This window comes from Ornithorhynchus anatinus, chromosome 11, assembly GCF_004115215.2.
Source record: "Ornithorhynchus anatinus isolate Pmale09 chromosome 11, mOrnAna1.pri.v4, whole genome shotgun sequence".
NCBI classification, from domain to species: Eukaryota; Metazoa; Chordata; class Mammalia; order Monotremata; family Ornithorhynchidae; genus Ornithorhynchus; species Ornithorhynchus anatinus.
In genome coordinates, this window is record NC_041738.1 from 51,459,740 (window position 1) to 51,522,822 (window position 63,083).

General features: G+C 47.1%; 2 protein-coding genes across 3 annotated transcripts; one reads left to right on the top strand and one right to left on the bottom strand.

Annotated features, from left to right (window-relative positions):
• Positions 1-27,214: 27,214 nt before the first annotated feature.
• Positions 27,215-37,718, bottom strand: LOC114815019 (tryptase beta-2-like). Its single transcript, XM_029074787.1, has 5 exons — positions 37,437-37,718; positions 37,056-37,218; positions 35,505-35,773; positions 34,642-34,796; positions 27,215-27,797 (listed from the first exon to the last, which is right to left on the bottom strand). The coding sequence occupies exons 1-5, from the start codon at positions 37,498-37,500 to the stop codon at positions 27,636-27,638; spliced, it is 813 nt and encodes a 270-aa protein (XP_028930620.1). The 5' UTR covers positions 37,501-37,718; the 3' UTR covers positions 27,215-27,635.
• Positions 37,719-52,021: 14,303 nt separating this feature from the next.
• On the top strand, positions 52,022-55,905 carry LOC100087741 (tryptase-like). 2 transcript variants are annotated; one of them, XR_005660576.1, is made up of 4 exons: positions 52,022-52,032; positions 52,652-52,725; positions 54,396-54,547; positions 55,613-55,905. XR_005660576.1 is itself a non-coding variant. In XM_029076048.2 (3 exons), exons 1-3 carry the CDS (start codon positions 53,043-53,045, stop codon positions 55,766-55,768), a joined length of 567 nt encoding a protein of 188 aa, XP_028931881.2. In that variant the 5' UTR covers positions 53,036-53,042; the 3' UTR covers positions 55,769-55,905. The 2 variants fall into 2 exon arrangements, 1 of the variants encoding a protein (XP_028931881.2); XM_029076048.2 differs by lacking the exons at positions 52,022-52,032; positions 52,652-52,725 and adding an exon at positions 53,036-53,301.
• The last annotated feature ends 7,178 nt before the right edge of the window (positions 55,906-63,083 follow it).

A 63,083-nucleotide genomic window follows, 5' to 3' on the forward strand; every position in this document is an offset into this window, starting at 1 on the left:
TCTGAGAGAAGCAGATGTTAATTGTTAAACCAAAATTAAGGATCCTTCCTTCCAGCCCTGAACTGATCTCCATGTCATTGGCATTTCTCTCCCTGGGCTGACTGGGTTGGCATCTCTGTTGAAAGAGGGAGGAATTCTTTCATGGTGACACATACAGACAAGGACCAAGGATGACAATTGTCACCCCTAACAGCCAAGTGTGAACATCAGAAATGTGAGTGTCACTACCTCGCCTCAGAGAGCTACTTGTTTAAATACAAGGAGAAAATGAACTAGGGAGATGAGGCCAGGTGCATCAGAAAAAGCGAAATGGAGAGGGGCAGCTGAAGGGATGAGGGCCAGATCAGGGAAGCAAAGGGGATTTGGGGGAGAAGGAAGGGTGTAAAGTTAAAGGGTAAGTGAGATTGAAGCAGTGGAAGTTCAGGAGAAGGAGATGGGTTGGGTACAAGGGTCCTCATGAGATACAGGGGCAGCAGCAGAGTAGTGGGATTATATGGGCAAGGAGCTAGGAAGATGGACTCTCCTTGTGTGGCATGATGTATTTTTCAATCCATTGTGTATAGAAGGAGACTTTAGCATAAACTCCTGGGAAGTTAGGAAGTGCACAGCCGTGACCCCAGCTCACCACCCCGATCAAAGTCCAGGCGTTGTTTATTTTACAGGCCAGGGGTCCCCCGGAGTCACCCTGTGGATAAAGAGAGAGGAACATTAGGAGGATGATGGGACTCCAGGAAGTTGCAGAGATTTGAGTCACTCGAAACCTCTTGCCTCAAGGTTTGGCAGGATGCCCTTATAACCCAGAATAAAAACAAACAGAGTAAGGGACTGACAAGTGGACTGAGGGTTGAGGAGGCAAGCTTGCTCATGCTTAGTTGTTCAGGGAAGATGAATGAGTTGTTTGCTCTTCTGTGTCTTTCACTGAGAGAGAGAGAGATGAGAGACCAGATAAGAGTTTACGTCTATGTTCCAGCCAGGTTTTCTGTATGTGCTTACAGAATCTTAGGAGTCAACTCTATCTGGTGTTTAAGGTTCTATATTGGGGCTTCAATAGTCTAATTCTCTTAAGAAACATAAATAGAGCCTTTCAAACTTCCAGAAAAACTGCCGACCTTCAGTCTTTTTTTGTGATATTTAAGTGCTTACTACATGTCAAGCACTCTCCTAAACACTGGAATAACTACAAGTTAATCAGATTGAACTCAGTCCCTGCCCCACGCGGGGCACACAGCCTAAGTAAGAGGGAGGACAGGAAATAAATCCTCATTTTACAGTTGAGGAAACTGAGGCAGCGAGAAGTGAGTTGCCCAAGGTCACAAGGCAGATATGTGTCAGAACTGGGATTAGAACCCAGGTCCTCTGACTCCCAGGCCTGTGTTCTTTCCCCAAGCCACACAACTTACTAGCCTGGCAGTCCCCTCTGCTACCTAGGTCCCTTCGCTCCCCCAAATGCAGAATTAAAGTAGCTCTTCTAGACATTCTGTTGTTCTGTTTTGTTTTTATGGTATTTAAGCACTTACTATATAATAATGTTGGTATTTGTTAAGCGCTTATTATGTGCCGAGCACTGTTCTAAGCGCTGGGGTAGATACAAGGTAATCGGGTTGTCCCATGTGAGGCTCACAGTCTACCATATGCCAGACACTGTTCTAAGCACTAGGAAAGATACAAGCTAATCAGGTCCCACATGGAGCTCACAGTCTTAATGCTCATTTTACAGATGAGGGAACTGAGGCCCAGAGAAATGAACTGACTTGCCCAAGGTCACTCAGCAGACAAGTGGCAGAGCTGGGATTAAAACCCATGTCCTGATTCCCAGGCCTGTGCTCTAGCCACTAGGCAACGTTGCTTCTTTGAATGCAGTAGCCATGAGAGGTCCTGCACAGACCTTTCATTCATGCATTCATTCAATAGTATTTATTGAGCGCTTACTATGTGCAGAGCACTGTATTAAGCGCTTGGAACGAACAAGTCGGCAACAGATAGAGACAGTCCCTGCCGTTTGACGGGCTTACAGTCTAATCGGGGGAGACAGACAGACAAGAACAATGGCAATAAATAGAGTCAAGGGGAAGAGCATCTTGTAAAAACAATGGCAACTAAATAGAATCAAGGCAATGTACATTTCATTAACAAAATAAATAGGGTAATGATTAGAGTCCCACAGAGTATACGGTGATCCCTTTCTAAGATATCTTTCTCTTTGCCTCCCTCTCTCTGAAAACACCTCAGGCTAGGACAATTACAGAGCTTAGCCTCTTGCTTCCAGCAATTACTATGTCCTGCACCTAGCAGTTTCCACCACAGGTCTGGTCACACCAGGTAGGAAATGAACAAATGACTGGAGGAAATTCTAATCTGGCCCCAGTCGAGACCCGTGAGAGCAGCAGATTGGAACAGACCAAGGTCTACGTTCAGATCAGGAGTAACTCACCTGACAGGAATCCTTCCTTCCCACACTGTATCCAGCACAGAGCATGTCATCCTGGATCAATTTTTTTACTCTGCGGTAATTATGTTTGCAGATTTCATTGTTAAATATGGGCACTTCCAACTCCTGCAGGACACGAGGAGGTTGCAGTTCTTCTGTGGGAGAAGGGAGAATGGAAAAACTTGTAGTTGGCTTTGCAGTGTAAAGGTAGGGAGAGCAGATTGTCCCTGACGAGAGAAAGGGGTATGGAAAAGAATTGCAACTGACTTTGGAGGTGAACTTCGGTCCCAATATGGGGGAGCAATTGAGATGCAGAGAAAGAGTCAGAGACACTCATGTTCAGACTGACCAGGGGGTTACAATACATAAGTCTAACCATAAAATATAGCTGGTTCTAAGGAAACTAGCTGGCCCAACCCACTTTCTCCTCACCACCCAGCTCTCTAGAGGGCTTTTTCATGAGCAAGGACTGGCACATGGAGTTGAAAGGTAGAGGCTGAGGTGCCAAGAACCAGGAGAGAGGAGAGGAGAGAGAAGCTTCTTGTTGAGAAGTATTAGCTTAGGAGAGAGGGCATGCAATTTACCCTTTCCCTGGCTGGATAGAGACATTTATGATGGGCCTCTTGGGGTTAATCTGGACCTTGTCAATGGAGCAAAAATCCATAACTGTGGAATTTGTTAAGAGCTTACTATGTGCCGGGCACTGTTCTAGCACTGGGGTAGATACAAGGTAATTGGGTTGGACACAGTCTCCCTGTCCCCCTGTCCCCTCTGTGGCTCCCAGTCTTTATCTACATTTTACAGATGAGGTAACTGAGGAACAGAGAAGTTAAGTGACTTGTTTAAAGTCACACAACAGACAAGAGGTGGAGCCAGGATTAGAAACCAGGTCCTTCTGACTCCCAGGCCTGTGCTCTATCCCCTGGGCCGCTCAGCTTCCCTTATCTATATTACACATAGCCAGATCTCACCGTTCTCTTTAATATTTCCCCAGCCTGTCACCCAGCACTTGGTCTTCTCCTGGATCTGCATTCCTTGTTTCGGAAGCTTGATGGTCTTGATCCGGTCAGAGATACGCACTGGGTAGGCCAGTTTCAGCAGGGCAATGTCCCCTCCCAAGAAGTCATTTAAATGATAGTAGGGATGTATGATAATTTGTTTCACAGGAATTTTACCAGGCAAATCTGGATTAAGCTTCAGCTTCCCTGCCTGAATCTTGTATTTTGAAGGGTTTAAGTCACTGCATGAAGAGAAAAGAAGAAATTGTGCATTATATAGCAGTGCAGATTTTGTTAAGGAGCTTCCCACCTGAGTGTGACAGTCCCACCTGATGACCAATCCCTCCTTTCCTCCTGGTTGTTCTCCCATTCATGCCCCTTCCTCTTCTGCCCACTTAGCTCAAGTTAGGGAACTCACCAACCAACGCAGTGGGCAGCAGTCAGCACCCAGCGCTCATCAATGAGGGAACCACCACAGATGGGAATCCCATCAAGATTCAGGCTCACCTGCCAGGGCCATTTACCCTCTGTGGCATTGTGACCACCCACAATGTCCACCAAATCCTCGATTGGGCTGCTTCCTGGGGAAAGATAACCAATTAGAGGACTCATGAGTCTCCAACCCAGAATTCTGGCTTTCCAGCTCCTGGTTCTCCCAACTGTGTCCACTACCCTTCCATTGTTCCCTCTCCCTGGCCTATTGACTTCAGTCAATCAATCAATCAACCACTGGCTTTTACTGAGTCCTTCTAGACTGCCAGCTGTTTGAAGCAGGGATCATGCCTACCAACTCTACTGCATTTACTCTCCCAAGCAGTCAGTACAATGGTCTGCGTACAATAAGCTCCCAATAAAGAACTTGATTGCAAAACACTGTGCTAATGTGTTGGGGAGTACAATAGAAGGAAAAGACAGGGTCACAGCCTACTAAGTGGAGACAGGCAGATATATATCATTTACAAACAGTGTGAAAAGGAGGAAGAACAAGGTAGTAACAAGAGAATGGAAGAATGAAATAAATAAGGGACTATATGCATACATAAATGGTGAAAGAAGAGTGCAGTTCAAAAGCTCTAAAGGTGGCTTTGGTTTGATGCAAATAGACAAGTTGACTCAAGAACCTGGAGCTGCAAGATTTGCACTCTCCTCCTCATCCAAACTGCTATTGTGCTGATTCAGGCACTTACCCTATCCCGTCTTGACCACCGCATCAGCCTCCTCTCTGACCTCCCTGTTTCTTGTGTCTCCCAACTCCCATCCTTATTGCACGCTGCTGCTCGGATTATTCTTTTTAAAAAAATTGTCTATGTTGTTTACTCCAGCGGTTGTCCGTCTATTTCTGCATCAAATAGAAACTCCTTACCTTAAGACACTCAATCTATTTGTCTCCTCCTATTTTACTTCCCTGATTTACTACTACAACCCAGTGCCTATACTTTGCTCCTCTAACACCAACCTACTCACTCTACCTCGATTTCATCTTTCTCACCACTGACCACTTGCCTACATCCTGCCTCTGGCCTGGAATGTCTTCCCTCTTCGTAAATGACAGATCGCCACTCTCCCTACTTTCAAAGACTTAGTAAAATCACATGTTCTCCAAGAGATCTTCCCCAATTAAATCCTTTTTTCCCCTACTCCCTCCCCCTTCTTTGCCATCTATGCACTTGGATCTGTACCCCTTATACACTTAATAATCACCTCACCCTCAGGCACATAGCCCTTAGGTATGTATTCATCATCATTTATTTATTTATGTATTTATTTATGTATTTATGTATGTATTTATGTATGTATTTATGTATGTATTTATGTATTTATGTATTTATGTATTTATGTATTTATGTATTTATTTATTTATTTATTTATTTATTTATTTATTTATTTATTTATTTTAGTGTCTGTCTCCCCCTCTAGATTGTAAGCTCCTTGTGAGCAGGGAACACGTCTGCTAACTCTGTTGTACTCCCCCAAGTGTTTTGCCCATAATAAGCCCTCGGTAAATACCATTGATTGATAGGAGGTGGAATTTTAGAAGGATTTGAATTTAGGGGGAGTTAGGATCTGGTGCAATTTAAGAGGGAAGGAGTTCTCAGGCAAGGATGGAGCCAGGAGAGTGGAGAGTGAGCTACAGTTAGAAGGTGAACCTGAGACAAGAATGCAAACTGGGGAATAGCAGGAGGAGAAAACTGATGGAGAGCCTCGAAGTCAATAGTAAGACACTTCTTTTTGAGGCAGAAGGAAAAGGTAAACATTAAAGCTTTTTGATGAGGGAAGAGATGTATGTTGAATGACTTTTTTAGGAAGGTGATCTGGGCAGCAGCTTATAGTATAGCCTGCAGAAGGGAGAAGCTAGAGCTTGGGACACCAGTGAATGGGCTTTTACCTTAGTTTAATCATAAGGTTGCTGTTTGGGGGAAGAGGAAGGAGTGGATCCAGTAAATACTGTGGAGAGAGAACTGGCAGATTTAATGACTGACTGAATTTGAGAGCTAGCAAGATTGTTAGCAAATAGTTGGGGATGATACTGAGGTTGTGGACTTCTGGGACAGAGAGAGTGGTGGTGGTATTGTCAACAGCACTGGGAAAGTTAGGAGAAGGAGTAGGCTTAAACAAGAAGATGAAAAATTCAGTTTTAGACATGTTGAGTTTGAGGTGCTAGCAGCACATCCAAGTGGAGATATCTTGGAGGCAAGAAAAATGTAATGATATCTAGCAGGAGATGAGCTTCCTCAGAGAGTGAATGTAGAATGAGAAGGTTAAGGGAAAGTGTCATGCAGGGCACTCACAGAAGCGAGAGAAATGTAAAAGAGCCAGTGAATAAAACTGAGGAGAGGTCGGAAAGAGCATGGGCCTGGGAGTCAGAGGACGTGGGTTCTTATCCCTGCTCTGCCACTTGTCTGCTATGACCTTGGGCACATCATTTAACTTCTCTGTGCCTCAGTTATCTCAAGTGTAAAATGGGGAGCCTCATGTGGGACCTGAACTGTGACCAACCTGATCATCTTGTATCTACCTCAGTACTTAGTACAGTGCCTGGCATAGAGTAAGCATTTAAATGCCATGGAAAAAGTTGGAGGGCAGAGAGGACAGAGGAGAATAGAGTTCATTCATTCATTCATTCATTCATTCATTCACATACTTGCATTTGTTGAGCACTTACTTTGTGAAAACCACTGTACTAAGCACTTGGGAGAGTACAATATAATAGGTAGAGTCAGCAAAACCTGAGTCAGATAGTATTTCCTGGAGGAGGGGATTGTTAGTTAAACTGGACAGTCCTCAGCTCATCCTCAGCTCATCTCACACTATCCCTTCCCAAGGAGTGAAATCAAACCCCAGGGTTTAAGAGGGAGGAGACAGGCACTGGAAGTGCAGATTATGGATGATGTCAACTTACCAGTAACGAAGCTACTCTGGAGGACATGTGACAGGAGGAGCAGAAACAGCATCATCTGGGATGGGATCCAACAGGACAAGAAGCAACTGATGGAAAGAGAAAAGGGGCTGGGAGGCAGGATGTTTGAATTCTGGTAAGGTTAGGTCTGGCTGGAGGTGGGGACAGTCGCTGATGGGCTGGTTCTAGGAATCAGGCCCGGAGGCAGGTCTGTAGGACACCTGGTTGGAGGAGCAGAGTGGAGACTCGGGGGTGGGGAACAGGAGAGCCATTCTGGAACAGGAGCAGCGTTGGGGAGGAGAGAGCTGGGATGGGGTTAGGTGGCCTAGGTTCTGGAGTAAAGGAGGAAGAACTGGAGTGGGACCTAGGTTGAGGAGGGGAGCCAAGTTCTTACCTTGATCTAGTCTCTGGTGGTCTGAATCGCCTGCCATGGTTCTGCTCTCCATTTATTGCTACAGGTTAGGACATCATATGAGTAACCACACAGGATATGATATGTGGTTTAACACTTCAGTGCTCGGCACATAGTAAGCGCTTAACAAATACCAACTTCTGGCCCCTGATAGAGAATCATGAGGTCAAACAGAAGTAGATGAACTCAATCAATCAGTGGTATTAATTGAGCACTTAATGTGTGCCAAGCACTTGGGAGTGTACAGTATAGTTGAGAAGCAACATGGCTTAGTGGACAGAGAACAGGCCTGGGAGTCAGAAGGTCATGAGTTCTAATCCCTGCTCTGCCACTTGTCTGCCATGTCACTTTAGGCCAGTCACTTCACTTTGTGCCTCAGTTCCCTCATCTGTAAAATGGGGATTGAAACTGTGAGCCCCATGTGGGATAGGGACTTTGCCCTACCTGATTTCCTTGTATCCACCCCAGTGCTTAGTACAGTGGCTGGCACAGAGTAAGCGCTTAACAAATATCATCATTACTATTATTATTATTATAGTTGATCGGCACAATCCCTGCCTTGGAGGAGTTTACAGTTTAGTGGGGGAGACAGACACTAAAATAATTTAGTGTCTAAATAATAATTTAGACACTAAATAATAATTTAGATGCAGTAGAGTATAAGGATAAATAAGCAGATGAGCTCCCTGAGAGAGTGAATTTAGTGAGAAGATTAAGGGAAAGTGCCATGCAGGGCACTCACGGGATGAGGGGGTGAGAAATAATAATAATAATAATGATGGTATTTGTTAAGCATTTACTATGTGCGAAGCACTGTTCTAGGTGCTGGGGAGGATACAAGGTGATCGGGTTGTCCCAGATGGGGCTCAAGTCTTAATTGCCATTTTACAGATGAGGTAACTGAGGCCCAGAGAAGTTAAAAAGTGATTTGCCCAAAGTCACACAGCTGACAAGTGGCGGAGCCAGGATTAGAACCCATGACCTCGGACTCCCAAGCCCATGCTCTTTCCACTGAGACACGCTGCTTCACTGTAGAGAAATATATATATATATATATATTTATATATATAATATTCAGAGAAATGTAAATATAATGTAAATGTATAATGTAACATATAATGTAATACAGAGAAATGTAAAAGAGTCAGTGACTAAAAGCCAGTGAAAAGGAGAGGTCAGAAAGACCATGGGCCCAGGAGTCAGAGGACCTGGGTTCTCTGAATGAATGAATGAATACCCATAATTTATTTATTCATTCAATAGTATTTACTGAGCGCTTACTATGTGCAGAGCACTGTACTAAGCGCTTGGTATTAGTGTCTGTGTCCCCCTCTAGACTGTAAAACTCCTTGCGAGCAAGACCAGTGTCTGCTAACTCTGTTGTACTGTACTTTCCCAAGTGCTTGAGGGAAGGTAATGTGATTACCAACTCTCATATTTTGATCTCCCAAGTGCTTAGTAAACTACTCTGCACACAGTAAGTGCTCAATAAATACCACTGATTCATTGATAGGTACATGGCTCAGTGGAAAGAGTGTGGGCTTGGGAGTCAGAGATCACGGGTACTAATCCCAGCTCCGCCGCTAGTCAGCTGTGTGACCTTGGGCAAGTCACTTCACTTCTCTGTGCCTCCGTTACCTCATCTGTCAAATGGGGATTAAAACTGTGAGCCCCACGTGGGACAAACTCATCACCTTGTATCCCCCAGCACTTAGAACAGTGCTTTGCACATAGTAAGCGCTTAACAAATACTACAATTTATTTATTTATAAATTCTGTGGAAGGGAGGGTGAAGTGAGTAACAAAGGGATACAGAGCCAAGTGAATAGGTGATGCAGAAAATGGGGCAAATAGGTTGGAGAGATGAGAAATTAGTCTGGGAAGGCTTCTTGCAGGCTCCAGGGAGTCTAAGCAAGATCCTGGTACTTTGAGAAGAGAATGGGAACGATGAAGTTGAGGAGCTGATAGCTTCACTGCCCTGCTAGAGTAACTCAGTTACTCTCTTCTTCCCTTGACGGATCCTGGTGCCCCCTGGCCAGACAGAATGACCGTGTCATTGGCATTGGTAATCGACCCCAGAGCCCCAGAATGAAGATGCATTCGCACCTGCATCAGAGTGGCCATCCTCCAGCCAGCCATTCCTCACACCATTTCTCCACAGCAGTGGTATAGAAGAATGCGGCGAGTTTCCATCCCTGTCCTGGGGTGATGCTGGACCCCTATGGAGCTCTTGTCCCATCAGGAAAGCAAGAATTTCAGGTTCTGCCCAATGTTCTGTCCCCATTGCTACAGTGCCATTATCTGAACCAATTTGCAACCAGCCCAGCCTGACAGCCGTTTCATAACTCAGAGCCTTCTTTGATCATATCCCACCAGTTAAAAACCTTGCTTCCTGGGATGTTTTACAGATCGTTTCCTCTGGTTCCTCCAGACAGGATCCGATTAAATTGGGGGAAGTTGTGGCTGGGGGTGCCACCAGCATTTTAGAGATAGGATCAGTCCCCGTCTCCTTCCCTGTCTCCATCTCCCTGCCACATTCATCTCCCACTAGTTGACTCTGTGCTTCATACTCCCTCCTGGCTGGGTAAAGAGAGCAGATCTGGGGCTGGGGTTGGTATGGCGGCTGGTCCCGAGGATCATCTCCAGCTCCTGACCCCTTGGGATGGGGTGGAAGCGGGGAGCTTGGTACAACTTGCTCTTTCTCCCCAAAATTATGCTGGGCATACTGGGAGCTTTGCAGTCCATCTGGCTCTGGGTGGGGAAATGTGGGGAGGCAAGAGAAGCACTGTGGTTTAGTGGAATGAGCATGGGCCTGGCAGTCAGAAGGACCTGGGTTTTAATCCCAGTTCCACTATTTGTTTGCTGTGGGACTTTGGGCAAGTTGTTTAACTTCTCTGTGCCTCAGTTACCTCATCTGTAAAATGGGGTTTCATAATAATAATGATAACAATCATGGCATTTGTTAGGCGCTTACTATGTGCCAGGCACTGTACTAAGCACTCGGGTGGAGCCAAGCAAAATCAGATTGGACACAGTCCCTTTCCCACGTGGAGCTCACATTCTCAATCCCCATTTTATAGATGAGGGAACTGAGGCATAGAGAAGTGAAGTGATTTGCCCAAGGTAACACGGCAGACAAATGGCAGAGGTGGGATTAAAACTCATGACTTTCTGACTCCCAGGTCTGTGCTCTATCCTCCATGCCATTCTGCTTCTGCCCATGTTGATTAAGACTGTGAGTCCCAAGTGGGACAGGGACTGTGGGTTTTGGATTAACTTTTAATAGATAAAGAAGAAAGACTGAAATTATAAAACAGCAAAGCAACAGAGAAGTAAGAACAATGAAAATCAGAACTAGTTAGATGATGCAGCACTTTTTATTGGTCCTTTCTGGGTGGTCTTGAGAAGAAAAGAAGATCAGGAAGCTTGGAACATAGAGGTTTCAGAAAGTAGCCACACAGAAAGTGCTGCTGAGGTGCTCACCCCTCCATGAACTCTACTTTCTTTCCCTTCCCCTCAGCGTCCCCCACCAAACACTTGTCTGTACTATCTAGATTGTCTAATCCAGTGGGAAGACCACGGGGTAGTGGGTCAGAAGAGTAGAATTGTCTCAGTTGTCTCTGTTTGTCCTTGGACAAGTTCCCTTAGCCCTTCAGAACCTCAAATTCTCCAACTGCAAAATGAGAAGAAACCCTTCTTGCCCAGCTCCACAGGGCTGGTTGAGGATCCAGCTGCTATAGGATTTGACAGCACTTCAGGAATAACATCTCTAGATTAAGACCTAGTGTCATCATTTGTTTATTCCCAGTCTCCCATTCCCACTTTTCTGCCATAGTCCTGCATATAACTGCATTGCTCCTACATCTCTATTTCCCACTAACATCTAGTGGGAGCTAGTGACTGTATGTACGGCATCTCCACCCAGCTATCATTCTGCCTCCCACCCTGAATCAGGAGGAGAGTCAGACCCAGCTTTTGGATCCGAGCCCTTTAGTATCCGTACCTTGATCTGGCCCCAAGTCCACAGTGCCTTCTCTCTCCCAAAACAGTAGAAGGGAAAAACCTTGAAGATTTGAATACAACCTCCATACCCTCCTGCCCTATAGTGACCCCAGACCTAGGAGGCGGTGGTGGGTCACATGGGAGGCAGTGTGCCCTAATGGATAAAGTACGGGCCTGGAAGTCAGTAGGACCTGAGTTCTAATCCTGCTCTGCCTCATGTCTATGTGACCTTGAGCAAGTCATTTCACTTCTCTGTGCCTCAGTTATCTGTAAAATGGGGATTAAGATTGTGAGCCCATGTGGGACAGGGACTGTGTCCAACCTGAGAATCTTGTATCTTTCCCAGTGTTTAAATCAGTGCTTGGCACATAGTAAGCATCATCATCATCATCATGAGTTATATTTATTGAGCCCTTCTTGGGTGCGGAACACTCTGCTAAGCATTTGGAAGAGTACAATACAACAGAGTTGGCAGACACGTTCCCTGCCCATCAGTGAGCTTACCGTCTGGAGGGGAAAACAGACATTAATATAAATAAATAATTTATAACATATAATTTATAGATATGTACATAAGTGCTGTGGGGTATTCAGAAATGAGGCACAAATCAGAAGGTACAGAAAGGAAAAAGGGTAAGTTTAAGCCAAATTCAAATTACAGCTACAGTCCAAAACATGCACAGTTATGTAATTACTAAACAGTTTCTTGAATAGTCAAAGTTTTTTAAATGGACAAATAACATCCTAAATTGATATATTCACAAGCAGCCCAAGTCTACAATTCCACAGGAGGCAAGCGGAGAATGAATCCAGAAGCTAAGGGGAGAGCCAGCCAGAGGTAGAGGGGCTTCAGAATTACCCATCTGGTGGAATGGCTCCTGGAGATTTTCCTACTTCCTTTTCCTACTTCCCTGTGGCATTTAACAAGTGCCATGATTCATTTTATAATAATAATGTCGGTATTTGTTAAGCGCTTACTATGTGCAGAGCACTGTTCTAAGCTCTGGGGTAGATACAGGGTAATCAGGTCGTCCCACGTGAGGCTCACAGTTAATCCCCATTTTACAGATGGGGTAACTGAGGCACAGAGAAGTTAAGTGACTTGCCCACAGTCACACAGCTGACAAGTGGCAGAGCCGGGAGTCGAACCCATGACCTCTGACTCCGAAGCCCAGGCTCTTTCCACTTAGCCACGCTTCTTCCCTAATAGCTATTTGTAATAGCTATTTGTAATAGTTATTTGTAATAGCTATTTGTCACATCAAGTGAGTTTAAGATGAAGGAATTGTGCTATGTGGAGGAAGGTGATTCCAAGGTTCTCATGCAGTTGCTTTTCATATCATAGAGATAAAATAATCTAGGTTAAATTAGGGTACTCACAGAATGTTTCACACTTTCAGTGAGATACTATCTGTGGTATGTTTTTACGTGAGATTGAAAAAAACCTATATGTGAAAGATAGTCTAATCTGTACTGAGTACGTGCAAGGACTGTTATTTGACCTGCTAATTTGTTTGTCACATTATTTGACCTGCTAATATGTCAGTCTCTCACTCCTTAAATGGAGGGGTTGTTCCTCAAGTCTTTGTTCTGGGACTACTTCTCTTCTTACTTTACATTCATTCCTTTGGGAAGTTCACCCAGTCTTATTGTGTCAGAGATCATTTCTATGTGGATGACTTCAAAATGTATCTCAATGCAGTCTTGTATTTCCTCCCCCCTCCAGGACATCTCCACAGAATGTCCTCTTGGCACTTTGAGCTCATTAACACAACTCTTTTATACCCTTCCCAATCCACTTTTCCACCTCAAGTTTCAATCGATATCCTCCAAGTCTCTGAAACTTGTAACCTTGGTAACCATAAATGTTCACCCATTCCTCTTCTCATCAAGCAGAAACTCCCAGCCAATGGCTTTAAGACATTCCATCAACTCCCTCTTATCTATCCAATCTCTTCTCGCACTACATCCCAACTTTCACTCTTCATTTCTCCCAAACTCCCCTCCTCCTTGGGCCTAATTCTTTAATTCCAACCTCTGATTCATTCACTACTCGTTCCCTTCCTCTCTGCCTCTAGTCTGGCACTCCACTTCCTTGGGAGAAGCAGCATGGCCTAATGGTTAGAGATGGGCCTGGGAGTCAGAAGGACCTGGGCTCTAATCCTAGCTCTCCAACTTGACTGCTGTGTAACCTTGGGTAAGTGACTTAGATTCCCTGTGCTTCAGTTACCTCATCTGTAAAATGGGGATTACTACTGTGAGTCACACGTGGGACATGGACAGTGTACAAACTGATTAGCTTGTGTATATCTCAGCACTTAGTACAGTGCCTGGCACACAGTAAGCACTTAAATGCCATGAGAAACTATTACAGATCACAGTGTTCCCAGTCTCCAAAACACTTCTGAAATTCCTCCCCTTCCAGGAGATTTTCCAAGATTAATTTTTCTTCTCTCCAGGTTATACCTTCCCAATTTTCAACCCAGAACTTTTGTTCTACCTCAGCAAAATGCCCTCTCAGCTACCCATAGTATTCCAGTATACATCAATTTACATATTCTACAATTTACACATTCATACACATTCATTTGTCCATTCTCTTCTTCTTGTCATCCCCATTATATTGTCAGCAACTTGAAGGGAGAGATCATGTTTTCTAACCCTATGGTAGTTCTACTACTACTACTACTAATTGTGACATTTGTTAAGCGCTTACTATGTGCCAGGCACTGTGCTAAGCACTGGAATGGATACAAGCAAATCAGGTTGGACACAGTCCCTTTTCCATATGAGGCTCCCAGTCTCAATCCCTGCTTTACTGATGAGGTAACTGAGGCACAGAGAAGTGAAGTTATTTGCCCAAGGTCCCACAACAGACAAGTGGCAGAGCTGGGATTAGAAACCACATGGAAGACCGTCAATAAATGCCATTGATAGATTGATTGCTGTCCACAGGCTGGTCTCTCTGAAGCTATTGTCTCTCAACAGTCTGCTTCTGTACCACATCCTCTGCATCAAACAGAAACTCTTCACCATTGGTTTTAATGCACTCAATCACCTTGCCCCCACCTACCTCACCTTGCTACTTTCCTTTTACAACCGGGCCCGCTCGCTTTGCTTCTCTAATGCTAACCTCCGCACTGTACCTCTATCTCCTCTATCTCACCACTGACCTCTCACCCACATCCTGCCTCTGGCCTGGAATACCCTCTGTGCTCATATCAGACAGAATTACTCCCCCCACTTTCAAAGCCATATTGAAGGTGCATCTGCTCCAAGAGGCCTTCCCTATCTAAGCCCTCCTTTCCTCTTCTTCCACTCCCTCCTGCATCTTCCTGACTTGCTCCCTTTATTTATCACCGCTCCCAATCCAACGGCACTTATGTATTTATCTGTCATTTATTTAGTTATATTAACGTCTGTGTCCCCCCTGACTGTAAGCTGTGTCTGTTTACTGTTGCTTTTGTACTCTCCAAACTGCTTAATAGAATTCTCTGCAGGCAGTAAGCTTTCAATAAATATGAATGAATGAATGAGTGCATAATTGAATACCAAACCAACTATTTTCTGGGTTTTGGTGCGTGGTGGTCACTTCAGTCTTAAATCCAAGCACTTATCCTAATCCACCTCGATTACTGATTCTCTTTATTCATTCCCTCCTCCGCAGGCCCCCAGCACTAATGTGCATATCTGTAATTCATTTATTTATATTATTGTCTGTCTACCCCTCTAGACTGTAAGCTCACTGTGGGCAGCGACCATATCTATTGCATGCTTAGTACAGTGCTCTGCACACAGTAAGTGCTCAATAAATATGATTAACTGATTTAAATGGGTCTTGCACTTCAAAACCTTTGTGTACATTTTGCAGTGTGCTGCACTCCTACCTGCTAATTCATTTGTTGAATTTTAGGCCTCAGCAGGGACCAGCCTGGCAGGGACAAAATACTTTGATAGGCACTGGGAAAGCCCCTAGCACTATAATCTGTTCCTTCAAGCAAGTACTTGGTCCAGAAGGCTCAGGGCTGAGGCTCATTCAGAGTTCTTTATGAGCCTGAATCATCATCATCAGTGCTTATTTTGTGCAGAGAACTGTACTAAGCACTTGGGAGAGTACGATACATCAGAGTTGGAAGACACATTCCCTGCCCACAAGGAGCTTACAGTCTGAAGGGGGGAAACAGACACTGATATAAATAAATAACATGTAATATACAATTTATAGCTATGTCCATCAGTGCTGTGGGGCTGAGGCTGGGGAAATATCAAATGCCCAATGGTCACGGATCATTACAGTCAAGGAAGGTGATCCTGCAGGGTTAGCAGCATGTGTTTGCTCCATAAGGGCCTGCCATTCTTGTCATGCCACCCCTGAGGACCCCAATGTTCCCCAAGCCTCTCCTCAAGAAGAGCAACCCCGGCCCTGCCAGCTGCCTGTGTTCTATCCACTACACCATGCTGCTTCTACAGCACAGTACTTAGTGCAGTGCTCTGCACACAACTGAGAAGCAGCGGGGCTTAGTGGAAAGAGCACGGGCTTGGGAGTCAGAGGTCATGGGTTCTAATCCCGGCTCCACCACATCAGCTGTGTGACTTGGGGCAAGTCAGTTACCTTCTCTGTGCCTCAGTGACCTCATATGTAAAATGGGGATTAAGATTGTAAACCCCACGTGGGACAACCTGATTACCTTGTATCAATCCCAGTGCTTAGAACAGTGTTTTGCACATAGTAAGCATTTAACAAATACCGTAATAAAAATAATAATATTAATAATTGCCAGTGAATGAATAAGTGGTTGGGGAAATCCCCCAGATGGACAAATTAGCTCTGTGTCTGCTGTCCGTGCAGGAAAACACAGTGAGGACAGTCATTTTTGTCCCTGTAGTGACCTTCCCTGTACCTGCCAACGTCTCAGCGGGGTGTCAAGGAGGAGGAAGGGGGTGGATTTAGCTGGGTCTCCCAGAGCAGACTAAACATACTGTGACATTTGGTCTGCCTAAGCCTGAGAGTCTGGATCTCTCTGTCTCAGGCCCAGAGACAGAAGAAAATCCGAATCCCGGACCTGCTTCTTTGTTCTCTGACTCGATTCCATCCCTCCTTGGGTCCCAGCTTCCCCCTCCCTCATCAAACCAGTCTCCTATTTACCTCAGCAGGAAGATTGCTTCTTTGGGACAAGATAACTGGTTTCCGGAGAGTCCATATATTTTCTCTTTTCCTCTAGCTTACTGCCGCACAGCCTGTTGGTTATTTTTCCATTCCCATTTCTCTCCACAGAGCCACTGCATCCTCCCTATGCACCTCAGGAGCTGAAGAGTCCCATATTTAACACTCAGCTCTGCAAAAATAACTACGGCAGTTTCCTAAACTCCTCTTGGATACTCATCTTCATTCAGTCCTTTCTGTCTGTTCCTCCTGATTCCTCTTTAAGAAACAGTATAGCTTAATGGAAACAGCGAGGGCCTGGGTGTCAGAACACCTGAGTTGTAATTCCCACTCCACCGTTTGCCTGCATGTGACCAAGGACAAGTCACTTGATTTCTTTGTGCTTTAATTTCTTCATCTGTAAAATGGGGACTAAATAGCTGTTCTCCCTTCCTCTTCGTTTGTGAGTCCCTTGAGGGAGAGGGATTGTTTTTAACCTGCTTATATTGTATATTTCCCAGTGCTAAGTACAGTGCTTGGCACATAGTAAACATGAAACAAATACCACCAGTATTATTATCATAATTATTATTCTGAAAACTGTTCTGGGAATTTCCTGAGGGTAATGGTTCTCTCCAACTGGCTTCCCTCTCTTGGCAAATCATCCCCTTTTGTGGGCATCTGGGAATGTCCATCAACTTTGTTATATTGTACTCTACCAAGCACTTAGTACAGTGCTCTGCACAAAGTAAGTGCTCAATAAATATAATCAATTAATATATAAGGTTGTCCTCAGCCTCTCAGCAGCTGAAACTGATCAACCACTTCAGCTATGGACTTCTCCAGGGTCAAAAAACCCAGACCCAGGATCTGAAAGGCTTGAGAGTTGTTGACCCTGTTACTTGCTATTGTGCCTAATTCACTGCTATTGTTCTTTTTGTCAGTCTAACCCCCAATTAGATTGTGAGTCCCCTGTTCATTAGGGAAACTGCCTGATCCCTGAGCCCAGTGTTCACTAGGGAGGCTGTCTGATCTGGTTATCTTGCATTTACTCCGGTGCTTAACACCGAGTAAGAACTTAATGATTACACCAAGAATAGCTAAATAAATAACTTACTAATTAAAACTTTAGCCCAAGTGTTTGTTGAAAACAGGGTCTTGGAGGTAAAGTGTGCAAGAAGAAAGTCTGAGGAGGAAGCCCAAGAAAGAAGTTCAGGAAAGAAGTGGAGTCAAGAAGGAGTGAAGCAAACCATGTGGAGAGTCGGAAGAAAACTCCTGGCATACAGGAGACTCTGAAAGTCAGTCTGGGTGCCTGGCTGAACTGATGCAACCTTGTTATCTACTTGTACTTTGCTAAATAGAGAAGGAGTTTGGCCTAAGAGATGGAGCATGGGCCTGGGAGTCAGCAAGACCTGGGTTCTAAACCTGACTCTGCCACTTGTTTGCTCTGTTACCTTGGGCAAGTCACTTCAACTTCTCTATACCTCAGTAACCTCATCTGTCAAATGGGGATTAAGACTTTGAGCCCAATTGGTACGGGAACTGTTTCCAATCTGATTAGCTTGTATCTGTGCCTGGCATACAGTAAGTGCTTAACAAATACCAATTTAAAAATTGCTCTTTAAGATTTTTTTCCTTCATACTGGAACTACCTTTTTTGACTTTAATAATTTACCCTCTTCCCTTTAGTAATATGAAAGGGAAAAGTGGGTGTCTTGAATGCAGGGATCCTACTTCCACATCAGAGTCACACTCCATCAAGAAAGAAATATCCTTCTAAGCATAGCTATGAACCCTAGGAATGAGCAGGACCAGAGAGTGGAACCCTGCCCGACTCTCAAGGTGCTTTGGGGGGCTGCAAATTAAAGTCATGGGATGGGAGCAGTGATTGTCCTCAGTCATCTCTGGGTGCTCCAGTAGGGAAGCATTCCTGCAGGGGGGTGGAAGCCAGATGATTCCACTTTGACCCCTGTCAAAACCTTAAGGACTTCAGACACCAGTCTTTCACACCCCAGAGCTCCTCTCCTGGAGTCAGTCCAGGAGATCGCCTTTCATTCATTCATTCAATAGTATTTATTGAGCACTTACTATGTGCAGAGCACTGTACTAAGCACTTGGAATGTATAAATCGGCAACAGATAGAGACAGTCCCTGCCCTTTGATGGGCTTACAGTCTAATCGGGGGAGACAGGCAGACAAGAACAATGGCAATAAATAGAGTCAAGGGGAAGAACATCTCATAAAAACAATGGCAAATAAATAGAATCAGGGGGATGTACAACTCATTAAACAAAATAAATAGGGTGATGAAGATATATACAGATGAGCGGACGAGTACACTGTTGAGGGGGTGGGACGGGAGAGGGGGAGGAGGAGAGGGAAAGGGGGGAGAAGAGGGTTTAGCTGCGGAGAGGTGAAGGGGGGAGGTAGAGGGAGCAGAGGGAAAAAGGGGGAGCTCAGTCTGGGAAGGCCTCTTGGAGGAGGTGAGCTTTAAGTAGGGATTTGAAGAGGGGAAGAGAATTAGATTGTCGGTGGTGAGGAGGGAGGGCATTCCAGGACCGCGGGATGAAGTGGCCCAGGGATCGACGGCGGGATAGGCGAGACCGAGGGACGGTGAGGAGGTGGGCGGCAGAGGAGCGGAGCGTGCGGGCTGGCCGGTAGAAAGAGAGAAGGGAGGAGAGGTAGGAAGGGGCGAGGTGATGGAGAGCCTTGAAGCCTAGAGCGAGAGCTTCATGGGGAGGAGCTGTATGCCCCAGAGCAGAGATGATGGAACCATCACCTCCCTGATGATCTTAGGTCTCAGCCCTCCCCGCTGTCAGAACTGGCCTGTGGGAGTTTCCCTGAATATTAATGGATTTTTTTCTGGGTGTTTGTGATAGTTTGTGGGGGTCTTCACAGGGCCAACACAGTCCACCTTCTCCTCTTCTTGTGTAACCATGAGTAGTCCACATCGACACAGCTACTCACACACTAAAGAGAGAGTCTATAGAGAGGCAGGTCTGGCTTCATGGATCCAGGCCCTTGCATATATATCCATGTCATTGGCCTTGGCCCCAACCCTGGGTGCCCTTCTCCTAGCAACACTCAGAGAAGAGGAATCTCCTTTGTCCACTATGTCCAAGGTGGCTCAGGATGGATCACAGCCCCTAAAAACACCGTTAAAAGCACAGATCCTAAAACCATTCCTGACCATTATCTTTTCTGGCCTGTTCCTAAGTCACCATGGTTTCCAGGGCAAGACCCTTCCTGGGTAGAACCTCCTCTTGGCTTGGCCCCCAGCCCCTCCCTGTCATTTCCTGCCAGCCCCCAAATGGGCCCACCCCATACTTGAGTGGTGAAAGATGCTCTCTACTTTTTATTTCTATAAAAAGAAGATGCTCAGCAAGTTTCCCCAATCACTTATTTTTCAATGCTGTGGTCCAAGTACTGGTTTCAAGTTATGCATCATATGCCTGCATAAATGACCACTATCTTAAGTCTATTTAGTTCAACTGACCCCTAACCCACTCAGAGAAGCCTCAGAACCATTTCTTACTTGTATCTTGGGCGAAGATACTAGAAAAGTTCTCCCAGGCAAGTTGCCTTCATAGCAACCATGCGAGAGGAACAAACCAAATTGTGGTAAACCCAGGAGGTTTTAGACTTCTTATGATATATTAGGTGTGTATTTCTGTAACTGTTGGTGAGCTTGTATCTGTCCTTGCGGGTGTGGCTTAAAAACCTTTCGTGAGAAGGGCAGTCTAAAACCTCGAGTGCATGTAAGAATGGTCCTACTGTGGGCTACTGTGTTTGCTCCATTCAGGGCCTGCCATTGTTGTCATAGTGCCTATGAGGACCCCAACCTTCCCCAATCATTCCCTCAAGAAAAGCAAATCCAGTCCTGCCTGCTGCCCTCCAGGCTGCAGGAGTCACCTAACAAATTTGTATCTCAACCCTTTGTTCTGCCTTCCTGGGAGGGTATGTTCCCTTTCAGGTCCCCACACTGCAAATGCTTGCTTATAGTTATCTATTCAGCTCCGTACTTGAGTTCTAATCCTGACTCTGTCATGTACCTGCTGTGTGACCTTAGGCAATTTACCTAATTTCTCGATGCCTCAGCTATCTTATCAGCAAAATGGGGATTGAGACTGTGAGCCCAAAGAGGGACAAAGATTGTGTCCAACTAGATTATCATGTATCTAGCCCAGCACTTAGTACAGAGCCTGGAACATAGTAAGTGCTTAACAAATACCAAAAAACAAATGTATCCCAGTGTGCTGAAGACAGGTGGCCTCGCTGTCAGTGAGCTGGCAGCTGGTGGGACCTCAGTATTGGTGAACCATTCCGGGCCATCTCGTGTTGAATGGGGCTCCCAGATAATGCTACGAAGTGCTTTGGAAGAGTACAATGTAACAGAGTTGGTAGATGTGTTCCCTGCCCACAGTGAGCTCACAATCAAAATGGAGGGACAGATATTAATGTAACTAAATGTAAATTTCAGCTATGTACCTAAATGCTGTGGGGGAGGTGACAAATTAAAGTTGCAAAGCCATCCAAGCTGATTGGTCCAGCGTCCTTCAGGAGTCTGAAGGGGATGGAACTGGGTTCCTTGTGTGGATCAGGGGAAAGCTCTGGTGCTCTCCAGGGGTGGAGGAGCCGGGAGTGGTGGGGACTGGGAAGGGGATAGGGGCTGTGGGCTGGGTGGATGCTGTTGCATTTCATTAAAGACCCTGCAAGCAGAGCCCAGAGGATAGTGCTGTGTCTTCTTGGTCTGGGAGGTGGGGCTGGTCAGGCAGAATTCATGAGCTATTAGGGATTTTAGGCATGGAAGGGGCTGTTTATTAATCAGTCAATCATAATATTAGCTGAGTGCTTTTCAATACTTCACTGTACTAAGTGCTTGGGAGAGTGCAGTAGGGTTAATAGACATGATCCCTGGTCTCAAGGAGCTTCCAGTCTAATGGGAGAGAGAGTGGTGGTCTGTTGGCTGTGAAGGGGGAGCTCTTGGCAGGATGGTAGGTGTGAGCCAAGGCTCGATGGCAGGAGAAATGAGATCCAGGTATCATGAGGAGGTTGGTGTTAGAGAAGCAAGGATAGGTAAGACGGAGAGAGCAGATTGGGTGCCATCCAGGTAATAAGCTAGGGGTGAGGAGTTTCCGTTTGAAACGGAGATGGACGGGAAACCACTGCAGGTTTATGAAGAGTGTGGAAATGTGCACAGAATGATTTTTTAGAAAAATGATCTAGGCAGCAGAGTGAAATATGCCCTGGAGAGGAGAGATGCTGGATGTAGGGATATCAATGAGGAGGCTGATGTAGAACCACTGGACCTCCAGTGGTTGCCCATCCACCTTCACTTCGAACAGAAAGTGCTTACCATCAACTTCAAAGCACTCAATCAGCTTGTTCCCTCCTATCTTACCTCGCTGATTTCCTACTATAACCCAGCATGCTTACTTCGTTCCTCAAACACCAACCTACTCACTGTACCTCGATCTCATCTTTCTCACTGCCAACTCCTTGCCCATGTTCTTCCTCTGACCTGGAAATCCCTCTTCCTTCATATCTAACCTTCAAAGCTTTATTAAAATCACACTGCCTCCAAGAGGCCTTCCTCGACTAAGCTCTCATTTCCCCTACTCCTTCTCCCTTCTGCATCGCTCTTGCATTTGGATTTGTACCCTTTAGTACAATATTAATAACAGTACTGATTAAGTGATTACTGTGTGCAGAGCACTGTACTAAGGTCTGGGAGAAAACATGCAGGTTGGAATTAAACATGGTCCCTGTCCTTAGAAGGGCTAACAGTCTAAAAAAAATAATTTAAGCACTTGATATTTACCCTACTCTCAGCCCCACAGCACTTACACATATCTGTATGTAGGCTACGGTCTCACGCAAGAACACTGTACTCGAGGAGGAAAATCTAGGGTAAACCAGAGGAATGTGGGGTGTTGTGTCTGAGTGCTGACCACATATCCTAGACAGGGCCCAACACAGTTTCCATAACACTTTGATTTATGGACTTACACTAAAGCACTTATCAATCCTGCAGACAGTCACTGACCCAGGGCAAGAAGAGACATTTATCATTTGACAAGCCTGACTGCTGTGTGACCTTGGACGAGTCACTTCACTTGGCTGTGCCTCAGTTAATCCCACCTGTAAAATGGGGATCGGGACTGTGAGCCCCAGGTGGGACAGGGACTATGTCCAACACAGTTTGTTTGTATCCAACCCAGCGCTTAGTACCGTGCCTGGCGCATAGTAAGCACTTTACAAATACTATAATTATTATTATAATTATTATTATAAAATGGTATATAAACCCGTGGAAAGATCTAGGAAATTTAGCCCTCAGCCTTGGGTTTACAAATGCCGCTGCTGATGACAGGCAACCCGAAACAGTGTGAGAAAAGAAGATCTGCTTGAGGACCTGGGGCTTCCTCAAGCCAGAAGGATGCTGCTATGGTATTATTCCTCCTTTATACCTATCTTTTTATGACTTATTCTCTGAACTATGTGTATACAGATTGACTGCAGTTATTCTAAAGAATCCCTCTTGCATCCCTGTAGAACTAGTATTATAAAGTCAAAGACTTGCTTAACTGCATTGTGTGTATGATGATTTTTGCATCTCCAGCTCATACATACAGTATTTAGAATCCAAGTTACCCAGCGTCTTACAACTTCTATTTCAAAACAATATCTGTAATTTATTTTAATGTCAGTCTTTCCCTCTCCATTGCAAGCTCCTTGTGGGCAGGGAACCATGCCTAACAATTCTGTTATATTGTGCTCTCCCAAGTGCTAATTACAGTGCTTAGCATACAGTGAGCAAATAATAAATATGATTGATAAAGAAGTTGAGACAGAATATAACAATAATAATAATAATGGTATTTGTTAAGCACTTACTAAGTGTCAAGCATTGTACTAAGATCTCTGGAAGATAAAGGCTAATCACGTTGGACACAGTCCCTGTCCCACGTCAGGCTCAAAATCTTAATCCCCACTTTACAGATGACAGAACTGAGGCACAGAGAAGTCAAGTGACTTGCCCAAGGTCACAGAGCAGATGAGTGGCAGATCCGGAATCAGAACCCAGGTCCTTCTGATTTCCAAGTCCGTGCTCTATCCACTAGGCCAAGCTGCTTCTGCTTGGACCAGCATGGTACTAGTTTGAATGGAGAGGAAGGAGCAGATTCTAGAGCTGTTGTGCAGATAAAACTGACAAGATTGGGTAGCTGACTGAATATATAGATTTAAGGAGAGAGACGAGTCAAAGATAATGCCAAGGGAGCAGGCTTGTGAGAAAAGGAGGAGGGTGATGTTATCAACAGTGACGGGAAAATTTAGGGGAGGAGAGCGTTCGGGTGGGAAGATGAAGAGTTCTGTTTTGGATGTGTAAAATTTGAAGTGTTGGCAGGACATCCAAATGGAGATGTCCCGAAGATAGGAGGAAATGTGAGACTGAAAGAAGGAGAGAGGTCAGGGCTGAAGAGTTATATTTGAGAATCATCTGCATATAGATGGTAGCCATAGGAGTGATTGATTTCTCCAAGGGAATGGGTGAAGCTAGAAAATGAAGAGGGACCCAGAACTGACCCTTAAAGGGACTCTCATAGTTGGAGGGTGGGAGTGAGAGGAAGAGCCAGTGGAAAACACTGAGAAGGAGTGGCCAGAAAGATAGGAGGAGAACCAGGAGAGAACAGTGTCAGTGAAGTCGAGGTTAGATAGCGAGTAGGAGTAGGGTCTACAGTGTCAAAGGCATCTAAGAGGTAAAAGAGGATTAGAATCAAGTATAATCTGTAGGATTTGGCAAGGAGGGGGACATTGGTGGGCAGGGATTCTGTCTCCCAACTCTATTGCATTGCACTCTCCCGAGTACTTAATATGCTGCTCCGCACACAGGAAGCGCTCAAAGAATATGACTGATCAATTGGGAAAATAGACATCTGGGAGATAAAGGTCTGATTTCCCTCCTGATTGGGTCTGCAGAAAGGACATCAGTGAATGGGGCGACTGCAAACGTGGAACTCGTACCAGCAGCAATGGTTTCAAAGGCTCTGGCGGTGTCTCTTGCCCGCTGTGTGACCTGAGACAAGCCATTTAAATTCTCCATACCTCACTTATCTCATCTGTAAAATGGGGATTAAGACTGTGAGCCCCATGTGAGAAATGGACTGTGTCTGTCTACCCCAGCGCTTAGTAGTATGCATGGCATATAGTAAGCTTTTAACAAATACCGTATAAAGGGAGCTGAAACCCAACAAAGCCAGGATGAAACTTCTGAAAAAACAGAGTATAGGGAGCCAGGGAAAAAAGTGCCTTTGCTGTCTCCCTCTAGACAGATGGAGAGTTACCCAACCTCACCAGGGCCCTTAGCCTGGAAAGCCCTTAGACTAGAATTAAACTCTGCCCTGCTGCTGTGGAATCATTCTAGGGGAGCAGATGATCCTGATGATCCTGGGTTAAGAGGATTTGAGGACTCCATAAGGATAGGGGAGAGGAAAGAGGAGAGGATCTGACAGTTGAGACTTGTGAATAATCCCAGAGGAGTTGATGCGGAAGAGAGAGGGGCTGGTGAGGCTGGGGACACCCTGCAGTGTTGACAGTCCAGGGTGGCAGTGTAGAATGGGCTGGAAGGTTGTCCTGGGGAGAAAGCGAAGCCATCGCCCACAGGGAGGTTGGATCCAAGTCCAAGGGAGGAGGCCGTGCTGATGGCAGAGAACTGCCTAAAGATGGTAACCATAGGAGCAAATGAGTTCTCCAAGGGAGTGGGTGAAGCTAGAGAATAGAGAGGGACCCAGAACTGAGCCTTAAGGGACTCCCACAGCAGGAGGGTGGGAGTCAGAGGAGGAGCCAGTGGAAACCACTGAGAAGGAGTGGCCAGAAAGATAGGAGGAGAACCAGAAGAGAACAGTCTGGCAGACTGGAAATATGATTGGTGTACCTGCAGTGATGGGATTGGGGGGCACCCAGACCAGAGCTGGGGTTAGGGTTCAGTTTAGGGTTAGCGTATTGGGAAGGAGAAGTCAGGTTGGGTGCTCCAGGAGTTAGAGGGAAGGGAGATATGAGAAGCATCATGGCCTAGTGGAGAGAGCACGGGCCTGGGAATCAGAAGGACCTGGGTTCTAATCCTGGCTCTGCCATGCACTTTGTGACTTTGAGCAAATTACTTCACTTCTCTGTGCCTTAGTTCCCTCATCTGTAAAATGGGGATTGAGATTTATGTGGGATAAGGATTGGGTCCAACCCGATTATCTTGCCTCTACCCCATCGCTTAGTACCGTACCTGGCGCATAGTAAGTGCTTAAAAATACCTATATTATTATTATTATAAGGCCTGAGAAACAGTTTCCCAGGATTAGGGTCCCTTTATTGGACACTTTGGGCAGAATCCTGAACCCTGAAATTGGAACTTCACTACAAGAGGACCTTCAGGGCTAAATGTTAACACTTTGTAACAGCCCCCATCCCTCTGCTAGTCAGCCCTAGTTCCAGGCCCAGGAACACCTAGCACCATGCTCCTGTCTCTGTTTGCAGAGGGTTTAATAAATTGTCAACAGCACAGGCTGTGCAGAGCCAAGCATACAGGTGATGCAGAAGGAAGGGCAAATAGAGTGGGGAGTTGGCGGGTTCATCAGGAAAGCCTTCTTGGAGTAGGCTTGCACCCATCCTCTAGACTGTAAACTCACTGTGGGCAGGAAACGTGTTTACAAACTCTGCTCTGCACCTTCCAGCCCCACCAGCCCCTTCCTCTTTCCCAGACCCCCAATTTTCCCCACTCCTCCACCTCCAGAAATCTCAGAGCTTTCCTCTCACCCCTTCAAGAAAACTGCAAATCCCTTGCAAGCTTCTGCCTCCTCTGGGGACACAGGTGTCCTGGCAAAAGTAGCTGTTAATCAAACCGGGGCTGCTTCTTCCCATCCCTGCCATTTGACCCCCACACTGCTACCTTTAAGATTGGCCTTTCTCTCCCCGGGTTGGCTGGGGTTGGGTCCCATGGAAACCACTCAGGTTGGTTCTTCCTAGAGATGAGGCAGAAGAGCAACCCAGAGAGGTTGAGCGCTCTGCCGGAGGTCACGCATATGACCCATTCGGAACCAATATCGGACCCCAGGTCTCTTGATCCCCGTGGCTCCTGGCTGCTTCCCTCCTTCCCTAACCAGGGAGCAGAGATGCCAAAGTCCCAACTTCCTGTGTTCTGCACCTGAGACCTGCTGCTTGTTTAGCTCAGGAAGAATTCACATTCATCAGTTCAAACCAGCTAGGGAAATGTTCACAAGAGAAGAGATGGAGGGGGGCTGAGCTACTCAGGGAAGGAGAGGGGGTGATTGGAGTGAGATAGAAGAGACTGAGGCAGAGAGAGATGGTCAGCCAGAAGCAGAGGGAATTTGGTAGCTGAAGAGGAAGGGACAAGCCAGGTGCCCCTGGGGATTAAGACTCAGAGTCCCACGTGGGACAAGGACTGTGTCCAACCTGATTAGTCCGTATCCCAGCACTTAATAATAATAATAATAATAATAATAATGATTGTATTTGTTAAATGCTTACTATATGTTAGGAACGGTACTAAGCGCTGGGGTGGATGCAAGATACTTAGAAGAGTGCCTAGCATAAGGTTCTGGACCAGTCCTCGGTGATGTCAGCTTCAGCCTATCAGGTCGAGGTGAACCAGTACCTTTCCTTCACAGACACCCAGAGGGGTCACATGACAGATCCCACAACAGAGCATGCATCTGTTCTCTAGTTTCCTGGCACCTGTGACCTCCGACTGCTTCCCTCCTCTCACAGCCGGCCTCAGACACAAACCCAAAATCAACAGCGGCAACCACCTTCACTCACCATCTTCATCGTCATCATCAACAGCATTTATTGAGCACCTACTATGTGCAGAGCACTGCACTAAGCAGTGAGTATACAACATGGTTAGAAGAAAAGATCCGTGCCCTCCAGGAGCTTACACTGGCTCTGGCGGCCTAGGAGATATGCCTGTGTAACTCCAGAAGAGGCTGCCCTGAGGAGGCTTCGTGGGAGGGAGAGGAGGGCTCAGAGAAGAGGAATTGTAAAGGAGGCACTGGGAGGAAAGGAAAGGCCCAGGTCTGGGCAGCATAAGGAGCTGAGGTTAGAGGAGGAAGGGTTTGGAGGCTGGAGGAAGGTCACACAGGAGCAGGAGGAGGGGTCAGGTTGGGTCTTGCAGTCCTCAGGAAACAATGAAGCAGCAGAGCAGTGAGGATGTGCTGGTACCGAGCCAGAGGGAGGAAACCTCTTCAGCGTCCCCAGATGTTCTGCTTTATCCATTCTTGGTAATAGGATACGTTAGTATAAATTCCTGGGAAATCGGGCACACCACAAATCATTCCCCAGCTCACCACCCCAATCTGAATCCAGTTTTTGCCCATTTTGCAGACTAGGGGGCCTCCGGAGTCACCCTGTGGAGAGAGAGAAGCATGAGAGAGGAGACAGGTCAGAGTTTGCCTCAACGTTCTGGACAGGATCCTTTTTGGGTGAGAACTGACCCATCCCTCCATCAGATGAGGTCTGTTCTATATGATGTCACCCACCTCCAGGCAAGCAGTCAGACAACTAGATCTTCATGTTGACTCTTAATATCCTAATTCCTCTGTGGAATGGAAATAAACCAGCCCAGCAAAGTTTCAGAAAAAATACCGGAAATGTTTACTAGCCTGAACGACCCTTTGGATAACTAGGCTTCACCACCTCACTAACAAGTCCAACTGCCTTGTTTTCTAAACGTCTCATTACCGACCAAGGGCCCTGGACTGTGGGATTATGAGGATGGAAAATAGAGTCCTGCTAGGAACTGAATTAAAGCAACCCTTTAAAGCAACTGCTTGAAGTAGAATGGCCTAGTGGAAAGATCACGGGTCTAGGAGTCAGAGGATCTGGGTTCTAATCCTAGCTCTACCAATTGTTTATTGTGTGATCTTTGGCAACTCACTTAACTGTAAAATGGGGACTAAATACCTGCTCTCCCTCCTCTGTAGGCTGTGGGCCTCATGCGGGACAGGGACGGTGTCCAAACTAATTAACTTGCAACTATCCCAGTTCCTAGAGCTATGTTTGACACATAGTAAGTGCTTAACAAAACATTAAAAAAAAAAACAAACCAAAAAACTCTGCTGGTAAGGGAAGCCCCACAGCACTCCCTATACTCAAATTCCAGGGGTGAAGATCTCAAAAATTTCTGTGAGTTTTTTGTAGAAGCAGTAACAGTAGTTTTTGTAGGAGTAAGAGGAGCAGTTTTTGTTTAGCAGCAGTAGAAATGGATTCTGTAGTAGAAATAATAATAATAGTGGTGGTTTACCCACTCCCTTGGGGAACTCACTTGTTCACATAGCTTCAACTATCATCTCTATGCAGATGACACCCAATTCTTCTTTTCTAGCCCCCATCTCTCTTCCTCTCTGCAGTCTCGCAAATGCTTCGGCCTTCAAGAAATCTCTACATGGATGTCCTCCAGTCACCTCAAAGGTAACCTGTCTAAAACAGAACTCCTTATCTTCCCACCCCAACCCTGTCCTCCCCCTGGCTTTCCCATCACCGTAGATGGCACTACATTCCTTTCCGCCTCATAAGCCTGTCACCGAGGCGTTATCCTTGACTCCTCTCCCTCATTCAACCCACATATTCAATCGATCACTAAATCTTGTTGGTCAGACCTTCACAACAACACTAAAATCCACCCTTTCCTTTCCACCCAAACTGCAACCCCCTTAATACTTATCCTGTGGCTCCTTGATTACCCTATCAGCCCCTTTGTTGATCTCCCAGCCTCCTGTCTCTCCCCACTCTAGGCCATATTTTACTCTGCTGCTTGGATCATTTTTCTACAAAAACATTCAGGCCACATTTCCCGGTCGTTGCCCATCCACCTCTGCATCAAACAGAAACTCCTCACCACTGGCTTTAAAGTAATCAATCACCTTGCCCCCTCCTTCCTCCCTTTGCTATTTTCCTACCAGTACCCAGCCAGTACACTTCGCTCCTCTAATGCCAACCTTCTCACTATACCTTGATCTCATTCATCTCTCCAATCACTCACTCACATCCTGTCTCTGGCCTGGAATTCTCTCTTCCTCATATCTGACAGACAGTTACTCTCCCCACTTCAAAGCCTTACTGAAGGCACATCTCCAAGAGGACTTCTCTGATTAAGCCCTATTTGAGTTCTTCAACTCCCTTCTGCTTTGACCTGATTTGCTCCCTTTATTCATCCCTCCTTTCAGCCCCACAGCACTTAAGCATTTCTCTTAATTTGTTGATTTATATTAATGTCTGACTTCCCCTCTGAACTGAAAGCTCATCATGGGTAGGGACTGTGTCTGTTATATTCTTACACTGTACTCTCCCAAGCACTTAATACGGTGCTCTGCGTACAATGAGTGCTCAATAATGTGAATGACTGACTCCTGACCTCCTCGTCAGACAGAAACTCCTTACCATCAGCTTTAAAGCACTCAGTCACCTCGGCCCCTCCTCCCTCACCTCGCTACTCACCTACTACGATCCAGCCCACACGCTTCGCTCCTCTAATGCCAAGCTACTCACTATACATCAATTTTGTCCACCTCACCGCCGACCTCTTGCCCATGTCCTACCTCTGATCTGGCACGCCCTCCCTTTTCATATCCAACAGAAAACTGCTCTTCCCACCTTCAAAGCCATAATGTAGGCACATCTCCAAGAAACCTTCCCTGACTAAGTCCTCATTTCCTCTTTCCCCACTCCTTTCTGCATCACCCAGCCCCACAGTCTTATGTACATATCTGTAATTAATATATTTCTATTCATGTCTTTCTCTCCCCCTCTAGGTCATTGTGGGCAGGGGATGTGTCTGTTAAATTGTTGGGCTGTACTCTCCCAACTGCTTAGTACAGTGCCCTGCATACAGTAAATGCTCAATATGTATGATTGAATGAATTGATTGATAGCAGTTATAGTAATTTTGGTAGTAGTAATAATGATGATGATGGTATTTGTGAAGTTCTTACTATGTGCCAAGCACTGTTATAAGCACTGGGGCAGATATAAGATAATCAGGTTGTCCTAAGTGGGGCTCATAGTAATGGTGATAGTGGTAATAGTTTTTGTCGTAGTAATAGTAATACAAGCAGAATTTATGAGATGCCCACTTGTTGCAGTGCATTATGATAAGAGCTTGGGAAACACAAAGCAAAAAAGTGACATTCTCCCGCTCACGTGAGTTTCTGCTCTAACAGAGGAGATAGGGAAATATTTACAAATTATCAAGATAAATAACTGACGGTTTGAGTAAATATATATACAATAGTGTTGAGGATGGTTATGAATAAGTTCATAAGTGCTAGAGATGGCTGAAAGGTTTATGCGATTTAGGGTTCCTGGAATTAACTGGAGGAGGCTTGTTGGAAGAGATAGGATTTGGGGCCCTAAGAATTTGGAAAGGTCAATGGACTGACTGACTTGGAGAGGGAGGAAATTCTGAGATGGGGGGGGGGAAGAGTGACAGAGAGGATGGAGGTGAGAGAGTCAAGCAAGAGGTATATTTAGAAAGTAAGGGTGGGAGAATGGAGAGTGTAAGCTGAGGTCTAGTGGAAGAAAGACTGGTAAGAGGGGTAAATTGGTGATGAGACTCTAAGCTCATTCTGAGGAGTTTTTGTTTTTTGCAGAGAGACACAGGAAACCAGAAAAGGATTTTCTAGAGAGGAGAGATGTGAGCAGAGCAAAATTTGAAGGTGATCCGTGCAGTATATATGGTAGAGATTGGAGTGGGGAGAGGCTGGAAACTGGGAGACCAGCGAAGAGACTCATAGATTAATCTAGCTGTGATAGTAGTAATAGTAATAATAATAGTGATAATATTCATCAAGTGCTCACTGTGCACAGAGCACTATACTAAGCACTGGGAAAAATATATGGGTGGGAATTAGACATGGACCCTGTACCTCAAGGGGCTCACAATTTATGAATATAGATAGAAAAGGGGAAGACTGGAGACAGACACGTCTAGAGCAATGAAATATTAAAACGTTAAAGCACAATGAGGGGTAAGGGCGAATATGAAATTCACAAAATAAAAACCAAAGTCAAAAGTATCTAGGGCAGTAGAATTCAGAGCAATGGTTAATGCAGCTACTCGCTTTCAATCAATCAATCAATTAATCAATTAATCAGTAGAATATATTGACTGCTTACTGTATGGAGAACACTATATTAAGTGCTTAGGACCACAATATTAGTAGACATGATACCAGCTCTCAAGGAGCTTACAATTTTATTTTTTCAGTGCAATCATCCAGTTCAGCAGAAAGCCTCCTCATTTTACTCAAAAAAGAGCTGTTCTTATCTAGACTACCTGTATCTGTAGTAATTATCTAATGCAAAATTGAAAAGGGTCCTCATTACTCTATTCAAATCAGTCAAAATATTTCCAAGAGAGGAGAAGACAAGAGCAAGGTGAACTTTGCAGCATTATCTGCAAATAAATAATTTTGGCTTTGAAATGCAATGATTTTACCTCAAAAGAGAGGTTACAGAACAGAGTTGGTAAATAGAGAAGCAGTGTGGCTCCACGGAAAGAGCACGGTCAGAGGTCACAGGTTCTTATCCCGGCTCTGCTACCTGTCAGCTGCGTGACTTTGGGCAAGTCACAACTTCTAGGTGCCTCAGTTACTTCACCTGTAAAATGGGGATTAAGACTGTGAGCCCCACGTGGGACCACCTGATTCCCTTGTATCTACCTCAGCGCTTAGAACAGTGCTCAGCACATAGTAAGTGCTTAACAAATTCCAACATTATTATTATACTTTACCTGCCCACAAGCGAGCTTGCAGTCTAGCCAGGGAGACGTACATTAAAATAAATTGTGGTTATGTACCTAAGTGATGTGGACGGGAGGATGGGGTGAATATCAAATGTTTAATGGGTATAGATCCAGGAGCAAGGGTGACTCAGAGGGGAGAGGGAGTAGGGAAAATGAGGGCTTAGTCAAGGAAAGCTTCTCGGAGGAGATGTGATTTTAATGTCTTAGAAAGTGGGGAGAGTGGTAGTCTATGGTATATGAAGGCAAAGGGAGTTCTAGATCAGAATGAAGTGGTGAGATAGAAGAGATAGAGGTACAGGGAATAGGTTGATGTTAGAGAAGCGAAGTGCACCTACTGGATTGCAGTAGGAAATCAGCACGGTTGAAGTAAGAGGGAGCAAACTGATTCAGTGCTTTAAAGTCGATGGTAAGAAATTTCTATTTGATGCCGAGGTGGTTGGGCAGCCCCTGGAGGTTCTTGAGAGTAGGGAAATGTAGAGTGAATGTTTTTTAGAAAAATGATCTGGGCAGCAGAGCGAAATAAGAACTGGAATGGAGAGAGATAGGAGGCAGGAAGGGGAGTGAGGAGGCTGAGGCAGAGGTCAAGATGGGATAGGATAAGTGCTTGGATGAGCATAGTGGAAATTTAGATGGAGAGGAAAGGGAGGATCTTAGAGATGTTATGAAGATAGAACTGACAGGATTTGGTTATGAAATAGAAAATGAAGATTGAACGATGAGTTGAAGATAATGCCAAAGTTGTGGGCTTGTGAGACAGGGAGGATAGTGGTGTTGTGTATAGTGATGAGGAAAATGGAGAGGACAGGGTTTGAGTGGGGAGATGACATATTTTGAACATGTGCAGTTTGAGGTGTCAGTTGGACATCCAGGTAGAGATGTCCTGGAGGCAGGAGGAAATATGAGACTGCAGAGAAGGAGAGAGGCCAGGTCTGGAGAGGTAGATTTGGAAATCATTCATGTAGAAATAGTAGTTAAAGCCGTGGGAGTGAATCAGTGTAGGGAATAACACATCTATTTATGTATATATCTATATTTCTATTTATTTATATTGCTTCCTGTTTACCTGTTTACTTGTTTTGATGTCTGCCTCTCCCCTCTAGACTGTAAGCACATTTGTAAGCAGGTTAGTCTCTGTTTATTGCTGTATTGTCTTTTCCAAGTGCTTAGTACAGTACTCTGCACACAGTGAATGCTCAATAAATATGACTGAATGCATGAATGAATGAACTAACTAGCAGATTCATGGAGATAGAAGAACCACAGGGGCAACAAAGAAGCTCCTTGAGGACAGGGATGTGTCTATAATCTTCACTGTGCTCTTCCAAGCACTAAGTACAGTGCTCTGCACACAGTAGGTTCTCAATAATTAGTTAATTAATTAATTAATTAAGGTGTTTGTTAAGCACTCTCAGGCACTGTTCTAAGTGCTGTTCTAATTTCACACAGCAGACAAGTGGCATTAGAACCCAGGTCCTGCTGACTCCCGGCCCCTGCTCTATTCATTAGGCCACACTGCTTCTCAACTGACGGAATGATGAAAAGGGACGAGTAGAGCAAGTGTATTTCACAGCTAGGGATGGGAGGGCTGTTAGGGAGGACGGAAGGGGTGAGATGGCCGGAGATCAGTGGAGTTGGTCTAGAGAGTGGAGGTAACAGTCCAAGGTGAGGGGCAAATTCGAGGGTCAGAGATGCAGGTCTAAAGGTTGTGGCCAGAGAGTGGCATGTTGGAGTCGGTATAGGTTAGACGGTTGTGGCCGGAGAGTGGTAAATTGGGATTGGTGTGGGCTAGGAAGCTGTAGTCCAATAGCGTTAAGGCGGAGATGGTATGGTTAGAAATGAGGCATTGATGAGGGATAATTAGATGAAGTGTGTGTCCACGTAGGGCACTCCCTGCCCCTCTCTCAATCTAGAACTGGCCTAGGCAAGGCAAGCAGATGGACCTCCTCTCAACTCCTCATGATGGGAATAAAGTTTTGCCACTGACTTCCAGCAACTGCTGTAGCCCATGTCCATCCGTTTCCAGTTTGCACCTGGATGGATCAGCTGGGAAATGCCAATACGGCTACTGGGAAAAGTCAACCCTGCCAAGGTCCAGACTAGGGGTAACAACAATGATAATGGAGAGAGAATAAGCCTGGGAGTCAGAAGGATCTGGGTTCTAATCCCAGCTCTGTCACCTATCTGCTCTAAGATCTTGGGCAAGTCACTTCAATTTTTTGTGCCTCAGTTACATCATCTATAAAATGGGTTTTAAGACTGTGAGCCCTTGTGGGAAACGGACCGTGTTCGGCCTGATTAGCTTGTATCTTCCTCAGTATTTGGTACAGCACCCGGCGTCTAGTAAGGGCTTAACAAATAGGATAAAAAACCCCAAAACTAAACAAAGAAACAAATAAAAAAATCCAGCTCGGGACAAACCAGGATCTCTGTTCAGGGGAAGAATGACTTACCTGACAAGAATCCTTCAGTTCCTCCTCGGAGCCGGCACAGATCATCACACCTTCTATGATTTCAAACCCTATGTATTTGTAGTTAATTGAGCACTTCTCAAAGTCACTTAAGGAAATCTTCAACTCCTGCAGTGGGTAGGGAGGTGGCAGTGCTTCTGTGGAGAGGAAAGGACATAGAAATAGTTGCGATTGGCTTGGGGTGGACTGGAGGCACAGCACTCTGTGGTGGGGAAAGAGGAGTGATCCTGGGGATCCAGAAACTAGGTTGTTACTCCTGAAGCAGAGAGTGTCTGTCAGAAGTTGGGCAGAGGCTGACCTGCAGGAAGGTTAGGGATGTGGACATGGAAGGTTGGGTGGCTTTAGACAGAGAATAGGGACAGGGATTCTACGGGGGCCCGAGTCACTGGGAGAGACAAAGTTTAGGCCGACCAAGGATCTCAGCAGCGGAGACTAATCCTGAAATGCATCTGGCTCTGGGGGAGGCTGCAATCTAGCTCCCCTGGCTCCTTCCCATCACCCAGCCTTGTGCAGAAGGTTTGCCCATTGTTACAAGGGTAAAATGAGTCAGCCCTTTAGGGATCTTAAAGTGAACCCCCTCCCCATTGTCACAGTGTCTGCTTGCTTCACCCATACAGTACACTTTGTTGGTTCCCTAGCCCTCTGCCCTGTCAAGCCCTGTCATCTGGGAGCAGAAGATGGCAACACCTGGAAGGAAAGAGGAGCCTGGGCCAGGATGATAGTAGGAGCCCAGGGTGGAGACATCAGTTTAAGCAGTGATATTTATGAATGGATTATAGCATGTGGAACTGTCATTCTGGGCATCCCCCCTGAGACTGAAATGCCTCGGTAGAGCCAGTCCTCACCACTATTCCCGATGTTCCCCCAGCCCGTCACCCAGCAGGAGGTGTTCACTTGGACCTGCAGCCCGGCTGGAGGGAGGTTGATGGTTTGGATGAGGTGGGAGCGATTCACTCTTTTTTTCAGTTGCACCAGTGCGATATCGCTAACTCCCGAGGGGTGTTCGTAGTCTTCAGGGATGATGATTTTTTTCACTTGAATCAGCTCAGAAGGATGGGCTGTGTAGAGTCTCAGTTCCCCTGCTTGAATCTGATAGTGGACCGGGTCCTTGGGGCTAATGAGAGAAGGGTGGAGAGATCGTGTGAGATGAAAATACGGCAGTTTGGAGAGGAGCTTCCCAGCGGAGTGTGACCATCCCAGAGCCCCAGCCGATAATTGGTCCATCCTGCAGCTGGCCAGACCCTTCCCTTCACCCAGGTGATCTCTCAAGTAAGAGACTTTCTCTATGGCATCCCAGTCAGGAGCGCCAACTCCATAGGGCTCCCACAGGCTAGGTACTGTTGAGGTGGAGCCACGGCGTGTAGGACAAGGTGGGAAGTGATGAAAATCTGCTCCAGTTTGGAGCCCGAGGAGGGTCAGACATGGAACTGATATAACCCTCTAGACTGTAAGATCACTTTGGACAGGGAATGGGTCTGTTATATTGTTATACTGTACTCTCCCAAGCGCTTAGTACAGTGCTATGCACATAGTAAGCTCTCAATAAATACGATTGTCTGACTGACCGAAATATGTCGGCTCCACTTCCTGCCTCCGTCTATCTATGGCTTCAACTATCATCTCTATGCAGATGATACCCGTATCTACATCTCCTCCCCTGTTCTCTCTCCCTGCCTCCAGGATCCTCCTGCCTTCAGGACATCTTCACTTGGATGTCCACCAGCCACCTAAAACTCACCTTGTCCAACACTGAGCTCCTTGTCTTCCCTCCCAAACCCCATCCTCTCCCTGACTTTCCCGTCACTGTGGACGGCACTACCATCCTTCCCATCTCACAGACCCGCAACCTCGGTGTCAACCTTGACTCTACTCTTTCATTCACTCCACACATCCAATCCATCTCCAAAACATGCTGGTCTCACCTTCACAACATCACTAAGATCCTCCCTTTCCTCTCCATCCAAACTGCTACCTTGCTGGTACAATCTCTCATCATATCCCGACTGGATTACTGCATCAATCTCTTTTCTGATCTCCCATCCTCCTGTCCCTCTCCACTTCAGTCAGTACTTCACTCTGCTGCCCGGATTATCTTTTTACAGAAATGCTCTGGTCATGTCACTGCCCTCCTCAAAAATCTCCAATGGTTGCGTATCAACCTTCGCACCAAGCAAAAATTCCTCACTATAGGCTTCAAAGCTTTCCATCACCTTGCCCCCTCCTACCTCACCTCCCTTCTCTCCTTCTAGAGCCCACCCCACACACTCTGCTCCTCTGCCGCTAACCTCCTCACTTGGCCACTCCACTCCCCTGAGTTCCATCCCAGATTCGCCCACCCACTCAAATGAAATCGGAAGCTCTGATCTGGGGCCCCGAGCTGAGATTGTGGTACTCACTCTTCTAAACAGTGGGCAGCTGTCAGCACCCAGCGCCTGTGGATGAGGGAGCCGCCGCAGATGTGTCGTCCTTGAAATCTCAAGCTCACCTGCCATGGCCATTTAGCTTCCTTGGCATCATGACCCCCTAAGATGCCCACCAAATTCCTGAATGAACCTGTCCCTGGAGAGACACAGAACAGGTTACAGGGTCCAGAGCTCCCAATTCCAGGCTCTTTCCTCCGAGCTTCTTGGTTCTTCCTCCAGCCCCCCATGGCCCTCCCTCTCTGCCCTCTCCCCAGCCCACTGGCCCTGGAATTTAGCTGGAGAGTTCTCAGCTAAACTGCCTTCCCAAAGGCCAGGTAAGGCCAGAGGGTCATGGCCGGAGATATCAGAACTCACCCTGACTCCCGGCGACTGTCATCCCTAGGAGCAGAAGGGGCAGGAACAGCAGTAGGGTTGGCATCGTCAGCTGCAGGAACTGGTAGGATCAGGAGGCAAGTGGAGGAATCAATCAGTGATACTTAGTGAGTGCTTGCTGTGTGCAGAGCACAGTACTAAGCATTCAGGTGAGTACAATGCAACAGGGGCTAGGGCCTGGGGGGAAGGATGCCTGAGTTCTGTGGGGTTGGGAATTGGGAACTACCGTTGAGGAGGAGGGGAGTGGAACTGCTACGGTGACTGCTCTCTGCTTCCTCTCTGCATTCTGCCCTCTTGGTGCTCTTCTTTTATTCTCACAGGGCGAGACGGCACATGGAAACCATACACAGGATACGATGATATCATGTGTTCACCCTTGTTTCCAGAGAGACAGTCATGGAGAGAAAAAAAAACCAGACATGTGTTTGGGCCTCTGGGAAGACATTGGCTCTGGAGGCTTGAAGGTTAGAGCCCTGGGAGGACACTGGGAATGGGGAAGTTGAGGGCTGGGCATTTACACTGCGTTAGTAAGATCCCTCTCTTTTGCCCTCAATCACCCCCAAAGTGTCTATGAGCTCCTCAGGAGAAGTGAGAGGAGCATAAACATCACCATCAGCAACAAAATCAATTGGGTTAGGAACAAACAGGACAAGAAAATAAAATAATTAGAGGAAAATGGGAAAGCGGCTGAAGGCAGGATCCCTAGCATTCTTGGAAGGAGGTAGAATGATGATGTGGATGGCAGTTGTATTCCTCCCCAGCGTGTTCATACAACACACTCCAGAGCTGGCATGGTGTCTGTGAAGTCAAGTTAGCAAAACCCACCCCTAGTGATAGAGCAATTCCTCCTCAGGAGCCCCTCCCAGAGGGAAAGCTACTGTCACTGGTGCTAAGCATTCACCTGGTCATCTTACGTCACCTGGTCCACAGCCAATTGTAGGGGATGATTTGGGAGAGAAGGAGGAAGACATCAGTTGGGAGCAAATGATGCTGTTAGCCACCCCGAGAAGAGTCTGCTTCTTAGGATCAATCAGTCAATCAATCAATGGCTGAAGGAGCAGATGGGATCATTGTGTTTGAAGGAACAGGATGCAGAGGCAGCATGAGTTGGGAGTGGGAGTGGATCATTGGAGTTCCCCAGGAAGTGGGGTGCCTCAGGAAGACCTTTGGATGTCTTGTTTTATGCTGTTGAGTCATAGCGACGCCATGGACGCATCTCTCCCAGAATGCCCTGCCTCCACCTGCAATCATTCTGGTAGTGTATCCGTAGAGTTTTCTTGGTAAAAATACGGAAGCGGTTTACCACTGCCTCCTTCTGTGCCGTAAACCTGAGTCTCCGCCCTCGACTTTCTCCTATGCCGCTGCTGCCCAGCACAGGTGAGTTTTGACTTGTAGCAGATTGCCTTCCACTTGCTAGCCATGCCCAAGCTAGGAATGGAATGGGCATGCCTCTCCTTGACTCTCCCTCCCGTAGTTCAGACTGGTAGAGTACTGTAAACTCTCCAGGTGTGACCCTGAGAAGGGTTTGGGTGGCTGGACCAAAGGAAAATGACTTCCAGGGAAGTGTAGTGCCTTTCTAGTGGAAGGATGCCTCCCAAAATGAGTTCCAGCACAAGGGAAAAGCGATTGTTCCTAGATTTGGTTGCTCTCTGCTGCTCAACTAATATTACTGGTAATACTTCCTATAAGGCAACACAGTCCCCCCACTCATAATCAGTGGGGAACACATTTTTAATGTGTATCTAACTCCTGAATTTTGGAGATTTTGGTATCACGGTGAGGCAGGGCGTGTAGCGATTCCCTGAGCTCCAACAACAAGTTTCAGGGAGCAGGACTGGCCCCTCAGATCCCAGATGTTTCCCTTGTCATCTGGGGTGTTATTCTAGGGAAACAAGGAATGGGAGCATAAAACCTAGGGGTGGGGGGCCTGGAAAGACCGAGGTCTCTAGGACTCTGGAGAAGTCCATAACTTCTTCTGCTGATCATTTCCTCTGCTGAGAGGCTGAGGACAATCCTCTAAATGCCCACAAGAGGAGACTATTTGCCCAGAGAGAGAGGCAGCGACGACGAAGGGTCTGCGTGGAAAGAGCCATCTCCCCCCGGAAGTTCCCCAAAGAGTTTGCAGAATTGTAATTAAATTAATAATACTAGTGGTATTTGTTGTACATTTACTATGCACCGTGTGCCGTTCTTAACACTGGGGTGGGTACAAGATAATCAGAGCAGACACAGTCCCTGCTCACAATCTAAGGGGGTGGAAGACCAGGTATTTAATCCCCATTTTACAGATGTAGAAACTGAGGCACAGAGAAGTAATAATAATAATAATTGTGGTATTTGCTAAGTACTTACACGTACCAGGCACTGTACTAAGTGCTGGGGTGGATACAAGCAAGTCGGGTTGGACACCGTCCCTGTCCCATGTGGGACTCACAGTCTCAATCCCCCTTTTACAGATGAGGTAACTGAGGCATAGAGAAGTCAAATGATGTGCCCAAGGTCACACAGCGGACGGGTGGCAGAGCCGGGATTAGATGATTTGTCCAAGGTCATGTGCCGGCAAGTGGTGAAGATGGAATTTGAATCCAGGCCCACGTTCTTTCTGCTAGGGCATGTTGCTTCTCAAAGCCGAATCAGGAGGAACAGGCAGGGAAGACCAAATAAAGATGAGTACCAGAGAAGGGGGTAGGAAATTGCAAGAAGCCTGGAAGTTCCAAGGCCTGGGGATAGTGTGACTGGATTTTGGTAGGGGGGTGGGGGCTGGAGATTCATTTCAGGGGCAGGGGTGAGCTGAGCCTGAGGAATGAGACTTGTTCTGGAGAGAGAGTTTGGGTTCAGGGGAGCGTGGTGCTTGGATTCTGGGAATGATGTGGAAGTGGGTGTGGGTAGAGCCGTGAGCTGAGCACAGGAACCCGAAACTCTGCTCCTTCACCACCCTTATTGCCACTGGAAGCATCATCAAGTCCAGTCCCTTGCCCAGATCCTTGGGGCATATTTGAAGTCTCTGTTTTGTCACCGTCGGCAGTCTATCACCAGATCTTACTGCTTTTTCTGCCTTAACTCCTCTAGGCTTTGCCCCTCCCTCTACAATGCTCTGTAAATGCCCTTGTCCATGAAACTCCTGCCTCTCACCTCAGTTTGGTCCTGTCCACGACTTTAATCACCAACAAATGATACTTTCTCTTTCTCTCTCCTCTCTGTCTAGATCCATGCATATATGTAAATTTTTAAAATAGAATTGTCACCATTCAAAGAGGAAACCACTGACAGTGAAATTCCCTCTTACTTAGAATCTAGATGCTTGGCTGGGGAGAATACCAAACTGGGAGCGAGTTACGTTTGGAGACTAGATTTCTTTCTGTGCTCTTTTGATTTGGATAGATGCAATCTTGTTATCTACTTTAGCATGCTAATTGCTGTCTAAGATTTTTTTCTTTAGTACTGGAACTACCTTCTGACATTAATGATATTCCCTTTCATAATATGAAGGAGGAAAAGTGGGTGACGTATGCAGGGATCTCATTTCCACATTAGAATCTCTCTCTATCTGGAGGGAAATATCCTCTGAGCACAGCTATCAGCCTCAGATTTGAGCAGAACTGAAGAGTGGAACCCTGCCTTATTCTCTCGGTGTTGTGGGGGTCAGCAAATTAAAGTCATGGGATTGGAACGGTGATTTTCCTCAGTCACCTCAGGGTCTAACAGAGAAGAATTCCTGCATTGGAATGGAAGCCAGGGGATTCCATGTTGACCCCTGTTGCGTTGTGAGGTCAGACACCAGGCTTTCACACCCCAGATCTCCGCTTCTAGAAATGGTCGGTCCAAGGCCTCTCCTCAGGCCAGAGCCTCATGGGGAAGAGTTGTATGCCCCACAGGGGAGAGGATGGAACCATCAGCTCTCTGATGATTCTCATCTCTCAGCTGTGAGAACTGGCCTGTGAGGACTTTCTCACTTTCCTCCAATTATTTTATTTTCTTGTCCTGCTTGTTCCTAACGCAGATGATTTTGTGGCTGATGATGCTTCTGATCCTCTCACTTCTCCTGGGGATCTCATAGACATTTTGGGGGTGACAAAAGAGAGAGTGATGAATGGTAACTTGAATGGTGAAAGATGTTCTCTCTTTTTCATCCTTATGACAAGAAGATGCTCACCAATTTCTCAGAGTCAAAGTATTTTTTTCTAGTAGGCTGGTCCAAATTACTGGGTCCATAGATAAAACCAGGATGTTTTAGACCAATACGATGCCTCACATGAGTGTTATATATGACAGCCGATGTAATCCTATTCGGTTTAACTGACCCCTAACCTGGTCAGGGAAATCCCAGAACAGTCGCTTTACTTGTGGTTATGGGACAAATTGCTAGAAAAGTTCCCACAGGCAAACTGTGCTTAGTACAGTGCTTGAAATATAGTAAGCACTTAACAGGTACCATAAAAAAATGTATCAAGCATGTCAGTGGAACAAGCCAACTTGTGGTAAACTCAGGATGTTTTAGACTTCAAATGCTACATTAGATGTGGATTTTTATAACTGTTGGAGAGCTTATGTGTGCCGGCAGGTGGGAGTTAAAAGGCTTATGTGTGAAGGGCAATCTAAAGCATCAAGAGATATAAGAATGATCCGTTGCTGGGCTTCTGTGTTTGCTGCGTTCAGTGCCCGCCATTGTTGTCATACTGCCTCTGAGAATCCCAATCTTCCCCAAACTTCTGTTCAAGGAGAGCAACCTCAGCCCAGACTGCAGCCTTCCAGGCTGATGTCTCCTCCACAGGATTCTCCCAATGGACCACTGCTCTAACACGTTTGACTTTGTGTCTCAGTCCTTTGTTCTGCCTCCCTGTGAGGGAGCAACTGTCTGAATCCACTCAGAAACTGCTTGGGTCCCAGCATGCTAAAGACACGCTACCTCGTTGCTGGTGAGCTGACAGCGAGCAGGGCCTCAGTGTTAATAGTTCTGAATGAGTCACACAAACTGCTCAGGAACTCTCTGTTTTATGCCAACAGTTCCCAAATCTGTCTCTTCAGCCCTAACCTCCCTTCTTCTCAACATTCTCACATTTCCTCCTGCCTTTAGGACCCCTCTTCTTGGATGTCTAACCAGTATCTCAAACTTAATATTTTCGAAACAAAACTCAATTCCCAACCTTCCCCTGACTTTCCCACTACTGTAAACACCACCATCCCTCCCTGTGTTTCGAGCCCACAAGCTTGGTCTTATCCTCATCTCGTCTCTCTCATTCCACCCACATAGTCAGTTGCCAAATTTTGTCAGTTCTATCTTCAGACCATCTTCAGGATCTGACCTTTCCTCACCTTCTGTATTGTACTTTCCAAGCACTTAGTGCAGTGATCTGCACACAGTAAGCGCTCAATAAATACGATTGAATGAATGAATGATCCAAGCACTTGTCATATCCCTCCTCGACTACTGCAGCAGCCTCCTCGCTGACCTCCCTTGCCTCCAGCTTCTCCCCACTCCAGTCCATACTTTACCCTGCTTCCCTGGATCATTTTTCTAAAATATAATTCTGTACATCTTCCCACTCCTCAAAAACCTCCAATTGTTTCCCATCAATCTCTACATCAAGCAGAATGTTCTCACCATTAGCTTTAAGACATTGTCCGGTGTCTCCCTCCTACCTATCCTCTCTCCTCTCACAAAACAACTTGCCCACTTTGCTTCTCCAAAACCAACTTTTTTACTATATCTTTATCTCATTTCTCTCTTGCTGTCGGCCCTCCTAAATGGAACTCCCTCCCCTTCATATCCGACAGACCACCACTCTCCCTGTCATCAAATCTCTTCTATCTCACCACTGACCACTTGCCCACATCCTGCCCCTGGCCTGCAATGTCCTTCCTCTTCATTTCCAACTGAAAATTACTCTCCCTACCTTCAAAGCCTTATTTAAGGCACATCTCCTGGCTTAGTGGAAAGAGCTGGCTTGGGAGCTCCTGGCTTGGGATACAAAGGTCTTGGGTTCCAATCTTGTCTCTGCCACTTGCCAGATATGTGACTTTGGGCAAGTCACTTAACTTATCTGTGCCTCAGTTACCTCATTTTTAAAATGGGGATTAAAACTGTGAACCCCATGTAGGACAACCTGATTACCTTGTATCTACCCCAGCGCTTAGAACAGTAGTCTGCGCACAGTAGGTGCTTAACAAATGCCATCATCATCATCATCATCTCCTCCAAGAAGCCTTCCCTGACTAAGTCCTCATTTCCTCTTTTCCCACTCCCTTCTGTGTGGCCCTGGATTTCTCCCTTATTCACCCTTCCCTCAGCCCCACAGCATTACTTATATATTTTAAATTTATTTATTCCTATTTACTTATATAAATGTCTGTTTGACGTGGGCAGAGAACATGTCTACCAACTCTGTTGCATCGTATTCTCCTAAGAGCTTAGTACAATGCTCTGCACACAGTAAGCACTCAATAAATATGATTGATTGATCGATCAAAGTCTACTAAAGTCATACTTTTATGCCAAATTGTATATTCCGAGCACTTAGTACAGTGCTCTGCACATAGTAAGCGCTAAATAAATGCTATTGAATGAATGAATGAATACCTCCTCCAAGAAATCTTCCTTGAGTAACTCCTCATCTTCCCCCTCAGTTCTGTCTCCCTTCTGCGTCACCTATGAACGTGGGGCCAAACTCCCTAAGTATTTAAATACTCTCTTCACCTCCACCTCCACTCCCACAGCACTTACATATGAATCATTATTCTCTGCAACTTCTAATTCTAATTTATTTCATTGTCTTTCTCCCCCATTAGATCGCAAGTTTGTTGAAGGCAGGGCTCATGTCCACCAGCTCTATTGTATTGTACTTTCTCAAGCGCTTAGTACATGCTCTGCACAGAGTCACCGTTCAATAAATACCACTGACCGATTGCTTATGAACAGATAAACAGCATTTGTTTGGAGTTCACTGGGCCTGGTCCCAAACGGACAGGTATTTTGGCTCCAGAAGCACACTGTGGTACACCTTCTCTATCATTTTGTTTTGGGGCCCTCTGACCTAGGGGATGAGTGTTCTTGGGTCGGTAGTGTCAACACTCTGTGTGGGACAGGGACTGTGTCCAATCTGATTAGCCTGTGCTACCCCAGCGCTTAATACAGTGTTTGGTACATAGTAAGCGCTTAACAAATACCATAAAAAAAGGCTTGGTGGGAGCAGAGGGGGTTGTGCGTGGAAGGAGAGTCAAGGTCTCTTGTTTTTCTTGGGCTCCCAGGAGTCTTTGGGAGTCTGAGGGTGATGTGGCCGCTGAGGCATTGTTTGTGACATTCGAGTCCCCGTGCTCAGAGAAAATGGCGGGAAGAGAGATATGAGGAGGAAGGGTGAGGGTGACTCAGGACCAGAAGGGTAAGATGACCCAGATCTAATGTCAGTGCTGACTGGGGCTGCAGGAAGGGCAATGAGCAATGGGAGGAGACTCATCGTGAGCAAAGCACGTTGTGGGAACCAGGGCCCTATCACATCCACATCTCACTAACAACCCTGTTCAGGAAACTTGGGAAAAAAAAATGGTCCCTTGCTGCTGCCTGGTGGTTAGCCCCATCTTCTCCCTGCGGTGAAAACCATAATAATGATAATGATAATCATGGTATTTGTGAAGTGCTCACTATGTGCCAGGCACTGTACTAAGCACTGGGGTGGATGCAAGCAAATCGGGTTGGACAGTCCCTGTCCCATGTGGAGTTCACAATCTCAATCCCCATTTACCGGAGACTGAGTACTCAGGTTGCTCAGCTGGGATTAGAATCCATGACCTTCTGACTCCCAGGTCCATGCTCTATTCACTACACCATGTATCATCATCATCAGTGGTATTTAATAATAATAGTAATGATGTTATTTGTTAAGCGCTTACTATGGTGCTGAGCACTGTTGAAAGCACTGGGATAGATCCAGGTTTATCAGGTTGTCCCACATGGGGCTCACAGTCTTCATCCCCATTGTACGGATGAGGTAACTGAGGCACCGAGAAGTTAAGTGACTTGCCCAAAGTCACACAACTGACAAGTGGCGGAGCCGGAATTAGAACCCATGACCTCTGACTCTCAAGCCCGTGCTCTTTCCACTAAGCCTCGCTGCTTCTCTAATTTATTGAATGTGTACTATGTGCAAGAGTACTGTACTAGATACTTGGGAGAGTACAGTGCAACAAAGTTGGCAGATACAGTCCCTTCTCACAATGGGGTTTCAGTCTAGAGGGGGAGAGAGAGACAATAATATAAATAAATAATTTGAAGACAAACACAAAAGTACAGAGCCCAGTTAAAATATCTTCTTTTTTTAATGGTATTTGCGTATTTGCTAAGCATTTACTATATGCCAGCCACTATACTGAATGCTAGGGTAGATGCCAGATAATCGGTTTGGACACAGTCCCTGATCATCATAAGGGTCACAGTCTTAATGCCCATTTTACAGATGAGCTGACTGAGGCCCAGAGAAGTGAAGTGACTTGCCCAGTTTCACACAGCGGACAAAAGGCTTAGCTGGGGTTAGAGCTCAGGTCATGTTGACTCCCAGGCCCATGCTCTATCCACTAGGCCGTGCTGCTTCTTTGAGCGATGGAGAAACACCAACGCTTTCACTCTGGTGTTCTTTGGATCCAGGGCTCCCGTGATGACGGAGATCTTCCAAGGGGCATATTGGGCTTTCTGAATATCTCCAAAGGGAATCCAGAAGGATCAAAAACTCGGGCAGGCTGACATTTACTGACACTGATTGATGGGTTGATTTACCAGCTTAACAGGCACAAGGTGGTTGCAGGGAGACTGTCACGGATAACAGGGAAGACTGTCAGGAGGAGGATGCAGAAATCTTTGTGGGAGACTGAGTACTCATAGGCCATAATAAGACAGCAAACTCTGGGTCAAAGCCCAGAGCTGGTAGGGGTGGTGGAGATATATATATATACATGTTTGTGTGTGGAGACACCACTCATGGTGAAATTCACTCACTCCCTCGGTGAACTCATTCGCTCTCACGGCTTTGACTACCATCTCTACGCAGATGACACGCAGATCTACATCTCCGCCCCGTCCTCTCCCCCTCCCTTCGGGCTCGCATCTCCTCCCGCCTCCGGGACGTCTCCACCTGGATGTCGGCCCGCCACCTAAAACTCAACACGAGCGAGACTGAGCTCCTCATCTTCCCTCCCAAACCCGGTCCTCTCCCAGACTTCTCTATCACCGTGGATGGCACGACCATCCTTCCCGTCTCTCGGGCCCGCGATCTCGGTGTCATCCTTGACTCGTCTCTCTCGTTCACCCCACACGTCCTATCCGTTACCGAGATCTGCCGGTTTCACCTCTACGATATCGCCAAGATCCGCCCTCTCCTCTCCACCCAGACGGCTACCTTACTGCTACGGGCTCTCGTTATATCCCGGCTAGACTACTGTGTCAGCCTTCTCTCTGACCTCCCTTCCTCCTCTCTCGCCCCGCTCCGGTCTGTTCTTCACTCCGCTGCCCGGCTCATCTTCCTGCAGAAACGATCTGGGCATGTCACTCCCCTTCTTAAACAACTCCAGTGGTTGCCTATCAACCTCCGCTCCGAACAAAAACTCCTCACTCTAGGCTTCGAGGCTCTCCGTCACCTTGCCCCTTCCTACCTCTCCTCCCTTCTCTCTTTCCACCGCCCACCCCGCACGCTCCGCTCCTCTGCCGCCCACCTCCTCACCGTCCCTCGGTCTCGCCCATCCCGCCGTCGACCACCGGGTCCCGTCCTCCCGCGGTCCCGGAACGCCCTCCCTCCTCACCTCCGCCAAACTGATTCTCTTTCCCTCTTCAAAACCCTACTTAAAACTCACCTCCTCCAAGAGGCGTTCCCAGACTGAGCTCCTCTTCTCCCTCTACTCCCTCTGCCATCCCCCCTTTACCTCTCCGCAGCTAAAGCCTCATTTTCCCCTTTTCCCTCTGCTCCTCCACCTCTCCCTTCCCATCCCCACAGCACTTTACCCGTCCGCTCAACTGTATATATTTTCGTTACCCTATTTATTTTGTAAATGAATTGTACATCGCCTTGATTCTATTTAGTTGCCATTGTTTTTACGAGATGTTCTTCCCCTTGACGCTGTTTAGTGCCATTGTTCTTGTCTGTCCGTCTCCCCCGATTAGACTGAAAGCCCGTCAAACGGCAGGGACTGTCTCTATCTGTTGCCGACTTGTTCATCCCAAGCGCTTAGTACAGTGCTCTGCACATAGTAAGCGCTCAATAAATACTATTGAATGAATGAATGAAATTCACCACCCCTTAACCAAAACCACCTGGACATTGGGTGTGAGCCCCTCTACCAGCTGTGCCTCACTTCTTTCTGCCCTCTTTGATCGCTCCACCCCAGTTTATGCTCTTTGATTAAACCAAACTGACCATTTACCAGTGCCTTGCCAATGACTCACTCCTCACGAGTGTCTCCCCTCTAATCCCGCAAACCAGATCCCCTTTCTCCTGGCCAAAGCTCCTAAAAAGATCCTGCCTCCAGCAGCCATTCCCCGGGTAAATAAAACCAAAGATGATGAGGGCGATTTTGGTGAATCATGGCCACAACCCAGGCTGCTCCCTGGAGGTCAAGGGGACAGGGGAATGGCAGTGACAGGGGAATGAGGTGGTGGTGGTCACCCAGCTGGGGTTTCCCTGCTGATGCTTGCTGCCCACCATGACCACTGTGGACTGCTGCTGCTGTCTTCATTTTCCGGGCTTCCCGCCTCAGCTACAGCCTCGGCCCACCCAGCGCTTCCTTCTTCAATGGACCTTGCTGGTACCAGTGCACATGGTGGCTCACGTTTCCTATCTTGATTCAGTTGGAACATCTGGTCACTTTCCACTAGAGTTCAGTTCAGAGAACCCAGACACACCCACCCCAGATCCTGAAGAGTCTCCTCCCAGATTCTACGACCCACAGTTTTTCTTCCCTCAAATCTCTCTCCAATCCACATTACCCCAGGACCCAGGTTTCCTGGCCTCCATGGCCCCCAGCCCTGCCTTGCCATTTAAGAATTCAGCATCCTGCTGACCACTTCCCAGCCCCCTGGACCTTTGCCTCTTCATCCCCCAATCTAGACCTCGGCCCCTGGGTCCCTCCATGTATCCTGTTGCATAAGAACCAGCGGGGATGAAAAGGAGGCTGGGAGATGCAATCTTGAGAGTGGAAATCACGATAAGTGAGGGTCCTGGGCATCCTGTCCCTTCCATCCTTCCTCTGCACCTTGAGTGGACTGATTTCCCCCTTTGACCCCCTAACTTCCTTACCTTGCTCCACCCATCCTTTCTCCTCTCCCTCCCCTCTCATACTCCCCTATCACCTGACAGGCATCTTTATAATTCCACCCTGCAAGAAGCCTAGGTTTTCCAGCCACAGTGATCAGGGCCTACAGTGAGATCCTGATCGGCTCGGTAATCTTTCACCCGATTTAACGCCCGCTTTTACTGGCTGAAAAGAGCCAGATCTAGTGGACTCTAGATAAGCACAAAAAACCAATTCTGTACGTTTATGTGGAAGTTGTTAGATAAACACAAGGGAACAAATACCTTATCGTGTGTCCCACCCGGCCAGATGTGGAAACCTCATCCTCAGTTCAGACCAAACATCTAATCTTTGTCCCACAGCTTACAGAGATATTGAGGCTGATCTGGGGGGAAGAATCTTGATTTTTGTCCAGGATTCATATCTGAATTGGTTCCAGAGCTCTCAGAATGGGTGTACAGGCCATGCTTCTTAGTGAACCCATAAACACTTCTCCTCATTAAAATATATTACCCCATTCCAATAGGCCTCAAACAGCAGCATGGCCTAGTGGATACAGCTCAGGCTTGGGAGTCAGAGTACCTGGATTCTAATTCCGGCTCAGCTACTTGTCTACTCTGTGACCTGGGGCAAGTCACTGCACTTCTCCGTGTCTCAGTTACCTCATCTCTTAAATGGGATTAAGACTGTTAGCCCCATTTGGGACAGGGACTGATTCCAACCTAATTTGCTTGTGTTTACCCCAGTGCTTAGTACGTGCCTGGCACATAGCAAATGCTTAACAGATGCCATTATTATTATTACTATTATTATTCCCATCTGAGGATCACTTCATCCTGGTCAACAGACCCTAGTTTCAAGTGGCATTTGCTAAGCGCTTACTATGTGCCAAGCACGGAATTAAGCACTGAAGTTGTTACAAATCTACCAAACAGATTGAAAGTCTGGATCAATCCCCATGGGTCTGTAGGCATCTCTAGAGGGGTACTGGGGTGGGTTAGAGGGAGAAAATCATGACAGATCCCAGTTACCACCCACTTCCCAGAATATATTATTCTTAGTGCTGGTGTAAGGCAGCAGCTTGATTTTGAGGTTTCAGTAGAAGGACCCAGACAATGGGCAAGACCCAAGAGGATTCCCTACCCTCAGTGGTAATCGTCTCTGGGTGATATGGCAGGGTCTATGGATGCCCTATTGACCCACCCCGCCCCCCAATCTTATTTTGAGAACACCGCCCTTCCTCTTCTATTCTCACAAATAGATGGTGGTATTTGTTAAGCGCTTACTATGTGCAAAACACTGTTCTAAGCTCTGGGGGGGATACAAGGTGATCAGGTTGTCCCACGTGGGGCTCACAGTCTTAATTCCCATTTTACAGATGAGGTAACTGAGGCACAGAGAAGTTAAGTGACTTGCCCAAGGTCACACAGCTGACAAGAGGCGGAGCTGGGATTAGAACCCACACCGTCTGACTCCCAAGCCCGTGCTCTTTCCACTGAGCCACGCTGCTTCTCTGGACAGCTGGCATCTGGGTTGGATGACACCTGAATCTTCCCCTGCAGAAGTCAAAACCTAGCATGTTTGGCAAGGTAAAGGGTAGCCAGTGCTGCCGTTTAAAAGGAGTCAGGTCAGCTAGGCACCATTGGAAGAACGTTTCTGGGACCAAGGACAGGGTTAGCTGGGGTAGCCGAACCAGCTACTGACCCTCGTTTTGAACAGGGCCAGAGAGGGGAACCCCAAAATCTCCCCACACCTTTTGGAAGGTTATGATTTTAAATCACAGGATGGCAGCAGCATTCTATTAGGGTACTAGGGGTTTTGGGTGTGGATGACTGGGGGAATCTTTTCAGTAACAGCAAATCTTGATAATTGATAATAATTATAGTGCTTGTTAAGCACTTACTGTGTTGCCAAGCACTGTTCTAAACACTGGGGTAGGTACACATCAATCAGGTTAGACACAGCCCCTGTCCCATTTGGGGCTCACTGTCTAAGTAGGAGGGAATAGGATTTAATTCCCATTTTATGGATGGAGTAACTGAGGCACAGAAAAGTGAATTGACTTGCCCAAGGTCACACGGCAGACCTGTTGCAGAGCCAGGACTAGAACCCAGGTCTTCTGACCCCCAGGCTCATCCTCTTTCCATTAGGCCATTCTGCTTCTCTTGATGGTTCAGGTAGGAGATTCCTTGGTGCGGCACAGGTGTGTCCTCAAGGAAACTCAGAGGACTATCATGCTATTTTTGATTGACTCAAAATCATTCTTTGGGTATAACTGTCCATTTTTTCTTTTGTGAATTCTAGTCTCTGTCTTTCTGCTCCTCTGTCTTTGCCTCTTATCTGATTCTCTGCCTGCACCACAGTATCTCTAAATGTCTCTTGCCTTTGTATTTTTGTGCCTCTTTTTCTCTTCTCCCCCTTTCCCCCCTTTGTTATTTGGATTAGTTCTCTCTCATTTTTCCACCTCTATCTCCATTCTCCCCATTCAGTGTCTTAGAGATTCAGTGTCTCTGTTTTTTTTTTGTCCATTTCTCTCCCCTCTCAGTTCTCTCCAAATCTGTTCCTTGATGTCTCTACCCCTGGCTTTTGGTGCAGTTAACACTAGTGGCATGACAATTCTGTGTGGAGAATGGGACCCAGGGAAGGTAGAAGAAAGGAATTGAATTGGAGTAGTGTAGATGCCCCCAGTTTCTATCTCTACTCCTCTTTCAGATCCCAGCAGCCATCCTTTAGGCCAGGTTTGTCAGGACTCTCACCAGGCATCCTTGTACGCTGTGAGTCCCCAGGATTCTCTTTCAAGGTCCCACAGTAATGATCACATCATCTCTCCGCATCCTGTGTGGTTACTGTTGTGTTGGCCTGCCCTGTGGGGATAAATGCGAGGTGGAGAGAAGGCAGGAGCCACAGACACCAGAGAAACATGGTAAGAGTCCTGTGGGCCTCCCACCATGCATGCAGGCAGCCCCGTTCTCCCCTGTTCCCCCCGGGAACCCCGGGCCTCTGGCCTCCATCTCAGCTCTCCCTTCCCCTACCAGAACCGGTCCTCCTGTCGTCCAGCCATCAGTCCCCTGTCCTCCACTTTACTCCTTAAACTCAGGTGTCCTGAAGCCCTTCCTCCTGGCCCAATTCAGCGACTCTCTCCACCCTCAGCCAGATCCATCTCTTCTGAGAACCTGCCTCCCACAGCCTCTTCTTCTCTCTCTTTCCTTCAGTTGCCTCCTTGTCTTGCTCCTTGTTCGGCCTCAGACGATGCTGGCGCTGCTGATCCTATCGCTTCTCCTCCCGGAGAGCTCCATCTCCGGGGACCAGGGTGAGTTCCGACATTGAGAAGACCGGACGTCACTAATGTTTACATCTCCTGGGCCCTGGAACTCCGGCACGGGGCTGGGGGTGGCCGGTGAGCTGAGAACTGCCAAACCTAGTTCAGAAGCCAATGGGCTGGGAGAAGCCCCATTGAGAAGGCTGGGTTGGCTTGAGTGGAGCAGTACTCCTGGTCTGGAAACCTCTTGATCAGTCAATCAGTGGTACCTACTGAATGCTTACTATGTGCAGAGCACTGTACTACGCATTTGGGAGAGTACAGTAAAATAGAGTGAGTAGAAATGTTCCCTGACCACAAGGAGCTTAGAGTCTAGAGGGGTGCGCAGACATTAAAATAAATTATGGATATGTACATAAGTGCTGTGGGACTGAGGATGGGGTGTATCAAGGGTAAGAATCTAAGTGAAAAGGTGATGCGAAAGGGAGTAGGGTAGATAAGGGCTTAGGCGGGAAAGGCCTCTTGGAGGATTTGTAATTTTAATAAGATTTCAAGATGGGGAGAGCGATCTTCTGTCGAATACAAAGGGGGAGGAGGGATTTCAAGACCGATGCAGGTCGTGGGGAAAGGTTTGACTCGATATGGGAACCACCTTTCTGTCTCTCCCCAGGAAGTGGCTCAACCAGGAATTTGGTGGGCATCGTGGGGGGCCAAGTGGCCAAGCCTGGCCAGTGGCCCTGGCAGGTGAGCCTGAGATTTCGTGGGAATCACCAATGTGGTGGATCTCTTATTGACCCAAGATGGGTGCTGACTGCTGCACACTGTTTCTTTTAGTGAGTTCTCTCCCCCCCTCCTTCAGCTCTAGGGCCGGGAGCGGGGAGGGGATCATGGATGGGAGTCCATCTGGGGTCTGGGAGAGAGACTGGCCAGCTGTGGGAGGGACTGGCCATCTGGAGGGACTGTGGAACTGTCTCAGTCAGATGGGACACTCCTCCCCAGACTCTGTCGGGTCTGAGTGACCCTCATTGCCTCTTCCTGCTCCCTGCAGCTCCCAGGATGTCATGAACTATCACATCCAGGCAGGGGAGCTGAAACTGTACACAGAACACCCCTCTAAGCTGATTCCGGTGAAGCGCATCATCTTCCAAGACAACTACTTAGGGCACACCGTGAACGGGGGTGACATCGCGCTAGTGGAACTTGACCACCCGGTGAAGCTCTCCCACCAGATCAGAACCATCCAACTCCCCGCATCCGGGTTGCAGCTCCGGGTGGGGACCCCCTGCTGGGTGACCGGCTGGGGGAACGTTGGAGAATCGGGTGAGGATAGTTTGGGCTTGGGCATCATTGCCTCACTGGCAAAGTGTACCAGCCCAGAGGCCTTTCATGAATATCTCTGGACAGTCAGTGGAGAGGGTAGAGTCCGGTCCTTCCGACATCTGATGATTTCAAGCATCCCTGCCCTTGCTATGCTCTTCTTCCTGGCCGCTGTCATGTTTATTCATTCATTCATTCATTCAGTTGTATTGACTGAGTGCTCACTGTGTGCCGAGCACTGTACTAAGTGCTCGGGAGAATATAATACGACAAAAAACAGACACTTTCCCTGCCCCCAGTCAGCTCACAGTATAGAGGGATGTTGAGAGTGGGGTAAGGAGGATGTGTTCAGTCAGCAGTAGTTACTTGGTTAACAGCACTGGTTAGTGGAAAGAGCCCAGGCTTCAGAGTCAGAGGTCATGGGTTCTAATCCTGGCTCCGCCACTTGTCAGCTGTTTGACTCTGGGCAAATCACTAAACTTCTCTGTCCCTCAGTCACCTCATCTGTAAAATGGGGATTAAGACTGTGAGCCCCATGTGGGACAATCTGATTACCTTGTATCTACCCCAGCGCTTAGAACAGTGCTTGGCATATAATAAAGAGCTTAACAAATACCATTATTATTATTATTATTATTATTACCTCAGGTCTCAAGTGGACAGGCCTACTGCCTGTGAAGCAGTGGGAGGGATTCACCTTTATTGCTGGAGGGGGATAGTCCCGGTGGCCTTCCCTACCCCTGCCCAGCCTTCATGACTGAGCCAGGAGGAGGAAGAAGGGGGTTTACCAACCGATTTCCCCAGAGTCAGTCCCCAGATATTAGCACTCTTGGTCAGCCTGAGTCTAAGAGTCTGTGTCTCTGTGTCTCAGTCTCAGGGACAGAGAGAGTCCAAATCTAGGTCCACTCTTCCTGTCTCTGCCTCTTCTCCATCCCTTCAAATCTCCAGACCAGCCTCCATCTTACCTCAACACCAGGTCCCTTCATTGGGAGGAGATGCCTGGTTTCGGGATGCTCTCTTTCCCCTGCTGCCCACATCGGGACCTCTTCCCACCCCAGAACCAGCTGCCAATTGTCCATGCCCCCTTCTTTTCACAGAGCCACTGCATGACCCATTTCCACTGAAGGGAGTGAAAGTTCCCATATATAACACTAATAAATGCAAGCGGAACTACCAGCGGATAAACGCATTTATCCTGGATGATATGATCTGTGCTGGGTATGATAAAGGAAAGAAGGATTCCTGTAAGGTAAGTTACTCTAGACTTTCATGGGGAGACCTGGCTTTTGGACCCTAGTTTGGACCACCCTAGGACAACTTGTCCTTTCTCGGCTGTCCAAGCCAGGTCCTTGGGGTTGTGGGGTCAAAGAGGAATAGATGTTGCAAGCAAGGGGTAGAATTTGAAGCCAGCCCAGTCCCTAGAGGGAAGGAATCCTGCTCCCAGTTCTGCCTGTGTTTTTCCAGAGAGAGAGAAAGGTAGACTCGAAGAGTGAGAGTTTTCCCGTGCATACTGTAGGTCTCCAATTTGGGATTGGGCTCCGCTCTGGTCTTTATGGTGAAGCTCGGTGTATACAGGCCAGTGATAGCTCCTGCAGGCTGGTAGATTATCTGAAAACCTGCAAGGCTGGTTTATTTGTGTGTCATAAGAGAATTAGGTCAATTGAATCCCACAGGGAGCACTTGCTTAGCTTCCTGAGATGGGAGAGGAGGACACTGGATGCAGTAGATCCCTGACTTTGACTTACTGAAGGAAGGTGGCAGGTTTTACTCAAATGGAGATATGGCTGGAATATAAGCGTAAACTCTTTCCTGGTCTCCACTGGAAATCTCTCCTGTTGAAAGACAGGGATTGGCTAAGCCTTCTTTGTGATCCCTGAGCAGCCAGGTAATCAATCAATCAATGGCATTTATTGAGCACTTACTTTGTGCAGAGCACTGTTCTAAGTGCTTGGTAGAGTATAATAGACGAGAATGAACAGACATGGTCCCTGGCCATAATGAGCTTACAGTCTAGAGGGGGAGACAGACATTAATTTGAATAAATAAATAAATGATAATAAATAATTTAAAGATATATGCATAAGTGCCGTGAGGCTGGAGATGGGGCAAATATCAAATGTCCAAAATTCACAGATCCAAGGTAGAAGCAAGCTGGTCCCTTCCTCCAGCCCACCTGCTTGTATGGAACTGTCCCTAAGCCCCGGTTAACATTAGGGAGAAGCTCTCTTCCTCTCTCGCTCCTTTCCACTGACAGGTTGGGGTAAGAGGCCGGGACAACCCAAATCACATGGATGCTCCCCTTTCTCTTCCACAGGGTGACTCCGGGGGGCCACTGGTCTACAGAAGTCAAGGTGCCTGGATACTGATTGGGGTGGTGAGCTGGGGACAAGGATGTGCTCGGCCCCACTTCCCAGGAATTTATGTTAATGTCTCTCACTACGTAGACTGGATCCGTTGGAAAATCCGCTGATATTTGCAGGCTCCCCCTGCCTGGGTCCTTGCCATTTCCTTCTCACTAGTTGCTGCCACATTTCCTAAGGATCTAAGGACGCCAACCTGCTCCCTCCACCTGCTCCAGAGATCCAAACGCTTCTGAGGAAACCTCCCTCCCAGCCTCATCATTCCCCACCCTCCCACCCACCCGTTTCCCTCATCCCTTAAATTCCACTTTTCCCTTGGGGTTTCTCTCTGGGGTTTCTTCTCCACCCTAGAAAAACAAGCTCTGAAAATCATCTCTCTCTGTTCCACTGGGACCCCTAACCCGAGCTGCCCAGGGGGAGAAAAACCCGTGACACCAGTGAGCTGGACAGGTGGTCAGGGTGGGGATGAAGGATCCGGTACTCTGGTTGATCCAATAATGTGCTTCTGCCAGATCACCTGGGTTCCCAGAGGAGACAGAGATCTGCAGGGGGAAGAGCCTGGGTCCCTGAGGGGGTTAGATCCCCTCTGTGAGTGGAGGAGTGGGGAAATGGGGGTGGGGTTATGGGGCTGGGGTCACCTTGCACTGTCAACAGTTCATTAAACTGCCAGCAAAAGGAATCCGAAATGTAGTGCTTTGTATTACTGGTCTGGGAAGAGGGGCTGGGCTCGGGGTCTTGGGTGGAAGGAGCTTTGGTGTGACACTTCGAGGGAGCTGCTGAAATCAGGCTCCATTCTCGACACTATAGTACTTACCAAGCCTGTATTACATTCTAAACACCGTGCTAGCTCTGGGATAAAGAGAAGATAATTCAGGGATGCAGTAGATCCCTGACTTCGACTTACTGAAGTCTCACAAAAAGCTCTATCCCCTCTCCCTTCACATTTAACAGATCTTCAACAGATCTCTGCATCTTCAAAGCCCCACTAAATCCCCTCTCTTCCAGGAGCCTTACCTCTCGTCTCCCCACCACATTTCCCTCCCTTCCGAGACACCTATGCCCTCGAGTCTCCTCGTCCCCTGTAGGCACTTCGGTATTCACTCTCCACCTTCCTGCCACAGAACTTATGTCCATTTCTTTTTACTCAGTCACTTCCCTTCCTGCAGCTTATTTTATGTAACAGATCGGGTCAATGATGGTACGATTTATAGAAGAGGCATTTGGTTGGATGACAGATTTGTCTGGACATCCTATCGGTCCCTAATAGGAGCGTTTGAATTGTGACCCAACATGGCACCGTGGCCTTCTCCTCCCCCCACCAGTCCCATGATGAAATTTGGCGCTGGCCTGGTTTTTTCCCGGGCCCACATCTGAAGCTGTGAAGGAGATTCTGGGCCTAGTCCTGCTGGGCTGGGCAGGGCTGTAGTGTTTCTTGGTCCAGAGGGCCATCCCTACCCTTGAGGGATTTGGTTTTTTGTCGGTTTTTTAAATACAAAGAAAGCAAATACGAAACTTCTGTCCTGGGGCCAGAGAGTCTGGGATCTGGTGAGGAGCCGCCTGTGATTTCTCCGCTCCCGCTGCCAGTCTGGGGCCGGGGCTGATGAGTGTGATGATGGACCGAGGTCCCTTCTGCCCCGGCTAGAGCAGCCTCTCTCTTTTTTTTTATGGTGTTTGTTAAGGGCTCACTATGTGCCAAGCACTGTACTAAATCCTAGTGTAGATACAAGTTAATCAGGTTGGACACAGTCTCTGCTTCACATGGGGCTCAAAGTCTTTTTACAGTCCCCATTTTACAGATGAGGTAACAGGCACAGGGAAGTGAAGTGACTTGACCAGTATCACCCAGCAGAAAAGTGGCAGAGTTGGAATTAGAACCCAGGTCCTTCTGACTTCCAGGCCCATTCTCTACCCACTAGGCCACGCTGCATGTGTGTTTCCCCCTTCACCCACACAGTCCTTCTTCCTCCACTCCATCCCCTGAAAGCATGGCAGCTCCAGGGGGCTAGGGGATACAGAGGGAAAGCAGTGCAGCCTGGTGGATAGAGCCTGAGAGTCCGAAAGACTTGAGGTCTTATCCCGGCTCTACCAGTGGTCTGCTGTGTGACCTTGTACAATTCACTTAACTTCTCTGTGCCTCAGTTACTTCATCTGTAAAATGGGGATTGAGACTGTGTGTGGGACAGGGACGGTGTCTAATCTGATAAACTTTTATCTACCCCAGAGCTCAGTACAGTGTCTGGCACAAAGGGCTTAACAAATACCATAAAAAAAAAGAAAAAAAACAAAGCAAGCTGGCACCGAGCCAGTTCAGTTTTGGGGGAAACCTTGCTCGCGTGCGCTCTGCCATAGTTAGTCCACTCCTGGCATGCAAAGGCCCTCCCCTGTTACGTGATCCCTCCTTCGTCCTGGGTCCCTTCCTCCTAAGGACCTTCATTCATTCGATCGTAGGAAAGTCCTCCCTCTTCCCCAGCTCCACCCCCTGGTCAGAAGATCAGGTGACCTAGTAATTTAAACTATAAGATGATCGATCAGTAGCTGCTAGAAACTACTTGTTTATCAGATCATCATGAAGGATTTCACCTGATTAATGGGTGACAGCACAAAAGTGCACCAAACCGTTGTGGAACCTACGGATCTAGGCCAGAATAACCAAGAGACAAGTTCCCTGCCCACCAGGAGCTGACAGTTTACCATGGGGGTCATCAACCACCTTAACCATGTTAACACAAAGTTCAACCTCTAGTGTTTGTGTCCATGTCTCAGTTTTAGGCTCGGTGAATTCTGGCTCCATTTCTTTGAACCAGGAACAGCATGTGGGGCTCTGGCCAGCTGGAGTTGGCCCGGCAGCATGGCATAGTGGATAGAACACAGGCTTGGGGGCAGAAGGTCATGGGTTTTAATCCCGGCACCATCACTCATCTGATGTGTGACTTTGGGCAAGTCACTTCATTTCTCTGTCCCTCATTTACCTTATCTGTAAACTGAGGATTGGGACTGTGAGCCCCACTTGGGACAGGAACTGTGTCCAACCTGATTTGCTTGTATCCATCCCAGGGCTTAGTACGATGCCTGGCACATAGTAAGCACTTAACAAATATCACAATTATTATTATTTTCTGTGCCTCAGTTACCTCATCTGTAAAATGCGGATTGAGATTGTGAGCCCCATGTGGAACAGAGACTGTGATGAACCCGATTTACTTGTCTCCACCCCAGCTCTTACTAGAGTGCCTGGCATATAGTAAGCACTTAAATATCACAATTATTATTATTAATAATAAATACCACAATGAGACTCACAGAGAGCCCAGGGGGAGTCAGAGCTGCTCTGTAGTCCTAAGAGCTCTGGGGGGTATTTTATGTGGAGACCCTGCCTCCTGGCTTCTTCACGGGTCACCCCATGGGGAAGAGACAGAGTTCTTGCAACTGGGGGTCTCTGGGTTCCAAGCAAATCAATCAATCAGTGGTATTCATTCATTCATTCATTCATTCATTCATTCAATAGTATTTATTGAGCGCTTACTATGTGCAGAGCACTGAACTAAGTGCTTGGAACATACAATTCGGCAACAGATAGAGACAATCCCTGACCATTGATGGGCTTACAGTCTAATCGGGGGAGACAGATGGACAAAAACAATAGCAATAAATAGAATCAAGGGGATGTACATCTCATTAACAAAATAAATAGGGTAATAAAAATCCATACAAATGAGTGGATGAGCACAGTGCTGAGGGGAGAGGAAGGAAGGGGGGAGGAGCAGAGGGAAAGTGGGGAAAAAGGGGCTTAGCTGAGGGGAGGTGAAGGGGGGGGGCAGAGGGAGCAGAGGGAAAAGGGGAAACTCAGTCCAGGAAGGCCTCTTGGAGGAGGTGAGCTCTCAGTAGGGCTTTGAAGAGGGGAAGAGAGTTAGTTTGGTGGAGGTGAGGAGGGAGGGCATTCCAGGACAGCGGGAGGACGTGGGCCAGGGGTCGACGGTGAGATAGGCGAGAACAGGGGACGGTGAGGAGGTGGGCGGCAGAGGAGCAGAGCCTATGGGGTGAATTGGGTGCTTACTATGTGCAGAGCACTGAACTAAGCTCTGGGGGGAGTACAATTCAACAGAATTAGCAGACATGTTCCCTTCACATAACTAAGAGACCTTATGTCCTTAAAAGGGCAAGAGGTCATACGATTGGGATTCTGTGGCTTTACCTGAAAGGACGAAGGTAGGATCTATAGGGCCTCATTAGAGATTGGATTTTCTCTTTCTCTCCGTTCCCTCTGCCTCCTTTCCCTTTTCTCTCTGTCTCCCAATTTTATTCAAGCCATCGTCTACTAGTGATTCTGTCATTGGTATCTGGGCTCTTACTTTCACCACTAGTGCCATTTGGCACTGGCATATTTGTCTGCTTGTCTCCCCAGTTAGTAAGCCCCCTCAAGGGCAAGAAACCTGGCTTTTACTCCTACTGAATTTTCCCAGGCCCTAATCCCATACTCTGCAGCCATCAGGTGGCCCGGAAGTACTGACGATGATGACGGTGGTCTTAATTTCTGAGGTCATTTTGGCCACAACTCAGGCTGCTCCCTGGAGGCCAAGGCAGGGCCATGGGATGGTGGTGGTCCCCAGCTAGGGCTTCCCCTGCTCCTGCTGCAGAGCTCCTCTCTTTAGCCTGGAAGCAGGGAAACAGCCTGGCCTAATGGACAAAAGCACAGGCCTGGGAGTCAGAAGGACTTGGATTCTAATCCCGGCTCTGCCACTCGTCAGCTAGGTGATCTTAGGCAAGTCACTTCACTTCTCTGGGCCTCAGTTACCTCATCTGTAAAATGGGAACTAAGATCGTATCTACCCCAGCCTTAGAACAATGCTTGACACACAGTAAGCGCTTAACAAATACCATTATTATTATTATTATTATCATTATTATCATGTCTGGTCTTCCACCTCAGCTACAGCCTCGGCCCACTCAGCAAGTCCTTCCTCAATGGACCCCACTGATCCCAGTGCAGATGGTGGCTCATGTTTCCCTACTATCTCTCCTGAGTTGGGACATCTGGTCACTTTCCACTAGAGCTCAGTTGAGAGAACCCAGATACCCACCCCAGCCCTGGGCAGTCTCCTCCCAGACTTTACATCCCTCTATTTTTCCTCCCTCGAATCTGTCTCTCTCCAACCCCACTTCATCCCCAGGACCCATGTTTTCTGGCCCCGTGGCCCTCAGCCTTGCCCTGCCCTTCGAGAATCCAGCATCCTGTTGCCCAGCCCCCTGGGCCTCTGCCTCCTCATTCCCCATTCTGGTCCTCAGCCCCTCCTGGTTTCCTGTTGCTTCAGAGCAAGTGGGGTTGGAGAGACGGTTGGGGAGATGCAATCTAGAGATAGAAAATCACGATAAGGGAGGGTCCCTGGTACCCTGGCCCCGTTGCCTTTCCGTCCCCTTCCTCTTCCTCTGCACCTAGAGCAGGACTGAGTTCCCCCTTAGACCTCCCATCCTCCTTCCTTTACCACCTCCATCTATCCTCCCTTTACACACACAGGCACACATATACAAAGCACACCCGGCCTCCGACAGACACATGAACAATCCCAGTGTATGGGAAGGTAAGATCTTCTAGTTGCAGGGATCAGGACATAGAGAAATCCCAGACCAACTTTGAAATCTATCACAACTGTATCAGTCAAATCAATCAATCTCCGAATTAGTTCAAGAGTTCCTTTTTTTGCTGACCAGTAAGAGACCATCTAGCAGTTCCCGACAGGCTTAAAAAAAATCTATTTGAGCTGAAAGTTGTGAGATAAGCAAAGGAAGTGAACAAACAATCTTGCCATATAACTGGGCAGATGTGAAAACGATATCAAATCCCCCTCACCCCCAGTTCAACCCAAATGACTGATCTTTGTTCTCCAACTCACACAGGCAACAAGACTGCTCGGGAATAAGACATTTTGTGTTTTTTTTTTCCATGATTCAGGTCATCTGGGGAATTAACAAGTGTCTTAGCTACAGTGTCCAGTCCTTGCTTCTTCATCGACACACACACACAGACACACACATACACACACACACACACACACTCCTTTACACATGTATGTAATCTCTTTCCAGTGGTCCTAAAACTTTTCAGTTAAATAATCAATCACTGGTATTTATTGAGCACTTACTGTATGCAGAACACTGTACTAAATGCTTGGGAAAGTATAATGCAACAGAGTTGGAGGACAAAATTACTGCCCAAAGGGAGCTTATATAATAATAATAATGTTGGTATTTGTTAAGCGCTTACTATGTGCCGAGCACGGTTCTAAGCGCTGGGGTAGATACAGGGTAATCAGGTCGTCCCACGTGAGGCTCACAGTTAATCCCCATTTTACAGATGAGGTAACTGAGGCACAGAGCAGTTAAGTGACTCGCCCACAGTCACACAGCTGAAAAGTGGCAGAGCTGGGATTCGAACTCATGACTTCTGACTCCCAAGCCCGGGCTCTTTCCACTGAGCCACGCTGCTTCTCTATATCTATATCTACAGGGGGGAAACAGATTTTAAAATAATTTATTAGTATGGGAAATAGTAGAATATAAGGATAGTTACAAATATACTGTGGGGTTGGAGGGAGTATCAAAATGCTTAAGGCATACACAGCCAAGTACACGGGTGATGCAGAGGAAAAGGGGATGGAAAATGAGGGCTTAGTCAGGGAAGTCGTCTTGGCAAAAATATGATTTTTAGGAGAGTTTTGAGGGCAGGAAGAATGGTGGTCTATCAGATACAAAGAGGGAGGAAATTCCAGGTTTAAGAGAGGATGTGGGCAATGGCTCGTTAGTGGGATAGAAGAGATCAAGGTACAGAGAGTAGGTTGATGTTAGAAGAGTTGAGTTTGTGGGCTGGATTATAGTAGATCAGTACAGTAGGAGATAGTGTGTGCCTTAAAGTCAATTCGATTGAGTGCCTTAGAGTCGATTGTAAGGAGGTTCTGTTTGATTTGGAGGGTGGCTAGGCAACCACTGGAGGCTCTTGAGGAGTGGGGAGACATGGACTGAACTTTTTTTATAAACCATGATCTGGGCAGCTGAGTGAGGTAGCAACTGGAAAGGGAATAGACAGGAGACAGGGATAGGTCAGGGAGGAGGCTGATGTAATAGACAAAGCAGGAAATAAGCGCCTGAAACAGCTTGTTGGCAGTTTGCTCTTCTCCCTCTACTCCCTCTACCATCCCCCTTTACCTCTCCGCAGCTTAACCCTCTTTTCCCCCCATTTCCCTCTGCTCCTCCCCCTCTCCCTTCCCATCCCCTCAGCGCCGTACTCGTCCGCTCGACTGTATAGATTTTCATTACCCTATATATTTTGTTAATGAAATGCACATCGCCTCGATTCTATTTAGTTGCCATTGTTTTTACGAGATGTTCTTCCCCTCGACTCTATTTATCGCCATCGTTCTCGTCCGTCCGTCT

What these genes read in the sequence shown, in the direction of transcription:
- LOC114815019 (XM_029074787.1), bottom strand. Translation starts at nt 37,500, where the DNA reads ATGCCAACCCTACTGCTGTTCCTGCCCCTTCTGCTCCTAGGGATGACA. An exon ending in GCTGCCCACTGTTTAGAAGA is followed by an intron (nt 35,774 to 37,055) that starts GTGAGTACCACA and finishes TTCTCTCATTAG; the next exon opens with CCCCAAGGACCCGGTCCACT. An exon ending in AACTGAAGGATTCTTGTCAG is followed by an intron (nt 27,798 to 34,641) that starts GTAAGTCATTCT and finishes CTCTCTCCACAG; the next exon opens with GGTGACTCCGGAGGCCCCCT.
- LOC100087741 (XM_029076048.2), top strand. Translation starts at nt 53,043, where the DNA reads ATGAACTATCACATCCAGGCAGGGGAGCTGAAACTGTACACAGAACAC. An exon ending in GGGGAACGTTGGAGAATCGG is followed by an intron (nt 53,302 to 54,395) that starts GTGAGGATAGTT and finishes TTCTTTTCACAG; the next exon opens with AGCCACTGCATGACCCATTT. An exon ending in GAAAGAAGGATTCCTGTAAG is followed by an intron (nt 54,548 to 55,612) that starts GTAAGTTACTCT and finishes TCTCTTCCACAG; the next exon opens with GGTGACTCCGGGGGGCCACT.